The 72,089-nt window shown below is 40.5% G+C and overlaps 3 protein-coding genes across 4 annotated transcripts in view; 2 read left to right on the top strand and 1 right to left on the bottom strand.

Annotated features, from left to right (window-relative positions):
• Positions 1 to 3,201, bottom strand: part of LOC117966833 (alpha-amylase-like) — a 6,199-nt gene extending 2,998 nt beyond the window's left edge. The window contains exons 1-2 of the mRNA XM_059007926.1: positions 3,015 to 3,201; positions 281 to 619 (exon numbers count right to left, since the gene is read on the bottom strand). Coding sequence (XP_058863909.1) covers positions 281 to 619; positions 3,015 to 3,201 — 526 coding nt within the window. The remainder of the gene's footprint in view (positions 1 to 280; positions 620 to 3,014) is intronic.
• Positions 3,202 to 23,140: 19,939 nt separating this feature from the next.
• LOC131706691 (salivary glue protein Sgs-3-like) lies at positions 23,141 to 39,083 on the top strand. The gene is made up of 5 exons (XM_059008275.1): positions 23,141 to 23,210; positions 32,976 to 33,311; positions 36,295 to 36,651; positions 36,820 to 36,863; positions 37,615 to 39,083. The coding sequence occupies exons 1-5, from the start codon at positions 23,144 to 23,146 to the stop codon at positions 37,732 to 37,734; spliced, it is 924 nt and encodes a 307-aa protein (XP_058864258.1). The 5' UTR covers positions 23,141 to 23,143; the 3' UTR covers positions 37,735 to 39,083.
• Positions 39,084 to 41,336: 2,253 nt separating this feature from the next.
• LOC117964756 (uncharacterized) lies at positions 41,337 to 58,849 on the top strand. 2 transcript variants are annotated; one of them, XM_059008273.1, is made up of 5 exons: positions 41,337 to 41,914; positions 52,657 to 52,995; positions 55,963 to 56,295; positions 56,578 to 56,621; positions 57,393 to 58,849. In XM_059008273.1, exons 1-5 carry the CDS (start codon positions 41,605 to 41,607, stop codon positions 57,513 to 57,515), a joined length of 1,149 nt encoding a protein of 382 aa, XP_058864256.1. In that variant the 5' UTR covers positions 41,337 to 41,604; the 3' UTR covers positions 57,516 to 58,849. The 2 variants fall into 2 exon arrangements, with proteins under 2 accessions (XP_058864256.1, XP_058864257.1); XM_059008274.1 differs by lacking the exons at positions 52,657 to 52,995; positions 55,963 to 56,295.
• Positions 58,850 to 72,089: the final 13,240 nt, after the last annotated feature.

The following is a 72,089-nucleotide window of genomic DNA, read 5'->3' as shown; positions in this document are numbered from 1 at the left end:
CAGTAAGGGCTGCAGCTGCAGTCTGCCTAGCAGAGGTCCAAATGCCAGTGGAGCAGAAGAACATTTTGTTCAGCAAGAAAAAAACAAAGCGAGAGAGCTGCAACTTAACTGAGCAGCAGGAAAATGACCCTTAAACAAACCCCATTGTCTGTGTGTGCTGAAAACAAGGCAGGGTGTTCATGTAGTCACACACAGGACCTTGAGTGGTTTCAGCAGTTCAACACATATTCTTAATTTTAACACAAGTACGCACCAACCAAAACATGTTTATTATATTTACCTTGAACTGTCAGTTTAACATTCCTGTAAGTGACATATTTCCCATTGATCCTCACTGTACACGTGTAATCCCGAGTGTCCTCCAGTGTGAGCTCAGAGATTAGCAGAGAGGCGTTTCCAGAGGAGACTTCATCAGACAGTTTCACTCGGCCGCTCCACTGCGCAGGGATGGGTGCTGAGGGGGGCTCTGAGTAGATTAATAGAACTGAACTCTTATCTGGATATGCATACCATGTGACTGCTACATCCTGCCCACGGGTGGGGGTGTAAGAACAGGGCAGCACTGCTCTCCCCCCAGCTGAGCCAGAGACAGCAACATGGTCTTGTGCAGAGCAATCTGCTATAAGAGAGAGAAGAGACAATAAACTCAATGGAATAAGCACCTACATTCTTCTGTTGAGAATATTTCGGTTTTTTCCTCATATTTTTGACGTTGCAGATCTTTTAATCTTTTAATTATTATTATTATTATTATTATTATTAATAATTTCTTAGCAGACGCCCTTATCCAGGGTGACTTACAATCGTAAGCAAATACATTTCAAGTGTTACAGTACAAGTAATACAATAAGAGCAAAATAAATACAATGACTTTGGTTCAAGCAAGTACAAGTGTGACAAAATACAATTCAATAATACAGCAGATAACAGTGACAGTGATAGTTGCATCAAGATATGATTAAATACAAAATACTACAGATTAAACACTTGGCAGATTACAGTACTCTGAAGTACAGGATTAAATGCAGTAAAATAGGAGATTAAGCGCATTTAAGGAAGGGTGATAGTGTCCCAGGGGAAAAACAGAGGAGTTCTACAGGTGCTGTCTGAAGAGGTGAGTCTTAATGAGGCGCCGGAATCTGGTCAGGGACTGGGCGGTCCTGACATCTGTAGGAAGGTCATTCCACCACTGCGGAGTGAGGGTGGAGAAGGAGCGGGCTCTGGAGGCAGGGGAGTGTAGAGGAGGTAGAGCCAGTCTTCTAGTGCAGGCGGAGCGGAGAGGTCGAGTGGGGGTGTAGGGAGAGATGAGGGTCTATATAGAGGTCTATCTATAAGAGAGAGAAGAGACAATAAACTCAATGGAATAAGCACCTACATTCTTCTGTTGAGAATATTTCGGTTTTTTCCTCATATTTTTGACGTTGCAGATCTTTCAAAGACAACGCTATCGATGAAAAGTTTCGGCTGCTTCCTGGTACCCAATTATTTTGTGTTTGTTTGTTTATTTAACCAGGAGATTTACCCATTGAGACCGAGGCCTCATTTACAAGGGGGTCCTGGAAAACAATAAAGTACAAATGCAATAGAAGCAACACAATAAAAACATGTGGTTCAGACTCAGTCAGCAGCATTGTGACAGGGCAGCGGTAGCGGCTGGTGGCCCAAAAATCGGGGAGGCATAAAATATTGACAGCGGGTCCGACTTTTTCACTCCTGTTTTCACATTTGAAACGATGCTGTTCAATTCAAATGCTGCCATTTACATAAACACTTGTGTTTGTTTACTATACGATACAGCAACAAAGCAAAGTGCTAATGAGTAAATATTATTATTATTATTATTTATTTCTTAGCAGATGCCCTTATCCAGGGCGACTTACAATTGCTACAAGATATCACATTATTTTTACATACAATTACCCATTTATACAGTTGGGTTTTTACTGGAGCAATCTAGGTAAAATACCTTGCTCAAGGGTACAGCAGCAGTGTCCCCCACTTGGGATTGAACACACGACCCTCAAGAGTCCAGAGCCCTAACCACTACTCCACACTGCTGCCCTATGCAATCGTGAAACCAGACAATAATACCAACACCATATAATAATAATAATAAATCGGACACTACTATGCCTACTGTCAACCAACAAGCTTACTTAGGCCTAAAAAACGCCACGGCATTATCAGACTTTAAATTATGACGGGAACCCAAGTGTTTGAAATAAAGCACTTTTGAAATAAAGCACTTTACTCACATGTATGTTTGATCCCCCCAGAATACCCCAAATGTTTACATTTATTACAGCAATTGTTTCCACAGAGAGGAATATAATAAATAGAAGCAATAACTGCAGCTCCTGTGCCTTTCCCTGTGTGTATGTAATCCCAAATATTAATAAAGAATGAGAAATAACATGAAATGCAGTTTAACTGTGTGTCAATATCACAATATTGTTGGTAACTGAACAATAACAACAACAAGTTTCCTCACCTCGATTACTTTCATAAGAATTCCATTCGTCGATCTTTCATCCTCGCATCAAGCTGCCATGGAAACAGCCTTTGCTCTTGAGGTCTGGAAGTAAGGTTGATTCCACTGAAATGCAGGCCAGTGCAGACAGTCTGTTTTGCCCCATTGTATTCCACAGGTAGGTTTTCATTCTCATCTAGCATGAAAATTAAGGTTCTGCTGACACGCTAGTCACTGGAATGGTTGGCATTAACTTCAGTAGCTTACACACTTCTGGTACGGTTTGTGAAAGATCGTTCTCCTTGATGAATTGCAATAGCTCTCCTGGTGGTTTATGGAAAGCTGCATCCTCGTAGATATACCGTGCAGTTCATTCTTTAACCTTTGTCTGAAACAGCATCCTTGTCTTATCAACGGGAACCCCTTTGCTTTTAAGAAGTCTTTAGAGAGTCCAAGATCAACAATCCGGAAGAAGTCATGCTTTTTCATGTCAGCAAACCTCTCTGATAGCTGACAAATTATTAAATCCAGGACTTCAACATACAGGCGCGTGTATCTCTCCAAAGTGTTTGGGTCTGTGTCATCATTAAAGCAGCTGAGCCCTTGTTCATAATCATCCCAGCCACGACGAAGTCTTTCTCGTTTGCGTTCCACTCCATGGCCTCGGAGCTGTACAGTTTATTCATAACTTCCCTCAAACTTGACATCTTCCCCGAGTTGCGTCGGTGCATGTACGGGACTGTGGAGTCGTTCAAACGATTTCCTGAGATCCAGAGACTGGAGAGTTTGGAAGAGTATCTCTGTGTGTCCAAATATTGCACGAAAGCCAAATATCACGCGAAAAATACCCCCCCACCCCCCGAAAATGGTCTTCCCAGGCCCATTTTCATAGTTTATGCTATGAACATTGCTCCCCCCGCAACAATTTTAATTATAAAATCAGTACCCCCCCCCCCCATGAATAAAGTGACAACGGCAAGTCAGAAACATACAGTTTCAAAAGATCACAGCTACGTTTACAAAATAAACACATGTATTATTTTAAAAAGAAGGGTTCGTCTCACTATGATTCATTGCGTTTTAATGTCAGAATCGATGCAATATTACTGTCAGTTGTCCCAGGTGAAAGAACATGGTAAAAAAAAAAAAAAATTATAATAATAATAATAATATCAAATAAAATAAACACAGTAGTGACTGTACAATCCTACTAATATTTATTATTAATAGTAACATATACTTATAGCACTATATTTATTTATTTATTTCTACATGTATTTATTTATTTATATATTTATTTATGTATGTATGTATTTTTCATTTTGGCATAACATAGCCTCCATAACTGAAACTATAAATGAATACAACATACATTAAAAAAATCGTGTACATTAAGATTATCTCTCTATCTTTCTATCTTCTCTCCTTTCTCCGTATCTCATGAAACACGCGCCTGTTTTGTTCTTTTCCGCCTTTACTACATTTCAATCACACCTGTCCAATGACGGCAGAAAAGTGTTTCATTGCTTTCCTTGTATTTGTGTTTCCCGTTATATATCACATGGAAAGGGTTTCTGCTCCTCTTGGTCTTTTTGTGGAATGCAGTGCTTTTATTATTATTATTATTATTATTATTATTATTATTATTATTAATAATTTCTTAGCAGACGCCCTTATCCAGGGTGACTTACAATCGTAAGCAAATACATTTCAAGTGTTACAGTACAAGTAATACAATAAGAGCAAAATAAATACAATGACTTTGGTTCAAGCAAGTACAAGTGTGACAAAATACAATTCAATAATACAGCAGATAACAGTGACAGTGATAGTTGCATCAAGATATGATTAAATACAAAATACTACAGATTAAACACTTGGCAGATTACAGTACTCTGAAGTACAGGATTAAATGCAGTAAAATAGGAGATTAAGCGCATTTAAGGAAGGGTGATAGTGTCCCAGGGGAAAAACAGAGGAGTTCTACAGGTGCTGTCTGAAGAGGTGAGTCTTAATGAGGCGCCGGAATCTGGTCAGGGACTGGGCGGTCCTGACATCTGTAGGAAGGTCATTCCACCACTGCGGAGTGAGGGTGGAGAAGGAGCGGGCTCTGGAGGCAGGGGAGTGTAGAGGAGGTAGAGCCAGTCTTCTAGTGCAGGCGGAGCGGAGAGGTCGAGTGGGGGTGTAGGGAGAGATGAGGGTCTGGAGGTAGCTGGGTGCAGTCTGGTCAAGGCATCTGTAGGCGAGCAGTGATCGGTAGCCAGTGTAGTGAGCGGAGTAGTGGAGTTGCGTGGGAGAAGCGAGGCAGAGAGAACACCAGGCGGGCAGTGGAGTTCTGGATGAGCTGGAGCGGACGGGTGGCGGACGCAGGGAGGCCAGCCAGGAGGGAGTTGCAGTAGTCTAGGCAGGAAAGTACCAAGGCCTGGACCAGGAGCTGGGTGGCGTAGTTGGTGAGGAAGGGTCGGATTCTTCGGATGTTGCTCAGGAAGAATCGGCAAGTGCGTGCCAGAGTGGAGATGTGCTGGGAATAAGAGAGGCAGGGGTCCAGGGTGACTCAGAGGTTCTTAGCTGAGGAAGAGGGAGAGAGTGAGAGAGATTTAGAGAGGTTGAGTTTGAGGTGATGCGAGTGCATCCAGGAGGAAATAGCAGACAGACAGGTAGAGATACGGGAGGAGATGGTGGAGTCAGAGGTGGGGAAGGAGAGGAAAATCTGAGCATCATCAGCATAGAAATGGTATGAGAAACCATAGGATGCGATGGGGGGGCCCAGGGAGCGGGTGTAGAGAGAGAACAGGAGAGGACCCAAGACTGACCCTTGGGGGACTCCTGTTAAGAGAGGGTGAGGTGTGGAGGTTGCTCCACGCCAGGTTACCTGGTAAATGCGGTTGGAGAGGTAGGAGGAGAACCAGGCCAGAGCAGTGCCAGAGATCCCCAGGTCAGCGAGAGATGATAGTAGAATAGAGTAATCAACAGAGTCAAAGGCAGCAGAGAGGTCGAGGAGAATAATTATTATTATTATTATTATTATTATTATTATTATTATTATTATTATTATTATTATTATTATTATTATTATTATTATTATATTTTATGTATATGCTTTTTATTTTTATATCCTTTTGTATTAATACAATCCAATAAAAATTTGAATTAAAAAGAAGTGTTTCATTTTAAGAAATGTGAAACCAGAACACACAGAAATACTTGGGACTGTAATTAGGAAGTGTACTGATGAGAAAAAAAATGAAGGGAATTAAAATTTAAATGTACTGCAGATTACTCGATGGCAGAAGAACAAACACCATTCGCTAAATTTAGCTCTCAGATTGTACTAATGAAAATATCTAAAATATGACAACGTGCTTGCTGTGGTGTATTTAATATCGTAAATAGCAGAAAAAACTCACTGCGATTAAAATGTGTTTTTACTGAACAATAAACAGTAACATGTAATCATAAGAGCTGTCTGTGTTGCATGCTGTTAGATCAGGACTTCACTAACACTGAGCATGGGAGCTGCTGTTTCCCATTACAACTGTACACAAGTAAAGGTGCGATCACCAATTCCATACACAACACCTGCAAAATATATAAACATGCTGAGTTCATTGCAGTCATCAGCTGCATAGATGAACCATCCAATATTGGTATTAGTTTGGCAAATAAAAGGTTATTTTCATGCATGAAAAGGGTTCAAACATACCTGCATACAGCGACTTGGGGTGAGTGATCTTTTGATTATTGCGAGCCAACCCACAAAGGAAAAACATTAGACTTACAGGCTGGGGTTGACAGATTTGCCAGATGAAAGCGAGATGCCACCCCCTTTTATTTTAGTTTCTTCACGACTCTGTGTAAACGTGTTATGAAAGCTTTGCTACATGTTTCCACTTTTGACATTCACAGGAATGGGATGCTTATTTAGCTGCTGATGTTCACTGGTTTATATTTGATACAAAGTGTCATTCTTTGTGGGAAGCAGGTGTATCAAACTTAACTCAAGGTTGCATGTATCAAATCTGGTGAGATCTAAAATAAAGAGTTAAACTGCATTCTCACCCCTGGCTCTTATTGTGAAGACCATGCAATACATGACCGTTTTTCTTTTATTTTTTCAATGATCTGAAATAAGAGCAGTCTAATGTCCTGAGCTGCTACTCCAAAACTATTTTAAATAATGGTGTTGTGCCGCTATTTCTTTAATGTAGCAGTAGTTGTAGTATGGAACTGACATTTTTCAAATGCACATTTTGACAAAGCGCAGCATGCTATCTTGTTGTAAACTGGCCCAATTACTGCCTGTTTATCCTCATTCATGATGCTATTTGGGACAGAGAATGCTCAATGCAGCACTTTGCAAATGTAGTGGGGTAATTGATTAAAGTTTGTGTTAGCTGTCTCTGCTGTACCTCCATACAAGGTGTGAAAACCCATATCCCGGCGTCACTCCTTGTTTAGGGGCTCTGCATCTTAAACTAGTTGTTTTTCTCAAGCTTCACACATTCTGCAGTAGGCCTAAACCACAGTGTGGTCAGTTTAAACCAGCGTCACACGGTAATATTAGAATGCCATGGTTTCCATAGTTATAGTTCAGCACTGTGAAGATGCCATGGCAACAGGCCATTAGCATGAGATCATTTTAGAATGCTCCAAAAGGAGATGGTAAAATCTCCTGTCCCTATCTCAGTGGTGTCCTGCATTAGCATGCCATGTGTAGAAGCAGTACAGTTCACCTCTAGTCTTTCTTGAGCTCTATTCACTACATTCCTTGTGTTCTTTGATGTTGGTGCCCCAGAGCCACACTTCCTCTTTTAGAAGCTCTGTGCTTCTAGTATTTGAACCTGTAAAAGGCCTGTCCTACATTTAGTACAAATGATAGTTTGACTTCTGCAATCTGTGCTGCTAAATGCTTTGCTGCTACTTCCTCAATTGGGCAATGCTCAAGTCATGCTGGTCTAAGCATATTCACACTGTGTTGGGTTTGGCTTCTGTATATAGACAAGTGTAACAGGAAGGAGGCTGGGTGTGAACCAGCGACCACAGCAAGCATCTTAACCACTGCATGTGTGGTTATACTTTTAACCTCATTGGGTTATGTATAGGGCTCACCCTTTAAACAACAATGCATCAAACAACACTGCCTGTTACACTCCCCCCCCCCCATAATATGAAGGGCCGTTAGGGACATCATTCAAACTGATGCCCACACACATACAGAAATGAAATTGCAAATATGTAAATTGACTGTTTCTGTCTCAGCTATCCTACTCAAGCAGCCTTTAAGGCTAGAAACGTTTAATTTTCACTAAACTATGCGTGCAGTGAAACTTTTCAGATCTCCCCTTTTTTCTTTTCTTTTCCCCTCCTTGCGTCCTGTTCCCTTGGTCCAGCCTCTTCTAACTCCCTATTGGCTTCTGTCCTCCCCAGTGTTTCGTAAAGCAGAAAGCTATTGGCTGATCGACATAAAATTATACAAATGTGCCAGTTAGACATTCTATACTGCAAAAAACTACAATAAGCACACTGTCAAATTCTCTATATTAAAATGATTATTACTGTAAAGTGCGTGTTCTATTTTTTGTCAATTGTATACTAAGTAGGCTACAGTAAAAAAAGAAAACGCGTAAAATCATTTAATTTTAATTAACAAATAATCTTTTACAATTGTAACGGCACGTTCAGGCAAGACACCGAGAACTCTCTGAGCTGCGGCAGCAACCGGTGGGAGCATGGCCTCTGGATTGTGTGTGTGTGTGTCTCTGTCTGTGTGTGTGTGACAAGCGGTTACAGAATTGGAGATTAAATATAGCCCCGATGCCAGCAGGGAATTACACCCCAGAATAATATAAAATAATTTAGGTGTTTATTATTGTGTGTAATTAATATATATATATATATATATATATATATATATAGCACACAAGTTATTTCAGTAGGGGTGAGTCCTCTCCATAGAATAAATGCCAGTTCACACAGAATTAAAAAGCAATAAGTTTATTACAGATAGAAAATTATAACTCTTATATTTTTACTTGAGGGTGTATAGAGATAGGCAAAACCAGTACAACCAGTAATGAGGCAGATCAGTTTCCACTGCCTGTGCTCAACCCAAAACAAACAACAAGAACGAAAAAACAAAATCTCTAATAATAAAAGAAACACAGCTAATCCAGCGAGTTAATATTCAAACGAAAATTCAATAATAAAACAAAACAATTCACATACTAAACGTGCATTTACACTCACAATCAGTGCTGTATCAAACATAAATCAAAATGAAAAAGTTGAAACTAAGCTACGACAGCACACTGCAGCGAGGTAAAACTAACGGTTTAGCTTCAACAACACTTCTCTACCAATATATACATATATGATTTAGCAGCAAAACGTGTAATTTAGCAGCCAGAAAATACATCAGTAACTATAATATGATTTACCAGCAACAACATAAATTGGCAATAATACACATTAACAACTATAGTGCAATTTAGCAGCAATAATAACATTTACAGCAATCTTAACAATACCAGTTGCCGTGCAAAAGCAACCTTATAGTAGACAGAAAACTTTAATAACCCGCCCCCTCAAGGATATCTCATAAACAAATATCTAAAAACAACCCCAAAAGTAATACACATTTAAAACAAGCGTGCCGGCCGTGCACAAAGTAATATACACTTTACTTGGGCAGCATTTGATTTTTTCAGTGTACCGATGACAATAACAAATTTAGTGAAAGCCTACTTTGGAGATTTGCAATTTAGTTTTTCAGAATTCAGCACTACATGGCAATGCCTGGAAGTTGGAATAATGGCAGGATGCACCATTTCTCCACTGGCTTTTACCATAGCAATGGAAGTAATCATTAGGGCATCAAAATGGGTAGTGGGAGGAAAGCGCTTGGCTTCTGGAATGCGACTATCACCAATTCGAGCATACATGGATGACATGACAACCATGACTACAACAGTAGCCTGCACTAATCGATTATTGGGCAAATTAACCAATAACATTGAATGGGCATGAATGCAATTCAAGCTCACAAAATCAAGGAGCATCTCTATAATTAAAGGTAAAGTAGTAGATAAAATGTTCTTCATTAATGGTGAGGCAATACCAACAGTGTCTGAAAAGCCACTGAAAAGTCTTGGGAGATGATACGACGGGGATCTAAAGGACACAGTTTATGTGGGAGAAGTTAGACAACAAGCAGTGGAAGGGTTGAAGAGCATAGACAGCTGTGCTCTACCAGGCAAACTAAAACTCTGGTGCTTTCAGTTTGGTCTGTTGCCGAGGTTGCTGTGGCCACTGACTGTGTACGAGGTTTCTTTGGAACAGAGCAGGATCAGTTTTCTCATCAGGTCAACATATGATGTTCTCCCTTCACCACATAACTTAAACCTCTGGGTAGGAGAGGATCCCTCATGTCCTTTGTGTTCATCACCTGCAACATTAAGGCACATTTTGACAGAATGTAAGGTGGCTCTTAGCCAAGGACGGTTTACTTGGCGCCATGACCAGGTGCTGCGATGTTTGGCCTTAGCATTGGAAGACAAGCGTAACATGACCAATAAGTTGCCACCAGGTCCATCAAAACATTACACACAAAAGACAACATTCCACCGCCCAGGAGAGCAACCACCAAGAAAAGGTGTTAAAACCAATCCTTGCCCAGGACAACTGGAAGCTGCTAGAGACTGGAAAATGCTGGCAGATGTTGGCCAATGGCTTATTTTTCCACCTGAGATTGCCACCACTAACCTTCAACCAGATATTGTCTTGTGGTCTGGATCAGCACGCCTTGTTCACCTGGTAGAGTTAACAGTGCCATGGGAGGATGCTGTAGATGAGGCGTATGAGAGGAAGAAACTGCGGTATGCTCAAATAGCCGCTGAAGCGGAACAGCGAGGATGGAGAGTCCGGGTTTACCCAGTGGAGGTGGGTTGCCGAGGATTTGTGGCACACTCTACAACCCGGTTTCTCAGAGATGTCGGATTCAGTGGCCAAGAGTTGCGTCGCACAGTGAAGAACTTATCTGAAGCAGCAGAGAGGAGCAGCAACTGTCTGTGGTTGAGACGGAAAGATTCTGGCTTGGGATCTCAAGCACAATAGAAAGAAAGAAACGCTGATGTACGGGTACATAAGCTGGGCTGAGTTGAGTGGGGGACAGAGGGGGGTGATGCTGGGATGCCAGAATCACCGATGAGCCCTCTTGAGGTGTCGTAGGCTAGTCGACGAAACACCGAGGATGGAAGGTGCCCACTTGAAGACCCCAGAGATGTACCCTACTTAGCTTAACGGTTATTATGCTGATGCGCTGGGGAGACCGCACTGTGGTTGATCCCCGGAGCCAGCATCGCATCCATTGTGTGTGCTGGAAAGCTGATCCCTGGAGCCAGCATTACACTTCAGCCATCAACACCAGACAGAAGGATATCTACATCATCATAAAGAAACGTAAATGGATGGAGACACAGATGGATCACATTAGTTTACTGTAAAGCTAGGTCTTAGTTGGTGCCTATACTGGCGAGAGCCGTGTTCAAATCAGCATGAATTTTTAACATCTACTTTCGTGTAATGGAAATCATACAATACAGAGAAAAACAGAAACTATACAGAAACTGCGCAGCATTAGGAAAATATTCATAGGTGAACGCAGCCATAGTACAAATGAACAGGCTGACAGCGTCAAGCATGAAAACGGGAGGGAAATGTAAGCAACTAATAATAAATATAATAATAAATGTGTGTGTGTGTGTGTTGTCATTTTATTAGTTGTTTTCTGTCTGTTTTTATCGGTTATCTTCAGTGCCTTACTTGAATAAATGTATCAGAGGGTGCGTTCACAGAGATAATTCTGTGCAGAAACTGACCAATTTAGCCAATGATCTTCTATGAACTGGTCAGATTCTGCTCAGAATCTGCGCATAATGATCTGCGTGAATGCACCCCAAATGTTTATTATTGTTATGTCAGCTTGTCTCAGCCCCGCCAGGTTTGTATTTAGGCAGCGCGGTGACGTGGTTGTGGGTTCTGTCGTTGGTTCCACAGAAAGGGGGTGTAATAAAGAGCCTGCTGTGTTACTGCATTCCTGACCAGCGTCTTCATTACGCTATTTCACACTGTACAGTTATGTGTAAAATGTAGCAGCATGATTTATTTTGTGTTACCGGTAGGCTAAAGTAAAAAGAAAGTGCTCTACAGGTATTAATTTGATTTTACTACTGTAAGGGTTGGCACAGTTGTGGCAACCGCCACATAACGTGCTGCAAGAAGTGCAGCACCTGCACATTCTGAAGTGAATGCCAGTAAGCCTGGCCAGGCAATCTAGTTCACTGTCAATGCATCTTTTTCAGCTCCATATATTCTTTTTGTTGTTGCCTAGTTTTTTACTTTGGCATCTGGTATAATTCATTTCTTGATACGCTTTTATATTTTTTTTATGGAGCGCATACCTTGTAAAATGACCCGGTGTGAACAAAAGGAAATATATAGAAATAATATGTACAGCTATACATGTCCAAGTATCTTATAGGAATGAAATCAGACCATGGAAATCCACACCTGTGATGGAGAAACATTGGATCAAGGGACTTCTTGTGGAACCAACCAGAGCTGAACCCGGCACAGAAGTTGAATCTTGCTGGGAACGTGGGGATATGCTGGATATGGACTAAGCAATTTCAAATATGGAATGAACTTTGAATAAAAATAAAGTATTAGAGGGTTTCTGTAGGAGGGATAAAGAAAGAGTATCCTTGTATCGCCAGTAGGTGGCTCTCTTGTTCCATGAAATAGGTCAGTCTACACATGTTTTATATAATGAACGATTTACCACTTGTATATCTTATCTTCAGAAAGCATGACGCTTGATAAAAAGTACCATTCCAGCTAAAAATTGAACGTTAATCTACAAATTTATGTTTCTTAAAAACAAGATAAGACAGAGATTCTTTACAAATTAACATTAATCCTTAAACAGCCAAAGTCTTAAGAAAAAAACCTGTCTCGGCTGGATTTTGTATGAACAAAGAACAGGGTCAAGCCTAGTTCAGTCATTATAAAAATATAAGAGTCGAATGCAGTTATACTGGCCTGTATTTGGATTTAAATCTTAAAGGGAATCACCAAAGAAATAAAGTGATATTATAAATTCTAGGAGCAACTGTTAAACTGAAGTAAATTAATTGAAAGATTATCTTATAATGAAACAGGTTCAGTGCTAATTGACACTGTTTATAGTTCATAATAGTTAAAGAATAGTAATTAGACACAAAGGTATTATAAATTGATAAAATAAATGATTAACCCCTTTTTAGACAGCATGATATTTGAAACTAAAAATAATTATTTGATTTCATAGGATTACTAGTATGTTTTAAGTATTTGCTATAATAAGAAAACATACTATTTAAAAAACTGACAAGTATTATTGCTTGTTCATGACTTTACTGTAGTGATAAGAAGATTAAAAGCTGGAGCAGTATTTGATTTAATTAAATTGGAAAGTGGTACAGATTATTTTTCCTTCTATTGAACAAGACCTCTAGACATTATGATATCCATTGAATTATAGAATTTAAAAGGTGTTGTGTTATGTTTTTGTGTTAAGTTTGAAATAATATACTATAATGTACCTTGTTATTAATCCACTATACTATTGTCTAATGATTGTAGATGGAGTCCTTATAATGTGGTTCTTTGAAACTGCTGCATTGCAAGGGGGGCCTCTCTCCTTATCTAAAAAAGGAGGAATGTCCTTGGGTTCCACTTCAGCAAAGCTGCAAGTCTTATAGATTTGGAATTTAAGGTTTATGGAATTAGTGGTTTAGCACAGATAAGAATATATCTTGAAATAATATGCAAAAATTATGGCTTAACAGACATTTATAGATCATAAATCTAAAAAGTGTTTGCACAGACTCTGGATTTGGAAAAAGCAAGAGACTGTGGAAAACTGCTGGGAATAGCATATTCAGAAGTCAGGTACAGGTCAGAGCCTGGTTAGTACATTTTTTAAGGGATAAATAATTCTAATGAAAACTATTACCACTTAAACTTAGTGAAACTAATTGACTTAAATACTGCATGAGACAATCTTTTGTCAAATACTCTGTTAGACAATGGTATATGGAATTAAAACTGACTCATTAACAAAATGATGAAACAACATGAGGTTAAAAGAAACACATGCCTTTAATTTAGCAAAATATAATCAATTAGAAGATAATGTCACATATTAAGAACATCTCTCATATATAACACATATAATAGTGTTTTGCATGCACATATAAACAGTAGTGTTTTTATATTATATTATAAACCAAGATCCTGGGAACTTTGGTTCACTTAACTTTTCAGATAAAGGAGGGGCTCGGAGGAAAACAAGGAATGAGATCATAGAGTTGGACAAATGTGAAGTCTTGAATTTATTGAAGTACATGACACCTATTAATTCTGAAAAGTTAGTCCGGATCTTTTGAAAACTATTATTTGTAAAGGGGAAAGGAGCTGTCTCACCTGATTAATGACTGGATTTAATGTATTCCAATGGGACGAAAAACTTATATAACTCCTGGGTAAATTACAATGGAGTACCACACTCATCCCAGACAAGGTAAGGTGGTCCATCTTCTGCAAACCAAAACACAATTGAGCTGATAGAACGCAGTTTCATTTGCCTGGTGAAGACAGTCATATTCCTTTATGATTTATATTAAAGGGTAAGCATTAATCAATTATTATTTTATCTCACATGTATTGCATGCATTGCTATAAGGGACTCACGCTATGTTTAGAAACTAGGAGAACATTTGTTGAATGTGCTGAAATAGGCTACTGGGTGTTTTTAGTGTCGTGGTCGTGGCCAGGCCTGCAGGCTGCACGAATACATAAAGCTGTATTAAAGTGTTAACGTTAATATCTGTTAAGACACTGGACTGCCCAGAACGTCTGTCAGCTGAGGATATGAAGTAGCCTGTAGCTACTCAATCCAATATTTAACTGTTAATAAACCGAAGGAGTACTGGTCATACTCTGATTCGTAAAAAAACACTTTAGATTCATGAGTCTCAATTTCTTGGGTGCTATATTAGTCATCTAGATATATTGTGGGTCCAGTGCACGAACACTACCCCACTAGGAGTAATAACATCTCTGTCTTCCTAACGTCTCCCCTGAGATACGAGTGTGTGCTGAGCAAATAAAAAGAGTACGTAAAGAAATCTGAACCCGCGGATTTCGTGACAGTTGGCGCCTGGGCCGTGGGGCCCGCAGATAAATGCTCTGTATGGATGACTAATCAAGAAATTGTTTTTTATTTTTTATATCAACCTATGTACAATTAAAATAGTTTAACGTTTTAAAACGAATATTAAAACCGTTTAAATATTTTAATTCCATAACGTAGTTTTGTAAGGTAAATTACGTATGGGCATTTAAAATCCGGAAACCTGACGTCATGCCACGCCCTCAGATGCGGTGATGTTAAACGTTCACAAACCTTCCGGTAATAAAGTCTAGCAAATAAAAGAGGATAAAAAGAACACGCTATTATAGATAAATAATAGCTTAGGTTAATTGGTAGGATCTATAAAAGGAGAACGGCTCAGGAACTCCTTGCAATGGATGGCAATGTGGAAGATAGGGAGCAAATAGTTAGATAAGATATTTCAGAGTATAACTAATAATATGGATAAAATTAAAGATGAAAATACAGTATAAGCTTTAGACAGATGTGAGGTAAAGGAGGAGGAGGAGTTTCAATCTTCCTGCTGTGGCTGCTACTGCACCAACTCATAAGTATAATGAGGAGGGGGTCTTGGAGAGCCCAGCGAGCAGGAATGCACAGAGAGCAGACCTAAAATAACATAGAATGATATAGCAGACGTTTAATTTTTAACCCATTAGCAGCAGAAGCAGTTGAAATTGTGATAGAGAAGGTAGAAGATTATTTAAAATATTGAAATTAATAAAATAATACAGAAAATAAATAAATAATGACATTAAATTAAATAATTAAATACAATCAAATGAAAATAAATAATTAAATTAAATAATTAGGATTAAATTAAATTAAATTAGATTAAGGATTAGGGTATGAATTTGAGAAAAGGTTAACAGTATCTCTTCCCTGAAAATGAAAATGAAGACGAACAACTAGTTATAGGTTGTGATAGAATTGTTTAATTATGTGAAAATACTAAAGTAGTACTATCTTTGTTCAATTTAGCTCAGGACGATCTTATTGAAGTTTTCAGTGATAACTCAGGAGTCGCGACCCTAACAAAGGGATCACTGATAAACACGAAAGCGCTTATTTTAATGTGGATTACTTTGCTAGCTAATCCAAAAAATAGTCTATAACACAGTCTCTGAGCTAGCCTCTAACCTCAGAAAAAAAAATCCAATATTTGGGAGGAACAAAAGCTATTCCAGCAGGGCAGTCGGTTACGCCTGACTGGTTGGTTTTACCGACGGGCCCTGTCAGACAGTTGAGGGCAGGCCAATCTGTGGGATAGGAATTTCCGTCGGGTTCGAACAAAATGGAATTTATGAGGAAATACAATACCACTCCGCAGTGGTATCAGGTCGATCTGCTCAATTAGCAGAAGTAAAAGCCCTATTGAAGGGACTTGAAATGGCTCATTATCTGGGGACGCTCAGAGAGACCATACTATTAACCCTTTGCGGTCCATTGTCGGACTGGGTCCGACATTGCAATTATTCCTCTCAGGTCCTTTGTCGGACTGGGTCCGATATCATTATAGCAACGCAAAAAACGGGTTTCTAGTCGTTTTTTCTCTGGAAAAAGCCGAGAAAACCATTCAATTGCCGAGTGGTAGCGACAGGAGCCGAGACAAGTCGAAAAAAAAAAGGCATATCTCATGAATAGTCATACATATGGCCCTGGTATCAGATAACGGGGCGGTCATAGTAAACAAGCTGGCTGAGTGCGTCAGCACACAGAGACTATCATGGACATTTGCAGAGCTTTTTTGAGATGTTATAGTAATAAAATAATGACTTTGATCGCAATATTGAGGAGTTTGGTGATAAAACGAGTAATCAGGAGATGATTGATCGGTATGTACGACTATTATTTTTATTATTATTTATTTCTTACATAGGTGAAAGCGATAGCGAACGAAAGGGTGGGGCTGGGCTGGAAATACAGCAAGCAGCTTCTGTATTGCAAAACTATTAAAAAAAGAAAGAAAGAAAGAAAGAACAGGGGAGAGTACAATCAATATTTTTCCTTTTAACACTTTCTTAAATTCAGTTTTGATGTATTCCAGGCATTTTGACAAATGAAGGAGATAAGGAATTTAGTCTTTGTGTTTTAAATATGTATTGTACTAACTACTTTTGTAAGTTTATAAACAGGATTGAAAAGAGGGAGTGAAACTTGCTTGGAAACCATAGCAACACTGATAAGCAAGCCAGCTGGAAGCCAGATTAACTCCTTAGGTACAGTGGAAGCAGCCAATGGAGTATGCTGCTATAAGAAATGAAATGTTATAAGTTTGAAATAGAAAATAACTTCAAGGATAGTTGAGCCTGTCTTGGTTTTGGTAATTATATATATTTTGTTAAGACCTATGGGTTTTTGTAACATCATTTTGAGAACATTTTTAACATTTTAAGACACTTTGAAGTTTATTCAAGTCTGGGAGATATATTAATTATCTGCTTGTAATAAGACAAAATAAAAACTTGCACTCATATTTCAATAGAGACCTTGCGAATGAATAACCGAAAGGTGAGACAGGTCATTGATCGAGAAGCAAGCGGTTTTTCCAGATAATAATAATAATAATAGTAATAAAAATACAAATAAAATTATAGAATAAAATTATAAAATAATAAAATAAATAAATAAACAAGGACCCATAGCATGAGCATTGAAATTTGCTGAACATGTTCCTTATGTCATAGTGATTAATGGGGATTCATTTATATAGGATGATCTTTAAATACCTTTCCAGCAGACCTTATGGTATAGAAAGAAATATATTTGTGTTTATGTATGTGGGGAATGATAAATATCCATTTCATAAAGTAGTAAGATTTTGGAAACGTGTTAATGTTTAAAAAATGTAAGTAAACTAATGAGGACTTTTATAACCCATGTAAACAATACTGTTATACTGCACCTCAGCTTTCCTCTATTCGTGGCCTTTATGAGGACTCAGTCTTGGTTTGAATCTGATTCATTTGAGGTACCAAGAGGGGGAAATGTTGCAGGTGACGCTGAACTAGTTATTCCGTGTAGTAAAACATGTGGACTCCTTTGCATGGAGGATCTCAGTAAGCTACAGTGCACGGTTCATCAACTGATTCAGATTCAGTTATGTTGCGTTTGCGTGCTGTGTGCTGGAGCACTAGGTTAGGGTTAGGCTTAGCTGTGCTGAGTGCTGGAGCACTAGGTTAGGGTTAGGGTTAGCTGTGCTGAGTGCTGGAGCACTAGGTTAGGGTTAGGGTTAGCTGTGCTGTGTGCTGGAGCACTAGGTTAGGGTTAGGGTTAGCTGTGCTGTGTGCTGGAGCACTAGGTTAGGGTTAGGGTTAGCTGTGCTGTGTGCTGGAGCACTAGGTTAGGGTTAGGGTTAGCTGTGCTGTGTGCTGGAGCACTAGGTTAGGGTTAGGCTTAGCTGTGCTGTGTGCTGGAGCACTAGGTTAGGGTTAGGGTTAGCTGTGCTGAGTGCTGGAGCACTAGGTTAGGGTTAGGCTTAGCTGTGCTGTGTGCTGGAGCACTAGGTTAGGGTTAGGGTTAGCTGTGCTGAGTGCTGGAGCACTAGGTTAGGGTTAGGGTTAGCTGTGCTGTGTGCTGGAGCACTAGGTTAGGGTTAGGGTTAGCTGTGCTGTGTGCTGGAGCACTAGGTTAGGGTTAGGGTTAGCTGTGCTGTGTGCTGGAGCACTAGGTTAGGGTTAGGGTTAGCTGTGCTGTGTGCTGGAGCACTAGGTTAGGGTTAGGCTTAGCTGTGCTGTGTGCTGGAGCACTAGGTTAGGGTTAGGGTTAGCTGTGCTGAGTGCTGGAGCACTAGGTTAGGGTTAGGGTTAGCTGTGCTGTGTGCTGGAGCACTAGGTTAGGGTTAGGGTTAGCTGTGCTGTGTGCTGGAGCACTAGGTTAGGGTTAGGCTTAGCTGTGCTGTGTGCTGGAGCACTAGGTTAGGGTTAGGGTTAGCTGTGCTGAGTGCTGGAGCACTAGGTTAGGGTTAGGGTTAGCTGTGCTGTGTGCTGGAGCACTAGGTTAGCGTGAGTGCTTATATAGTGCCCTGGAGGTCGAGAGCTATGAGCAGCAGATAATGGCTTTGCAAATTACTGTAATCAAATAAACCACGCCCTGCTGAGACTTGTCAAGTAGTTAGTTCAACACAAATCACTAACAGTGTTGTAATTGATGGACAGTCCCTAGTACTAACAATGTTGTAATTGATGGACAGTCCCTAGTACTAACAGTGCTGTAATTGATGGACAGTCCCTAGTACTAACAGTGTTGTAATTGATACAGTTCCTAGTACTAACAGTGTTGTAATTGATAGACAGTTCCTAGTACTAACAGTGTTGTAATTGATAGACGGTCCCTAGAGTGCAGCGCTGACAGTAAGAACATGGCTGCTCAGAAGGGCGTTAATGTTAAACAACTTAAATCAAAATCAATATTTCCTTTCATTATTGAACCTGATTTGCAACGTTAAACAACATGACAGCGCCTGGCACCACAAGCAAGCGTCTCAACCACTATGCAAAAGAGCAACACATGCGTGGTGTGAATATGTTGCATGATGTGCTTACAGAGCTCTGAACCTCATCTCACCGCCAGGGCTCACAATACGTAAGGGCGGTGCAGCACACACACACTGCACAGCACATACACTGCACACACACACACACTGCACAGCACATACACTGCACACACACACACACACACACACACACACACACACACACCTGCACAGCACACATACACTGCACATACACACACACTGCACAGCACATACACTGCACACACACACACACTGCCCAGCACATACACTGCACACACACACACACACACACCTGCACAGCACACACACTGCACATACACACACACTGCACAGCACATACACTGCACACACACACACTGCACAGCACATACACTGCACACACACACACACACACACACACCTGCACAGCACACACACACTGCACAGCACATACACTGCACACACACACACACACACACACACACACCTGCACAGCACACACACACTGCACATACACACACACTGCACAGCACATACACTGCACACACACACACTGCACATACACACACACTGCACAGCACATACACTGCACACACACACACTGCACAGCACATACACTGCACACACACACACACACCTGCACAGCACACATACACTGCACATACACACACACTGCACAGCACATACACTGCACACACACACACTGCACAGCACATACACTGCACACACACACACACACACACACCTGCACAGCACACACACACTGCACAGCACATACACTGCACACACACACACCTGCACAGCACACACACACTGCACATACACACACACTGCACAGCACATACACTGCACACACACACACACTGCACAGCACATACACTGCACACACACACACACACACACACACACCTGCACAGCACACACACACTGCACAGCACATACACTGCACACACACACACATACACACACACACCTGCACAGCACACACACACTGCACATACACACACACTGCACAGCACATACACTGCACACACACACACTGCACAGCACATACACTGCACACACACACACACCTGCACAGCACACATACACTGCACATACACACACACTGCACAGCACATACACTGCACACACACACACTGCACAGCACATACACTGCACACACACACACACACACACACCTGCACAGCACACACACACTGCACAGCACATACACTGCACACACACACACACACACACACACACACACACCTGCACAGCACACACACACTGCACATACACACACACTGCACAGCACATACACTGCACACACACACACTGCACAGCACATACACTGCACACACACACACACACACACACCTGCACAGCACACATACACTGCACATACACACACACTGCACAGCACATACACTGCACACACACACTGCACAGCACATACACTGCACACACACACTGCACAGCACATACACTGCACACACACACACACACACACACCTGCACAGCACACACACACTGCACAGCACATACACTGCACACACACACACACACACACACACCTGCACAGCACACACACACTGCACATACACACACACTGCACAGCACATACACTGCACACACACACACTGCATAGCACATACACTGCACACACACACACACACACACACCTGCACAGCACACATACACTGCACATACACACACACTGCACAGCACATACACTGCACACACACACTGCACAGCACATACACTGCACACACACACACACACACACACACACACACACACACACACCTGCACAGCACACACACACTGCACAGCACCATCGATGATGGACAGAACTCTTTCATTGGCAAACAGAGACTGTTTACCTGATATAAGACACTCATGGGTTGTATGCAGAAATAAATACAAGCACAGGTTCCGATCCTGAGGCATAATTAGCAGCTATCTATCTATCTCAGTAGAATGTGGGATCACACAGGTCATGTACAGCAGTGGTGAAAATCCAGATGGAAAATAGCAAACTTGCAATTGGTGTTACATTTTATTTGTTATTGTTATATTTTATACATTATTTTTTGGGCGATACAATTCTGCTTAATCTTTTTTTCCTCCCATATGCTCTCCCTTTGTAACAGTGTTCACTATCAGATTGCTCTGTGCCCTGTGCTGCTCTGAACAAAACAGACACTTCTGGATACACTCCCTGTGTCAGAAACAGCAACGGAAAGCTTTTAAAGGGCCGATGATTAGAAACTGAAAATGTTCAACCGTGATGAATTTGCACAGTACTGCCGCAGTTTACGGTGCTTCACCATGCTTTTTAATCCCTCTTTGCCTCTCATTTACCACACAAAACTGTTCTTGAACTTTGCTGAGCTTTCATATGGGCAGCTAGACGGAGAGGGATCATGCTGGGTTTATTCCACAGCAATTCACTGCAAACTCACTTTCACAAAGTTGATAAATTCAAGTTTAAATATACTTTCACACGGAACTGATGGTTGATTCTAATATTATCACATGACGTGTATCCTAAACGTTTAAAGCAGATGACGTGAGGCTTAAGCTGACCACACTGTGGCTGAGGCGTACTGCAGAATGTGTGAAGCTTGAGAAAAAGAACTTATTTCACACCTTGTATGGAGATAGAGCAGAGACAGCTAATATAATCTCTCATGTTAATCACACCCCCTTCACCTCTTAATGCTTAACAGCACACAAGAAAAGCTTCATGAATTACCAACACACCAATTTATTGTGTGTGTTAATTATTAGTATTTAAAACAAACTTGACACGGTCAGCACTGGGATATACGACACTCAGATACATGTCAATCGCGTTTTACCGTCCTTGTATTAAGAAACAAATCAATTCCCATATTTTTTTTTTTATATATGAAACAAATGAGTGCACTTACCCGTTACAGGCGATTTCTGACTCCATCACCGGTTTTCTGATACAAAGCTCATCTCTCTTCAATGTTACAATTTATTTGATTATCCGTCACAGTCCGCTGCTTTTTTTTTTTTTTTAACATGCGCAAATCTGTCTTTATTGTGCATTAGATACCATGGTGTATATTTTTAAATCTGTGATCTTTAGTTGCTTTTGTGCATTTTCATTTGCAAATGAACTGTAACATTAGGGCCTTATCAAGCACTATATGCTGCAACTTTGGATACTGACTTTGGATACTGTTAATTCTGGAAACTGTTTTTTTTTAAAAATCTTTTTAAATACTGGTACAATACGTACCGGATTTAAAAGTATGTACTGGATTACAGTCCACGTGTCCACAGTCCTCTCTTTTGGCAAGTGATATTTTCAGAATCATATCGTTCTGAATTAAAATACTTCTGTTGAACATATAGTACTTTACCAACAAAACCAACTACAGTACATCTAAACGGAAGCCTATTTATTTTAAAACAGTCCTTTCAGCTTTGTATTTTTGACATTTCTATATTTGTGTTCTCTGAAAGACATCCAGTAATTCTCAAATAAAGAAGAAAGTCTTTAACTAACTAGCAAGATTTGTGAAAACAACCCAGATAGTCAAAAAGTACCTTAACAGAACAAAAAATAGTGAATTCATGAGATCATGAAAGACTTTCCAAACTGTAACAGATTAAAACTGTCAAATCCTTCTTGGAAAATATACTTTCTAAATCCAGTCCAGAATTAAACCAAAGCAAATTAAAAGACTTAGATTAAATGTAGATTTTTAGTATTTTCATCAATACTGGGAACTGGAGGTGGTCAGTACGCCATGCAGGCGTGTAAAATACACATATAGATCATTCTGATAAAACTAACAGTACAGGAAATATGCATTTCGTGCGGTCACAGAGCTGAGAGCATCAAACACAAATAGAGTTTAACCCAAGTGCTAGACTTTGTGCTGAAACAGAGAGAGAGAGGAGAATGGCTCTGAGCAATGAGCAAGCTCTGGCACTGCTACTGATCTTAAACAGCGCTCACCTCACAGCAGGTAAGTGATTCTCTCAGAGCAGTGCTTCACAACCTCTACTAAAGTACGGGGCACATTGCTGTTTAGGGATTTCCCTACAGAGCACTAACAGCTTTGGACAAACACAAACACTGTTATATTACAAACTGTACAGGGAGCAGCATTTTACACTAACATGTTGTTTGTAAGAATTATGTAAATGTCAGGGAAGACTCCACAATAATTCAAACTGCAACAAACTCTTCTCTTAGGTGAAATGGATTTGTAATTGCAAAAGGCAGCATTTAATGACATTTTAGCATTGAAAGAACAAATGAGTCAGGTACAGTAATTAAGGCACCAGCCAAAACTCCTGTCTACTTGACTTAGTCTCTTGTAAGTTTTAACTTCTACTATAATTTACAGCTTGCAAACTAACACTTCTAATGCAGAAAGCAGAGATTTTTATAACACTATGCAGATTGTATTCTTCGTCATGTCATGTTCCTTATGGGTACAAATCATTTTGGAGCAGACGTTTCAGAAATAGATACTTCAGGTTTGAAATATGAGAGCAATGTGATACTGGCACCAAAAGACAAAAACTGTTTATTCATGTTGTTCTTTCTCCATGAAGACATTTCTAAGATGTTTTGTCCAGAGCCTTCAGTTATTATGCAGGGTCCATTTAGACCAGTGGTTTTCAACCTTTTCATCTCAAGTATCAGTGTTTCCAACACTAGGTGTACCAGTAACTGTGCAATCTTACAGCCAGGTGTGTTGAGTCTGTACTCACTTGTTTGTTGCCTCATTCTGCTGGATGGTTCATCTATGCAGCTGATGACTGCAATGAACTCAGCATGTTTATATATTTTGCAGGTGTTGTGTATGGAATTGGTGATCGCACCTTTAATTGTGTACAGTTGTAATGGGAAACAGCAGCTCCCATGCTGTGTTAGTGAAGTCCTGATCTGACAGCGTGTAACACAAAACCAGAAAACTAGTTATTTGTTGAGGGCAAGCATGGGCAGAAGTGTGGAGTAGTGGTTAGGGCTTTGGACTCTTGACCAGTGGGTTGTGGGTTCAATTCCAGGTGGGGGACACTGCTACTGTACTGTAATAAATACAGTACTATATAATAATAAAAACAATAATAGTTGTGCTTCTTGTTGCAGTTTCAAAACTCATGGTTTGTCTTTGTGGTGTAAAAACCTGTCCATATTCAGAAACTGCTCGTTCTGCATCCACACAGTTTTTGGTGGAATTGACAAAAAACAGAGTGAAATTTTTGCCATGTTTCGGAATCTGATTTCATACCTCAGCCAGAAATCAACAATATTGAAATTTCACGGTAGGCAGTCAAATACACGATTTCCGTGAATTTTCTGTGGCCTTATACAACGAGACACTAGTGATCCGTTGCTTGCAGCATCTGTGGAGTAGCGGTTAAAGCACTTTGTTTTTTAAATGGGCAGTTGTGAGTTCAATCACGTGGGGGATACATTGCTGCTTTACCTAGATTGGTCCAATAAAAAACCCGACTATAAATGGGTAATTGTATGTCAGAATTGTAAGTTGGCCTGGATAAGTGTGTCTGCTAAAAAAAATCTAATAATAATAATATGCGTGTTTGGTTGGTACTTGGATGGGAGTGCCTGGCAATACCAGGTACTTCAAACTTTTCTTTTGAAGTTTTACTTGTTTAATTAACAAATAGTAAATTAAACAGCAAAAATGAGCTGATTTACTTTAATGTATTGATGCCAGCTCGTTGCGCTCGTCTTAAATAATTCCCACCTCGCTTTGCTCGCCTTAAAAAAGATTCCCGGGTCACACAGGCTCGCCAGCTACTCACTACTATTCTCCACCACAGAGATAACACGGACATAAACAAACTAGATAGCTGCTTCAGCATCCAGCGTTCAAAGAATATCACGGACATTTGCAGAGTTTGTTTAGATGTTATAGTAATACAATAATGACTTGGATCGCATTATTGAGGAGTTTGGTGATAAAACAAGTGATCAGGAGATGATTTATCGGTATGCGCGACTATGAAGAGGTATGTGAAAAATACAGCGAACAAGGGGTGGGGCGGGGCTGGAGATGCAGTACTGAGTGTCCTGTTGATATGCAGTGCCTTTTAAACCTGTTTTACTGTGAAATAAATACTTTTAAACAGCGCATCTAAAATAAACTGCGCATGTGAATATAAAGTGGACCTGACGCGCTGAATAAATGGACCGCAAAGGGTATTAATTGCCATTGAAATAACTGCATAAGAGAAGTCATAAATATATTTATTTCACACCTCCATCCCTGTTTTAATTGTATTTGGATCATTCCAGACACCACCTGATACGTGAGCGCAACAAACTCAGCAATGCATTGATCATTAATACATTTAAAAAACAAAACATCAAAGTCACAGCATGCATTATATTCCGGCCGGGACATTTCAATTTGATGAGAATAAGCAGAGTGTGACATTAACAGAAGTGACATTAAATTTGACTGTATTATGGCTACGTCTGTCTTCTTTTCATACATTTACACTGTAAAACACGAGGCTGAAGTTGGCTTATTCGCCAGCTTCTTATTCGCAAGCTTTTAAGTGCATAAATGTATTTGTTTACATTGAAGAAGTAGCTTTGAATTTAATTGGTTAAATCACGTTGGGCCATCGATTTCTCTGCTGGTACCTGACAAGGGGCAACCCCTCTGTAAGCTACGCCTGTAGTTAGCCCGGCCCAAAGTGGTTTAACCCGTTAAATGCAAGGCTACTTATTCAACATGATACATAAAGCGAATAAGAAGATGAGCGATCGGCATATATGGCATGTTTGCCCGCTGTTCTGCTCCAGTAAACCACGTTGGGCCAGGATAAATACAGATGTAGCTTGCAGAGGGGGTGCCCCTCGCCAAGTACCTGCAGAGAAATCAGCGTCCCAACGTGATTTAACCCGTTAAATTCAAGGCTACTTCTTCACCGTAGACAAATAAATATCTCCAAAACCATTACTTTGGTCTAAATCGACACATTACTTTGGGGTCAGCAGTGTGAAGTAGTGGTTAGGGCTCTCGACTCTTGACCGGAGGGTTGTGGGTTGTACCCTTGAGCAAGGTATTTGACCTAGATTCAGTATAAACAACTGGATAAATTGGTAATTGTATGTAAACATAATGTGATATAATTGTGACAATTGTAAGTTGCCCTGGATAAGGGTGTCTGCTAAAAAATAAATAATAATTTAAATGCAATCTGCTGAACTATTTGCATTTGACTTGGTATTTGTATATTCTGAAATATAAGAATTTGCATTTGAATTTAAAATCTTGGGAAAGCTTAAAAATTATTTCAATTTTAATCACTTTTCAATATTAATGCTCATAATAAAGTAGAGAGACTTTTCAGGATTGCTGGTAAAATTGATCAACCTGAAAGATGCAAACTAAAGGACACTTTTGAGAACTTCATGTTTATTAAACACAACAAACAAAACAAGTAAAAAGAATAATTGTGCAATGCACACATATATAAATATATACATATATATCATCATTTATGTCTTTTTCACAAACCTGGTCGGTCCTGTGGGGCCACTGTGTCTGCTATTTGTGTTCCAACTGAGTTCTCAATTATTAAATTGATCCCCCAATTGAACTAACAATTAGTGACTTAATGCAATGTTAGAAATAACTTGAAATATCCAACTCTTTGGCTGCTTTCACAAACCTGATCAGCACTAATCTTGGACTACCTTACCTGAGTTAACATTAGGTAGTCCTAGATTAGTGTTAATTGAGGCCTGTGCAGCCAGCCATTTCTACAAATAATTCAAATGCTCTGATTAGACATTTTATTCATTCAATTGAGGGTTCAATTTGTAATTTAAAGCTCAGTTGGAACACAAATCAGCAAACACTGGGTCCTCAGGACCAAGACTGGGAAACACTGTTTTATGTAACTTGCTTCCTATATTGGTACATACCTGTTCATTATTATGAACTACGTGATTACTGTGTTTATGTTGTTATTATATAAACTGCTTTCCTTGTATGTCACCTTGGATAAAGGCCTCTGCCAAATTCATGTTAATAAAGTAACATTTGCTGTATGGGAAAGTATTTGAAGTCCATTTAGCATTTGTCACATATTTGCATTTGTATTTAGTTTGGTAGTAAAGGTATCACATTTGCATTTGTATTAAGCAAATTCGCAAGAACATTGACATTATCCCTGCTCTCATCAATGGGGCAATAGGGAAGCTTCAAGCTGTTTCCTACTATCTGGAAAACACAAGTATGCTCAAAACCATAACCATCAAATTTACCATACCTTTCAACGTTTATGCTCAAAGTTTGAAATCATGGATCGAGTCTACATTGTTCGAGAGCAGTTCCCAGTCATTGGTGGTCATGCAATCACCATTCACAAATGCCAGGGTATGACTCTAAAAACACTTATGATGGGTCGTGGTAACTCAATTTTCTCCTATGGACAAAGTTTCGTTGCACTTTCCACAGTTACTTCCTTAAGCGGTATCCACCTTATCAACTTTGACCCCACCTGCATTTACGCATGTCAAACTGCAGTTGAAGAGTACCATCGACTCAGAGGGATTTATTGTCCGAAGTTGAAAAGCTTGAAGGAGACACAAGGGACACAAGGTAAAAGATCATGCGCATTTCATTCAGCAGTGGCAGCGGTGTGGAGTAGTGGTTAGGGCTCTGGACTCCTCACCAGAGGGTCGTGGGTTCAATCCCCGGTGAGGGACACTGCTGTTGTACCCTTGAGCAAGGTACTTTACCTAGATTGCTCCAGTAAAAACCCAACTGTTTAAATGGGTAATTGTATGTAAAAAATAATGTGCTATCTGTGAAATAATGTGATATCTTGTAACAATTGTAAGTCGCCCTGGATAAGGGCGTCTGCTAAGAAATAAATAATAATAATAATAATTCACCGAGCCATCAGTAATGTTCAGGAGCAGCAAAAGCCTCAGTCTTCTAAGAGAACATTGCACTTACACATCCATTCAGAGGCTTGAGCAACCCCAATTTCACCTCATGCTATGCAAATGCAACATTGCAGTGCCTTCTTCACTTGCAACCTCTGAAGGATTCATTAAAACACCGTCAACAAGAGGCTATCAAGAGCTTTGTTCACAAATAGGATCACTTGCCATCCACTGCATCTTTGACTACTGTGGATATTTGTCACTTCTTAGGAGAACCTTTCAATAGAGGTGAGCAGCAACATGTTGCAGTTTCTCACCAAATTGTCCGAAATTTGTCCTGAAGTATCTTGCATGGTTTCAGTCACAATAAGTCATGACATTCTATGTACTACATGTAACTACTGCTCATCAAACCGAGAGGTGTTGCATGTTTATCCTCTACATGTACCTGCTGGTACAGATTCCATGTGTTTGGAAGAACTAATTTATAGAAATGACAAATGGGCAATGATTCCTGGTAGCAAATGTAGGCAATGCAAAACTTCTCCAATCGTGAAACTTATTCAATCAGCAGGGAGACAGATTGCAGTCCAACTTATTCTTTGGGAAACCAAACCAGACAGGACCGTTACAAAGTGACACAATGCTAAGTTTACTGAAGAGCACAATTACTGTAGACAACAGGAATTACCAATTATCTTCCATTATCATACACCAAGGACAGGGTGTTACTTCAGGACACTATGTGTCTGTTCTTGCTGTGGGTGCTACTGGAAAATGGGTGCATGCAAATGATGCACTTATTGAAGTCAAACCATGGTCAAGAAATGCAAACGAAATGTATATGGCCTTTTATGAAGAGATCTAATGCTTTACAAATGCCTTAGCCTAAGTTCATAACACCACTATATCAAGGAGAATAATGTTTTTTTCCAGGATTAAAATGTTTTAGTATACTAGCCTTTAGCACGGACATGCATATGTACCTTTTTAACCATTTATAATATTGTAGTTTTGTACCTACGTAAATATCAATATATCAATACCTACCACTCATGCAACTAAAAGAATACAATGTTTACACTTTCAATACTGTCCAAAAGTCCCTTCTACCATTATTTTACTTTCAAATCTTTTCTCATTTCTCTTATATTACTCATCAGTGGGGCAATAGGGAAGCTTCAAGCTGTTCAAAAAAAGGCGCCAAGTTAGAAGGGAGAATTGTGTGAATCTTGGACCCCAGCACCTTTCAATTGTGCCTATTTGCTTGATGCTTGACAAGATTGGCCTAATTGCTTCTCCTAACTTGGGCTTTTGTGTTTGATATCACCCCTTCAAACGGCTGTTGCGTTTTTCTAACTTGTTTTTTTACATTGACAATGTTTTTTGTTATATATTGAGAGGAAAGGTAGTTCCTTGTATAAGTTAGAAAAAACTTGTTTGAAACTACCGAGAGTCTCTATACAGCTCAAAGAGTTTAGCTGTTTTTACCATGTTGCAGCGGCAAAACTAAATCACTTAGAATTACCATCTGTACCAGTACCAAAAGTCTGAAACTTTCTTACCTCAAATGTTAAACTAAGGTGAAATAATTCTTCTTCTTCTTCTTCTTCTTCTTCTTCTTCCGTCTGCTTTTTAAGGATGTGTAGCGACTATTCAAACAGAAAAGCTAAGTAACTGGACATCTACCAATCATGTGATTCCACATGTTGGTCAACGTTAAAACATACCAGGGTGTTTTATGTTTTAAAACAGCACATATCGCAAATATATATATATATATATATATATATATATATATATATATATATATATATATATATATATATATATATATATATATATATATATAGTGGTTTGAGATTACAACATGACGTTCTTGAAGAGCACACGACCTTAGCCCGCTTTGCCACTGCGCAGTTGTTGAAATGCGTTCATTTTTTAAGTTTACATCCAAGCTTGACCAGCTTTCGCTGAAAACCAGTGTGATATAGATATTAAATACACCACAGAAGGCGCGTTGTCATATATTTGAGATATTTCATAAGTACAATCTGAGAGCTAAATTTAGTGAATGGCGTTTGTTCTTCTGCCATCGAGTAATCTGCAGTACATTTCAATTTAAATACCCTTCATTTTTTCTCAGCAGTACACTTCCTAATTACAGTCCCAAGTATTTCTGTGCGTTCTGCTTTCACATTTCTTAAAATGGTCAGTTTGATAAATAAACATTATTTTCCCTGCAGCAGCTGACCCTGCTTTAGTACAAACCTCACGCTGCATTACTGTTTATCATTATGGTGACGTCACCGTGCCTGCTTCATTGACAGAGATATAATAAGAGATATTATCAGCTCATCATCCAACTGGGGAATCTGCGGTGCAGTTAAATCATGCTTAAACTCCTGACGTTAAACAATGTAACCAAATCTATTACATCTGAGATAGTTGTGGCTGCTAAACAAGATGCAACAGAAGATAAAAAAAAAATTGTTCGTGTATCTATAAAACTTTATTCAGGCACTCTACGATTTGACTGGCAAAAGATAACGTTTGTTCACAAAGACAACATTTTTCAGCTTGGAACGGTAACCTTTTCACTGTCTTATGTTTAAATTGTTGTTGTTTTTTTTTTTGCTGCTTACAGCCCTTCATTAAAATGATTTTCTTCATCTTAAGTTTCCAGGGCATTTTGTTAATGGCACGTGTGCAACACACAACCCTTCAGTGAATCACTAAAGTTGTTTCCATCATAAAATGAAACACTTTTTAAACAAATTTGTATTGGATTGTATTGATACTGTAGCGATCTTGGTTCCTCACACCGGGCGAGACAATCCACATACAGTGGGCGCTAACCCTGGACCTCTCACACTAAAGCATAGCGCTGATACCGCTGTACAAAAGAGACGGCTCTCTTCCAAGGAGTGTATATCGGGCTTATGTCTGTGTGTGTGATTACGTCACCTACCAGCCCTACTGCTGCCTTCCCACGTGCACGCTACAATACAAAGGGATATAAAAATACAAAAAGCATATACATTAAATACAATAATAATACAATAATAATAATAATAATAATAATAATAATAATAATAATAATAATAATAATAATAATAATAATAATAATAATAACATTCGTGTACTGTATAATCCTTTACATTATTTTGATTGTGACGCGGTTTTCTTTCCACTGCAGAGCGGTAAAGCGAAATTGTGCAGCCAGCTAATCTCAACCCCTGAACCTAACTGTGTTACTATTCAAGTAATTCTTACTATTATTTTAACAGCGCTTTTTAGCGCCCTCTAGCGGCACTACATCCGATGTCCATGAAAGCGCTTGATCCGGACCCACTCTACCTGTTGGGAGGCTGGTAGGTACCTACTGGCCATTCCTATGGGATGATTTTTGCTTGATAATGTCCCGTTTAATCGACTGATCTCAATCAGATCTGGTGCTCAATTTATTGCATGCGTTTGCGAGATGTTGTGCATTTTGGGTATCCATAGCGGTGAGATGTCTGAAGCAGACAGCCCTTTTTCTGAGGAAGTCGGTTTTGAAAGAAAGCTCCGCTGCCATCCCTGACTCCAAGCGCAAGCCTACCTTTTTGTTGTCCCCTTTCTGTTGAGCGCTGTCTGTCTCGCTTAGTTTATGTTTGTGTTTAATTTGGGAACCTCCTGTCTGTGCTGTGTGCGTGTATGTGTGCGTGCGTGCGTCTGAATACCAGAGTGAAATGAGACAATGTATTCTTGATCTAAATGAGTTGCTGCTATATTAAAACTATGTAACAGTGTAATGCCTGAGAAAGAATGACTGAACTAAATTGAAACAATGTTACGAATTGAAGGATTTGACTGTAACTGACCGACAGCACTAGTTTCTGAAAATCTTGTTTTAATTATTTTAAAGAATTCGGTTTCCACTGGGATTCTGGGAATTCGTGATTATACACGTGTCCCAGTTTTAAGAGAAACTTTATTGGAACGAGTGCAATATAATGAGAACTGAAACGAACTTTGTGTTTTAAATAAATGTGATTCTTTTTTTACATCATGGCATTCTATCTCGTGGTGTGCTGTGCTTGGTCACACCTTCTCCTCTGGCCCAAATCAGTAGATGGATATAATACATTTCTGGGGTGCAGTTCCCCAGTGGCGTAGTCAGTCTACAATGCGCTCTACATTATTATCCAATTTCTGTAACTGGGCGGGTTTTACACAAATCTACAACAAAGTAACGTGCTAAAATAAACGTGTTAAAATAAAACAAACTAACTAACATTAAATAAAGTGACGTGGATCACCCCGTCACACGGTGTTGGTATTATTGTCTGGTTTCACGATTGCATGTTCACTTATTAGCGCTTTGCTTTGTTGCTGTATCGTATAGTAAACAAACACAAGTGTTTATGTAAATGGCAGCATTTGTATTGAACAGCATCGTTTCAAATGTGAAAACAGGAGTGAAAAAGTCGGACCCGCTGCCAATATTTTATGCCTCCCCGATTTTTGGGCCACCAGCCGCTACCGCTGCCCTGTCACAATGCTGCTGACTGAGTCTGAACCACATGTTTTTATTGTGTTGCTTCTATTGCATTTGTACTTTATTGTTTTCCAGGACCCCCTTGTAAATGAGGCCTCGGTCTCAATGGGTAAATCTCCTGGTTAAATAAACAAACAAACACAAAATAATTGGGGACCAGGAAGCAGCAGAAACTTTTCATCGATAGCGTTGTCTTTGAAAGATCTGCAACGTCAAAAATATGAGGAAACAACCGAAATATTCTCAACAGAAGAATGTAGGTGCTTATTCCATTGAGTTTATTGTCTCTTCTCTCTCTTATAGCAGATTGCTCTGCACAAGACCATGTTGCTGTCTCTGGCTCAGCTGGGGGGAGAGCAGTGCTGCCCTGTTCTTACACCCCCACCCGTGGGCAGGATGTAGCAGTCACATGGCATGCATATCCAGATCAGAGTTCAGTTCTATTAATTGACTCAGAGACCTCAGCACCCATCCCTGCGCAGTGGAGCGGCCGAGTGAAACTGTCTGATGAAGTCTCCTCTGGAAACGCCTCTCTGCTAATCTCTGAGCTCAGACTGGAGGACACTCGGGATTACACGTGTACAGTGCAGATCAATGGGAAATGTGTCACTTACAGGAATATTAAACTGACAGTTCAAGGTAACTATAATAAACATGTTCTGGTTGGTGAGTACTTGTGTTAAAATTAAGAATATGTGTTGAACTGCTGAAACCACTCAAGGTCCAGTGTGTGACTACATGAACACCCTGCCTTGTTTTCAGCACACACAGACAATGGGGTTTGTTTAAGGGTCATTTTCCTGCTGCTCAGTTAAGTTGCAGCTCTCTCGCTTTGTTTTTTTCTTGCTGAACAAAATGTTCTTCTGCTCCACTGGCATTTGGACCTCTGCTAGGCAGACTGCAGCTGCAGCCCTTACTGACAACTTACTGACTGCTTGGGTTTAGATTTTTGATTTCTTTTGGTATAATTTCAAATAACATCCACACATTCATAACAAAAGCAAACTAGAATACAGAACCCGAGAAGGGCTGCCAACACCAAACCCTTGTGTTTACCATTGAAGCTGTGTGTTCAAAGTCCCTTCATTATCCCATATTGTAAAGCTCACAGATCTTTTCAGTCAATCAGTTTCTAAGCATAGCGAGTTCAGTCATTATCCCAGATGTAAATTAAGCTAATGGGACTTTTAAAAGCTAAACGTCTAAAGCAGGGGTTCCCAAATGCGGTCCGTGATTCCACTGTCTGAGGCCGTCGTCAAATACTTCTAAGAGTTTTCTATATTTTCTTGGAATGAAAAGACCCGGGCCATTACAAGTTAATGTTGTGCTCAATATCGGTACAAGCTGCTATGGTAGCTTTACGAACATGAAAACAAGACCCACGTGCAGCCGGGGGGGGGGGAGTGGATTCGGTGACTGCTGTCCCGAATGATCTCCGAAAAAAGTCAGCTGCTTAAATTCCACTCAAGCAGAAACTAGGGAAGTCCCTTGAAATCTAATCATACTAATCAGTCGTGGGTTTCATTAACATACTGTAACGAACCTCGGTTCCCGCATCACACAGGGTGAGGCAATCCACACACAGGCTTGAACCCGGGATCTCTCGCACTAAAGCATAGCGCCGATACCGCTGTGCAAAAGAGCCGGCTGCTGTGCTTTAGAGAGGGAGGTCCCGGCTTCGCTCCCGCCCTCCGCCTGTGTGTGAGGCGCCTGCCTGCGGGAACTGAGGTTCCTACAATCCACACTATAATAATCACGTTAAGCCCTAAAATAACCTGCTTAATAATGTGAAACGCGATTAACGCGACTAAATGTGCTGAAATACAAAAGCTTACAAACTTTGCACAGATCAAGCGTAACACTTCATAATACTACCATAAATTAAATATTTTGTAATTAAACTGCGCGGATAAAAACAGTGCGAGTCGTGTTGATTGTGATATACAGTGTTCTGTATTTATTCATTTTGGCGCTGGTTTGTAATAAAAAAACGGTATTTTATCTTTAATTTGAAAACATCTCTATGTATTTTTTAAAAACAAGGAATCCCGATTGATCGCGGTAAACATACTGAATAACTTGGTTTTGCACATTAAGCGCTTTTAACATTGAGCAGTTCACATTACCAGGTTATTTTTTAGGGATTGACTTTATCACGTTAATGAAAACCACGACTTGTTTTAGGAAGTGTGAAGCCTGATATCGGCGAAGTTTGTAAGCATTTGTTTTCACATTAAGCCACAGTAATATTTTTAGGATGTACCCATAAACATACACATCTGCTAAGAAATTAATAATAACATGCATGGCTGGTTTCACAGACGCGGATTAGTACTGGTCCTGGACAACCAATGTTAATTAGGAAAGGTAAACCGAGATTATTGCTAATCTGGGTCTATGAAACCAACCCTAAAGTATAAATACAAACATGATGAAATTAAATCAAATATATATATATATATAATCATATTTCAGAAACCCAAAAAGAAAAGGCAGTTATATTTTCCACATAATGGTGTTTAATTACCTGTTAAGCGGCCCTCCTTTAACAAAACTCTTGGGATCCTGCTCTAAAGAATAGGGCTTTAGAATCTTGAAACTCGCTTTTGAACAGCGACATACATTTCAAACAGCTTAAAACACATTTAAATACACACAATGTCTAGAACAGCATTAGTATCCTTTGCAGCGGCCATTACCTGTAGATAACTGACTTTGGGTTCGATTCACAGAATGTTTTTGTTGGCGTTGGTACCATTTCTGTCTTAATATCAGTGCTGATACCCTTCAGCAAATGATGTAACCCACACAGCTCAGTGTGTGTGCTTGAATTAGTGACGCAGTAATAATGGGGTGTAGTTTTCAAGACGCTTCTCATTGTTTTAGTGCCCTGTCCGGCCAGGTTTGTCCTGGTCCGGTTTCACCCACTCCCTGTTTTAATATACAGATAATACCTCTAAAAAAGTATTATCATGTGAAATTGTAATCACTTCATCTAAATCAGGGGTTGTTTCTCTGTGCCTCATCATGTAAGGAAAAAATCATTGACTATGGTTAGCCACCAGTCATACATTTAACACGACTGTTGCTTGAAAGTAACAGAAATACAACTTGAAAGAAAACATTTTTTTACAAATCACTCATGTAATAAACTTCTATTGGAACATGAATGTTAAAATGTGCTCCCTTGTTGAGCCATTTTTAGTTAAAGCAAAGGCATTTGAATACGTGCTACATTATCCTGATGTGCCTACAGCCAGCTGACACAGTAATAATGTGGTGTAGTTGTCAAGGCGCTTCTCATTGTTTTAGTGTCCTGTCTGTAAGAGGTAAGAGTCCCACTATCATGGTATAAAGGGTGGTATTAACGCTAAGTAATTATTCATGAGAGCTGATCAAACGACACGGAAAAAACACCATTAGGACGTCTGTGGATTACAGCGTGAGCAAGGAGTAAAGTTCGAGGAGTGATAATAACACACCTCCAGTCTTCACTCCAGTTTTACCACTGGGATGTGAAATGGGCCCTTTGTCTTTGGTGGTGATCAATTGTGTAGAAGGTACTGGGTGCTGTGTCAGATATTAAGGTATAATTTGTATGCAAATTCAATTGTGCTTACAGAACCTCCAAAGAGAGATTCAACTACTTCAAGAACAACAACGACCACAACCCCGACAACTAGACCATCAACAACCCCGACAACTAGACCATCAGCAACCCCGACAACTAGACCATCAACAACCCTGACAACTAGACCATCAGCAACCCCGACAACTAGACCATCAACAACCCCGACAACTAGACCATCAGCAACCACGACAACTAGACCATCAGCAACCACGACAACTAGACCATCAGCAACCACGACAACTAGACCATCAGCAACTCCCGCTATCCTCTCTGCAGTAGCCGTCTCTGCTGTCATCGGCATCATAGCTGCTGCAGTCTTTGTCATTTTAAAGTACAAAAAGAGAGCAGGTAACAGATTAACCTTTTCATTTGATTTACTACAACCTACAATGGGAGCTGTTTAAACCCTGCCCTGGATCTCTGTCAGCTCCGGTCTAACTGGACTCTATTGAGACAACACCTCCCCCTGCTTGTAAAGATTATTAACTCTTGTTTTGTTTTCCTTTCCATTTTCAGCGAATGCTAATGGGAATAACCAGAATGCTGGAGATCAGAATGCGGTAGGTACAGGACACGCTTTCATGGACAGTCTTCCTGTTTACTGTAGGGAGTAGGACTTGCTATAGAATGCAATGGCTTTGAGATGTTTGCCATGTAAATAGCACAAAAAAACATGAGAACATGAGGGACAGTAAAATTCAAGCAAGCATAGTAAATGACAGGAATAACATGGCTCTGGAAATGCATGTGGAAAGCACAGGAAGCTGTGATTGTACCAGGGGGCACTCTGTTAACTTGGTGGAATACAGTCCTAAAGATGGGAAGCTTGAGAGGAGGGTTACAATATTTCTGAACAGTTTTCTGGTACAGAGATAATGTTTTCTGTTTCTGATGTATGCATTGAAACTGTACTGAGGAAACCTGTTTGTGCAGGTTGTGTCTTTGAATGTAATACAAATATGAGAAAATAATGGGATATACAAACCAACATATTGCTTTAAAGTGGTATTTGATGAAAGGAAGGTTTTGTATTGGTTTGGAATTACTGTTTGAAATAAAAACAAATCCTTTTAATTGAACATGGCCATTTCACAATGTTAGTTAACAAACAAAAAAAAGTGAAGCTGTTCAACTGTCAAAATGCAAAGCAATAGATGGCCATGGACAGCAGTCTCCCTTGTGGCTGGTCAATAGTAGTGCGCATCTCTCGTTTCAAACTGTATTGAACAGGCTGTATGATGCTGTCTTATTAATGTGCTCTCTTAATTAATCTTATTAATTTGGTGTCTTATCAATTTGTCCTCCTTCCAGAGCTCAGACTTGGTTTCCTACGCTGTAATCGATCACACGAGACAGCTGGGAGGAGCCCCAGTCCGGTCAGGGGTCAGTGCTGTGGACAATACAGAGTACGCCACTGTCCGGATCCACTGATAGGACACGTCTCATCCAGCCACCAGGGATACAAGACAGCTTCAATAACAAGATGAACCAAGGACTTGACTAACATTGATTTACTGCAGCGCTTCAATGAATCATACCAACTCTGATGAGAACAATAAACACAGCTAGCCACTAACAAGCAACTACCTGACATTCTTAATTCAATCTTAACCATTTCACTGCCACTGCTAATAGAATGCTGTGGCCATATTAGAAAAGCATTTCCTCCTATTTTTGGAAAGTATAAAATTCCATGTTAAAAGGGTTTTAAATCTTACCTGTTCATTCGCTATGCAGGTTGCACGTGTAGTTTTGAAAGAAGCACATGTTCTATAACAAGCATGCTTTTTCCTTTTTAAAAATGTTATCATACTGGTACCATACAGTAGTGTGCAAATGTATTAGAAAACCTCAAGATTTGTAATTGATATCCTTTATATACCTACCTGCATGAAAACCTGGGGGTGAGAATTTCAATTTTCAATCAGTGATATAGAAACAATAAAGACTCATGTGTGAAAATGTTAGACCGCTTTGTGCTTCAATTAGGCATCTTAAACAACTTCTAAAAAGTGTCACGCATTTTATCATTTGTGGCTTTGTGTTCTTTTTCTCTTACTATTTAATAAATTGCATGTGTGACCTATTAAAGGCATCAATTAAATAAGACAATCACTGTTGGTTTTGACAATTTCCAGTGGTTTGATTTCCTATGCACAACAAATGAACACAGCAGAAGCAATGGGGTGTTGTAATCCAGGTGCACACTGCTGTACTAGTTTGCATGCCTTACTTTGGATACACACACACCAGTCCCAAACTGAGCTCCTGCAGGTGGTGTGATCCCAGCCTCAAAGAGAAGCCAGTCCTCCTCATTGCAGTGTTCATCCACATTGTTAATGAGAGCCTTTACAGCAGGAGATCGCTCACCAGCAGAGATGCGTCATGAAAGAGGCCACAGGGCCTCTTGCTTCATTACTGCAAGCCCTTGAATGCATGCACGTGTAGCAGGGAGGGAGTAGGGGGGGGTTAGGTAAGCAGTTGAATTCAGGTCCCGAGCCTCGCTTCCTTTTGCACCTGCTCCGAGACAGGCTGCTGGGTGTAAAACTTGACTGCTCTGCTGGATTGGAGAGTAAAGCAATACTTCCACATTCAAACTCTTTTGATTAGATTGTATAGGCCTGTGTTCATTTATTTCACTTTGAACAAACACTTGTGCTTGCTAAGGTTTGCTAGCTGTCTTCTCTCATCCTTGTGGCAGCTGTGATGTACCTTTAATGCTTATCCCATCAGACCATGTGGAATATTAATAAACATAGCCATCGCTGCTTTGAACTGGGGTTACGTTGCTGTTTTTCTTCAAAGAAAAAGTACGGGCTGGGGGGGGGGGTTCAAGCCAAAGGAGGCTGAATGGCTGAGCAAGCTGTGAGAATGTCTTTTGTTTAAAAACAAGCACTACGTTAACCCAGGTTTTGCTGAACGTTTAAGTCTGTTTTTGCTCAGTTACGATTTCAATGGTAACTTATATGTAGCCTTTCCCATTTATAGTACTGTTTTAAAGACTTTAGAACTATAACAATATGAGTATTGCATTACTGTGCTGTATCCTTGTATTATTCACCAGATTGAGGCTGTAGATAGCAGGTGCACACATTTATTAAAACCATTGAAAACTCATTTTCAGAGTTACAGACATTTCAGACTTCCGGACAGCCTCCATTCCCAAGGTGTTTGTAACTCTGAGGTTCTGCTGTCATTTCTGTGTATGTTCTGTCTGTGATCTTCCTCTTCATGATTAAAAGAGGGGGTGGGGGTTAGGAAGCTGTCAGGTCCTTTAGCAGCTTCAAATTGGCACCACACATTACCTCACGGTCCATTTGCTCACATGTCTGAGTAATGACCTTTATATAGTATAGAATAGCAAAAGTTGTAGGACAGTAATGAGCAAGCATATCCCTGCCAGTGAAGCAGGGAGTGGGAGCACTGGTCCCTTCCCAGTACCTGAGATCGCATTTCAGATGTGTTTATTTATCCAGGATAGAACCCCGGAGATATACAGGACCAGCACAAATGATGGCAGCAAATGATTTGCAGCACGCTGGGGCTGGTGGTCGTATTGCCCACTTTTCCTCACTCAGACCCTTTACTTACTAAATATCTTGGTATCTTAAATGTTTTAATGAGCACGACATCGCACAAGTAGAACGGTCCCCCGAAATGTTCTCCCTTTTTCTAGGAAAGCAGTACAGCTGGGTATAGGGAGTTTGTTGCTGGATAAATTCACTCCGACTACTTGCTCACTAAATATCGTGGTATCCCCGAGTAGCTACTTGTCTCCTCTTTAAAAATACGCACACATCTTAATGAGCAATCCGTCTCACAAGTTCAGTGGTATCTTAAATATGATTCAGTTACTAACACTGCTGAATGACTGGGTGGAGCATTTGTTCTCTGTTTTACACAAAACATTATTTTCCTGAGTGGCGACTCTGCCGAGACCGGTACAATATTCAGTGCAGTGTTGTCCTTGGCAGTCCTGAGCCAGAAACCTATTTCTGAGGGTAAAATGAAGAGAAGACGTCACACCCAGCCATTCCGCATTGGTAGGAAGTGGATCATATTTGGGTACTTGTGGGAGAAACTGTTCATTAAAATCTCTTGCATGTTTTTAAAGAGGAGACGATTTTCTGTTGAGGGGTCCTAAGATATGTATTGATATTTAAGGGCTATGCACACCGGACTCGAACGGCGCGAGCGAATTTGAGGCGAATAAAGTATGCAGACCGCGAGCCAAGCGAACAACACGAATACAGCACGAGGACATAAAAAAGACGACAACTGTGGCGTCATGAAAAGTAAATACTGTCTCCTTTTGTGGAGACGAAATCAAATAAATAAAATAAAGAAATAGAGTATGGGTACACAACACACTAAAACAAGGACATTTAACAGTGTTTTTATGTGATCTGGTTTAACATGTAAAGTATTCAAAAAGAATACATCTACATATATTTATTTGGAAATACTGCAGACATTGGTTTAATGTAATATTCTTATTGATTTTCAATTTTAATAAAATCTTGTGTGAATGTGATTATTATTATTATTGTAATGAACCCTCTCTGGTTCAATATTAATTATACCTGTAGCTATTCTGCTGCCACCACCTTTTTTTTTATACCGGAGGGTCCGGTGGAAGAATGTGAACAAACTTGACAAGGCAAACCTGTATCACAAAAGAGTAATTTTTTTATTGTAAACAATTATCTAAAAACCATCCAGTAGGCTATTCTAATAGTTCAGCTCACAGGGCAGGAATCTGAGGATACATCTCAGTGATCACATGCACACACACAACTGTCCTACAAAAGTATTTATCCAGAAAATTCACACAACACACAGTGCAAATTCATAATTCGAATAAAATATCACACAAGGAACAATCAAATACAGCAATACAATATGTGCAAACTACACGCCAAAAAATACATGTATAGAGATCGATTTTAGATCAAAGCAAGGAGAGTATCGTCAACCACCCACCCTGGATCCAATACAGTTCATAACTATAAAATGGGATGGTAGGTGTTATGTTTGTTTGATGTTCTGTTTCCTGCTTTGTTTTGTTGTGTTTTGGAAGTCAGTCAATGCTGTGTGGTTGCTAGGTTACGTGTTGCCGGATGTTGTGAATGTGTGTCGTGCTTGCAGGGATGTGGTAAGTGAGAGTGGTTGGGAAAACGGATGTGACGGGCGACTGATGGTAGAGAGGATACTGTAAACAGCCAGAATAAACCAGCAACGTGTTTAAGACTACAAACACTGTTTTGCGTCCGTTATTGCAATATAACATTGGCGACGAAGATGGCGGAATTTTCGTTTACTCCACCGCCTCCTTTTTTGGCTCTGCCTGGCGAACCGCCGGTTCCGTGGGCTCGCTGGTTGGACTCGTTTAATACATACCTGCTTGCTATGGGCTTGGAAGACGTGGCCAACCCGCGTAAGCGTGCTATACTGATACACTGTCTGGGCACAGAGGGACAGCGCGTTTTCCTGACACTGGGTCCTGCCTCGACTTTTGATGAAGCAGTCGGGGTTCTCGCTGCACATTTCGGAGCCGCTCAGAGCGTCCTCATCCGCCGGTTTAAATTCCGACAACGGAGCCAACGGCCTGGTGAGTCCATACTTCAGTATATATCTGCATTAAGAGAATTAGCGCTGCCTTGTAAATTCGGTGCACTGCACGATGAGATGCTTAGAGACCAGCTTATTGAAAAGACTTCCAGTACACAAGTGAGAGAGAGGTTATTATTGGAGGCTGATGATTTAACATTAACTCAAGCACAAAAAATTGCCACCCAAGTAGAAGCAGCTTTTATCACTGCACAGAAACTGACAGAGACATCCTCACCTACTACAGCTACAGACTGTGCAGTTCAGAAAATGCTGCAGCCTCTTAACCCATTAGACACTTCAGCCCTCGCAGTTCAACAAGCGCAGCACCGCCCTGCACGTTCCAGGCCACGTTGTGGGAACTGTGGGTCCACCAGGCACGAGTCTAGAGCCACTGACTGCCCTGCCCGGGGCCAACGGTGCAGGAATTGCAGCAAATTGAATCACTTTGCCAGGTGGTGTCGCTCCACCTCAGTTTCAGCATCTGATCAGCCCCAGACCTCGTTCTCAGCTCCGGCTACTATTCATACTGTGCTCTTAACCCCATCATGTTTTAAAACATGTGATATATATCTCAATGACAAGTGTATTCCTCTGCTCTTGGACACTGGGGCTAAGGTTTCTCTCTTAAATGTTGACACATACAGGCAGTATTTTTCCAGCCTGCCCCGGCAACACTCCTCCACTGCCCTCAGCGGATACGGACATGCCAAAATTGATGTTCTGGGTACATTGGAGCTGTCGGTACGCTATGGCACCAGGCATGTGCCTACATTCACATTCTACATTACAAGAACTGGGGCCAACTTAATGGGCCTTGACTTGTTTACCAGCCTTGGATTTTCTCTGACAGATTACAGTGGCACAGAAATATTGCAAGTCTCCACTCCCTGGCAGCAACAATGGCCAGCACTTTTTGACGGTTTGGGCATTCTCTTTGCCTTCATCCACCAGCCGAAAGTGGACCCCACAGTGACACCGGTCATCCAGCCTCTGCGCCGCATCCCACTTGCCTTGCGGGACCAGGTCTCAACAGAACTGCAACTCCTGCTGGACGCTGGGATTATAGAGCCAATTAACGCATCCCCCTGGATCTCCAATCTTGTCATAGCGAAAAAAAAATCAGGGGGAATCAGAGTTTGTGTGGACTTGCGCGCTGTAAATAAAGCAATCATCCCTGACAAATATCCGCTACCTACAGCCGAAGAGCTCACTACCCAATTCTACGGTTCCACTGTCTTCAGTAAATTAGATTTACGCCAAGGCTACCTCCAGGTTCCCCTTTCTCCAACCAGCAGGGATCTCACAGCATTTGTCACACACACTGGGGTTTTCCGTTACACACGCATGCCGTTTGGACTGAGCTCTGCACCCAGCTGTTTCCAAAAAATTATGTCATCTATCTTTGCAGGCATTCCAGGTGTGTCCTTGTACTTAGATGACATTGTGGTGCATGGTCCCAACACTGCAGTTCACGATCAGCGCTTGCTCCAAGTGTTCCAAACACTCACCCAGAACAACCTAACGCTGAATGGTGACAAATGTCTTTTTGCTGTGCCCGAGATTGAGTTTGTGGGTTTTAGACTCTCAGCCCATGGGATTTGTCCCCTCCAGTCCAATGTGGAAGCCATTCACCGCGTTCCTGAGCCTAAATCTGCTTCTCAGCTTGCCTCATTCTTGGGAATGACAGCTTATTATTTACGGTTCTTGCCACAGTACTCTGCCACCACTTCCCCGCTACGGCAGCTTCTGAAGAAGGAGGCCCCCTGGGACTGGACCCCGGCCTGCCAAGCAGCTGTGCGCATGCTTAAAAACCAGCTCACCACAGCCCCTATTCTGGCTCATTTTGATCTCCTTAGCACCACTTTGGTCACATGTGACGCATCGGCCACGGCAGTGGGGGCTGTTTTATCCCAGATACAAGAGGGTGTGGAGAAGCCTATAGCTTTTGCTTCCCGTGCTTTGAACCCCACAGAACAAAAATACTCAGTGGGAGAGAGAGAAGCGCTAGCTTGCGTCTGGGCATGTGAACGCTGGCACATGTACCTGTATGGTCGGGCGTTTACTCTCAGAACAGATCACCAAGCACTCACAGCTCTGATGTCTACTTCGGGCACGGGACGCAGACCACTCAGATTGTACAGATGGTCAGATCGGCTACAGCAGTACAATTTTCAGCTCCAGTTCACCCCGGGGCGAGATAATGCAGTGGCTGACCTCTTATCCAGATCAGTTGTAGCGCTTGAGCAGGGATCCCAATCAGAAGACACTGAGCAAGATCTGATTCAGATGCTTCACGGACCCCTGCAGGACATGGTGTCCCTCCAAGAGCTCCAGCAGGCATCGCAGAAGGACCCTACCCTCCGCACTCTACGTTCCTATATTACAGACGGATGGCCACGGCAGGTATCTGGCGAACTGCAACAATTTTCCAGGATTAAAGACGAGCTGTCCTGCTGGAATGATTTCTGTGTGGCACGAGGCCACCGCACAGTGGTGCCAAGTGCTCTACGTGCACGGGTGCTGAATATGGCACATGAGGGTCACCTGGGCATCGTCAAGTTTAAACAACGCTGCCGGGACCTGGTGTGGTGGCCCGGCATTGACCATGATATCGAGATTCTGGTCAAAGACTGTATGGCCTGTGTGGTCAGTGGCAAGTCGGGACTCCCTGCCCCACCGCCATTGCAGCCAGTTACCTGGCCATCTCACCCCTGGGAACATCTGCAGCTGGACATTTGTGGTGAAATACATGGTGTTCCCCATCATCAGCGTTATTTAGTGGTTGTCTATGACCTGCATTCTAAATGGCCTGAGGTCGTCCCCACTGGGACGGTCACCTCCCAGACTATAGTCCACATACTGGACACACTGATTGCACGCTGGGGTTTGCCACGGGTCATCACTACAGATAATGGTCCACAGTTCATCTCGGATGAATTCTCTAGTTTCCTCAGCATCAACGGCATCAAACACATTCGTACAGCAGTCTACCACCCCCAATCTAATGGGGGGGTGGAACGATTTAATCAAACACTCAAAAATGGTATCCGGGCACATCTAGCTCAAGGCTGTGCCTTTCAAACAGCCTTACTGCAGACACTTATGCACTACAGGGCCACTCAGCACTCAACCACAGGGGTCTCACCAGCACGGTTGATGACAGGACGTGAATTGCAACTTCCATTGGACAGGCTACGACCCCCGGGGACTGTTCCTACTCCATCTACTGCACGCACTGTCGTCCAACGGAGCCAACAGCGAATGAAACAGAGGTTCGACAAAAGGCACAGGACAAAGCCACCTACAATACATCCTCGTGATTGGGTTCGAGTTAAGCGGCCTCACAGAGGTAACAAGTTGCAATCCTTCTGGTCTCCACCACTTTGTGTTAGCCGACAGCTGGGACCAGCAACCTATCTGCTCCAGGATGGCTCCCGGTGGCACGCCAGTAGGATGAGGAAAGTACTGTCACCTGAAACCCAGTCAGAGACCCAGTCATTCAGCCAGCTGGGAGCCTCCTTCTGTCCCGTCAGGGTCAGCGATGATACTGTCATAGCAGGTCCTGAACCAGCAGGACCAGTGCAACATCCTCCAAGAGTCCGCCAACGTCCTCTGCATTTACGGGACTTTGAGACTTCATTCCACACCTGAACTTGGTGGGAAAGGGGGGAAAATGTTATGTTTGTTTGATGTTCTGTTTCCTGCTTTGTTTTGTTGTGTTTTGGAAGTCAGTCAATGCTGTGTGGTTGCTAGGTTACGTGTTGCCGGATGTTGTGAATGTGTGTCGTGCTTGCAGGGATGTGGTAAGTGAGAGTGGTTGGGAAAACGGATGTGACGGGCGACTGATGGTAGAGAGGATACTGTAAACAGCCAGAATAAACCAGCAACGTGTTTAAGACTACAAACACTGTTTTGCGTCCGTTATTGCAATATAACAGTAGGTAAGTAAGAAACGTTTAGAAACTACAAGGTTTCTTAAGCAAACACGAGTTATTTGAAGGGGGAAATGATAAACAATAGTCCGAGACTGATGTTATTCGCCCTCTGTCCAAAAGCGTAATTTTACAGAAATACGAAACCAGTGTGTGGCGCTCCCCGTCACTTTGACTAAAATTGAGGTGACATGAAGAGATAGATATACCATGAATTTTCAAATTCTCTGCTATTTCTTGCCATATGGCGTCCTTCTTTTTATTGTCTTTATAACCACTGTCACTGGCATCATAAAGAGCATTATATTTTTCGACTTTAATAATCACATTCTCGTTGATGTCCATTTTTATTATTATTATTATTTCTGTGGTAATCTCTGCGTGAGCGAGTGTCAGTCTGACAGCCACTACCTTTGACTTTATTTCTGATTGGTGCATTGCGACGCCAATAGCTCGTGGCGCGAATAGAAATAAAACAGATTTCTTTCTAAATTCGCTCGCTTCGTTCTGTCTCCTGCCGGTGAGATGAGAGATGAGGTTAACCGCTCTAAAACCACGAATGCAGATGAGCCCGTCTCTTTTGCTTTGTGGTTTAGACGTGTGCTGCATCTCATAACCAAAAGCCATCCAGGACATCTCCAGTATGAGACAGCGAGAATCATTCACAATGCCTTCTCCTCTGGGTTATTTAAAGGGGCTGTGCCCCACATACAGGCTATGGGCACATCTGTGGCTCCACGAGTATCTACCGTCACACTCTACAGCGCTTCAATGCATAAACTCGTCACTTTCCTCGGAATGAACCCGCCATATTAAGAAAATAACTAACACACATACAATTTTGAAATATTTCCTTTATCTGTTAATATAACTACCTAGCCATTGCCCTCTATATCAATTTAAGGGAATTCCAATATACATATTGCTGCTTCTTCAACTCTGATGTTTAATCCGAGTCGAATTTTGTGCAACTTCATTAACAACAAACTGTGTCAGATTATCTGATGTATTGCTCTTGAAAATATCCACTAGGGGGCAGCAGTGCTTTTAATTCAAGTCTGTTCAGTGGAATTTTAAGAGCCAGTGTTAAGTCTATATAACCCCTCGGACCCTGACTCTGAAACGTTTGTCTACCAGTATTTTGAAGTTATGGATGTCATGTAAAATATTCCACTGCTCCTGCCTGTGTGGGCTGTTTCGTAACACACCGAATTGGCAATGGGCTAATGACACACAGTATATGGCAATGATGGAGACACAAAACATCCATTCTGGGCTGCAGTCCATTCAGAGGACACTTGCGAGGATTCAGTGTGCAATGTTCAATAACCTTTTTACTCCTTTATTTAACGTTGCTGGGGGAAGCCCACTAGGGACCATGAGACAGAACTTTATTAGATATTGTATCTTTGAAACAGGGGTTTGTTTGTATGCTAATTAGGCATTATGATACCAAATCTTCTTCAAATCTGGCTCAGGTAACAAGTGCAATAGAAAAATAAACATTTTATTTTGCCTGGCATAAATATTTATTGAATTGAAATAAATCAATATTATTCATTTGTTGAAATCCAGTTCCATGTTAATAAACTGTCAATAGATATGCAATAGGGTCTGTAACCACAGGAAAATTACGACAGTAGTGGCTGGATTTCTTCACAATGTGAACTTATCAGCCCTATAGGGCCTCCTTAGACAGAGAGGCCACAGAACAGCTCCACCGTGAACAGGAATATAGTCTGACACCCCACATTATGTAGGTGCTGGAAGCCTAAAAGAAGGAATTTCATACCTTCTGTAGCACACAGGCTCTCTAATGAGGCTGAGGATTGTATAGAAAAATGCCAAGACACGACACAGCTAAATATTTTATTTTTCATAAGCAAAAAGGAAAAGCAACAACATATTGTACTGTGCAATTAACATTTAGTAATTCATTGTTTTAATCTGCAACATAATTATCATCTTTGAATTTTTTTTTTCACATATAAATTTGTCATAACAAGACAAAAGTAGAAGCTTTTACTCTAATGCATTTTATACATAATATTCCTAAAAAGAATTTAGAACTGTATGTATCAATTATCTACAGTAATCAGCAATAACGAAGTTATACTAAGCAAATAATTAACCAGTGTAATTTGGTGTAAATCAATAATAAAATTAACAAATCCTAACTGGCATGGAAACTGATACAAATTACTAAACTGTCTTCAGATCACTAATATAAAACTGTTATTAACAATTATCTATAGTAAACAGCAACTTTATTAACAAATAAAGCAACAGCAATCAGTGATGAATAGAACCTGAAATATATCAAAATGCTAAAACGCTCTTATTAAAATGATATAGAAATGAAGAGATGCAGGCACAGGCAGGATGCAGCGGGTTACAGTAACAGCAATACTCTTTCACAATGGACTATACTGGCATAGGGAACCAGCAGCAGCAACACACAGGAATAATTGAACTTCCGCTTAACTCACAACATTCAGTAAATACAGGTACATGCAATCCAATTAGAATCCAGTTATCAAAGCGGTTTCATGCAGTACGATCTCCTCTGTGCGGCTGCATTCCCCTGCTGGGTTGGGCATGGGCTGGTTTTCTGGGTTGCTGATGGTCTAGTTGTCGGGGTTGCTGATGGTCTAGTTGTCAGGGTTGTGGTCGTTGTTGTTCCTGAAGTAGTTGAATATCTTTTTGGAGGTTCTGTAAGCACAATTCAATTCCCTTACAAATGATGCCTTAATATCTGACACAGCAGCCAGTACCTTCTGCACAATTGACCACCGCCAAAGACAAAGGGCCCAATTCACGTACCAGTGGTAAACCTGGAGTGAAGACTGGAGTTGTGTTATTATCACTCCTCGAACTTTACTCCTTACTTCCGCTGTAATTCATCAATGTCCTAATGGCACTTTTTTCTGTGTTGTTTGACCCGCCCTCATGAATAATTAATTTGCGTTAATATCACCCTTTTTACCATGACAGTGAGATCATGTTTAGGGAGATTAAAAATGTCAATGATTCTTTTTTTCCTTCATGATGAGGAATTCAAACAGCATTCAGACAATTCCTGATTTAGTTAAAGTGATTACAATTTCACACGACAATTAATAATTAATACTTTTTCAGTCGTACTACTGTACCTGTATATTAAAACAGGGAGTGGGTGAAACCGGACCAGGACAAACCTGGCCGGACAGAGCACTAAAACAATGAGAAGCGTCTTGAAAACTACACCACATTATTACTGCGTCACTAATTCAAGCACACACACACTGGGCTGTGTGGATTACATCATTTGCTGAAGCACTGATATTAAGACAGAAATGGTACCAACGCCAACAAAAACATTCTGTGAATAGGACCCAAAGTCAGTTATCTACAGGTAATTGCCGCTGCAAAGGGTATTAATGCTGTTCTAGACATTGTGTGTATTTAAATGTGTTTTAAGATGTTTAATCTCATCATGTTTGTATTTATACTTTATGGGCTGGTTTCACAGACCCAGATTAGCAATAATCTCGGTTTACCTTTCCTAAATTAACATTGGGTGTCCAGGACTAGTACTAATCCGGGTCTGTGAAACCAGCCATGCATGTTATTATTAATTTCTTAGCAGATGTGTATGTTTATGGGGACATCCTAAAAATATTACTGTGGCTTAATGTGAAAACAAATGCTTACAAACTTCGCCGATATCAGGCTTCACACTTCCTAAAACAAGTCGTGGTTTTCATTAACATGATAAAGTCAATCCCTAAAAAATAACCTGGTAATGTGAACTGCTCAATGTGAAAAGAGCTTAATGTGCAAAACCAAGTTATTCATTATGTTTACCGCGATCTATCGGGATTCCTTATTTTAAAAAAATGCATAGAAATGTTTTCAAATTAAAGATAAAATACCGTTTTTTTCCAGTCATCTGAATTTATTACAAACCAGCGCCAAAATGAATAAATACAGAACACTATATCACAATCAACACGACTCGCACTGTTTTTATCCGCGCAGTTTAATGACACAATATTTATTTTAGGGTAGTATTATGAAGTGTTACGCTTGATCTCTGCAAAGTTTGTAAGCTTTTGTATTTCAGCACATTTAGTCGCGTTAATCGCGTTTCACATTATTAAGCAGGTTATTTTAGGGTTTAACGTGATTATTATAGTGTGGATTGTAGGAACCTCAGTTCCCGCAGGCAGGCGCCTCACACACAGGCGGAGGGCGGGAGCGAAGCCGGGACCTCCCTCTCTAAAGCACAGCAGCCGGCTCTTTTGCACAGCGGTATCGGCGCTATGCTTTAATGCGAGAGATCCCGGGTTCAAGCCTGTGTGTGGATTGCCTCACCCTGTCTGATGCGGGAACCGAGGTTCGTTACAGTATGTTAATGAAACCCACAACTGATTAGTGTTATTGGATTTCAAGGGACTTCCCTAGTTTCTGCTTGAGTGGAATTTAAGCAGCTGACTTTTTTCGGAGATCATTCGGGACAGCAGTCACCGAATCCACTCCCCCCCCCCCCCCCCCCCCCCCCCACCCCCCCGGCTGCACGTGGGTCTTGTTTTCATGTTCGTAAAGCTACCATAGCAGCTTGTACCGATATTGAGCAGAACATTAACTTGTAATGGCCCGGGTCTTTTCATTCCAAGAAAATATAGAAAACTCTTAGAAATATTTGACGACGGCCTCAGACACGGAATCACGGACCTCATTTGGGAACCCCTGCTTTAGACGTTTAGCTTTTAAAAGTCCCATTAGCTTAATTTACATCTGGGATAATGACTGAACTCGCTGTGCTTAGAAACTGATTGACTGAGATGATCTGTAAGCTTTACAATATGGGATAATGAAGGGACTTTGAACACACAGCTTCAATGGTAAACACAAGGGTTTGGTGTTGGCAGCCCTTCTCAGGTTCTGTATTCTAGTTTGCTTTTGTTATGAATGTGTGGATGTTATTTGAAATTATACCAAAATAAATCTAAAATCTAAACCCAAGCAGTCAGTAAATTGTCAGTAAGGTCTGCATCTGAAATCTGCCTAGCAGAGGTCCAAATGCCAGTGGAGCAGAAGAACACTTCAGCATGCAAAAAACAAAGCGAGAGAGCTGCAACTAACTGAGCAGCAGGAAAATGTCCCTTAATCGACTGATCTCAATCAGATCTGGTGCTCAATTCATTGCATGCGTTTGCGAGATGTTGTGCATTTTGGGTATCCATAGCGGTGAGATGTCTAGCAGACAGACCTTTTTCTGAGGAAGTCGGTTTTGAAAGAAAGCTCCGCTGCCATCCCTGACTCCAAGCGCAAGCCTACCTTTTTGTTGTCCCCTTTCTGTTGAGCGCTGTCTGTCTCGCTTAGTTTATGTTTGTGTTTAATTTGGGAACCTCCTGTCTGTGCTGTGTGTGTGTGTGTGCGTGCGTGCGTGCGTCTGAATACCAGAGTGAAATGAAACAATGTATTCTTGATCTGAATGAGATGCTGCTATATTAAACTATGTAACAGTGTAATGCCTGAGAAAGAATGACTGAACTAAATTGAAACAATGTAACGAATTGAAGGATTTGACTGTAACTGACCGACAGCACTAGTTTGTGAAAATCTTGTTTTAATTATTTTAAAGAATTCGGTTTCCACTGGGATTCTGGCCATTCGTGATTATACACGTGTCCCAGTTTTAAGAGACACTTTATTGGAACGTGTGCAATATAATGAGAACTGAAACGAACTTTGTGTTTTAAATAAATGTGATTCTTTTTTTACATCCTGGCATTCTATTTCGTGGTGTGCTTGGTCACACCTTCTCCTCTGGCCCAAATCAAAGAACCTGGTGCGAACCGCCTCACATGTATTATTTCGTTTTTTTAGCAGATGCCCGTATCCAGGGCGAATTAAATTGTTACAAGATATCACATTATTTTTACATACAATTACCCATTTATACAGTTGGGTTTTTACTGGAGCAATCTAGGTAAAGTACCTTGCTCAAGGGTACAGCAGCAGTGTCCCCCACCTGGGATTGAACCCACGACCTTCCAGTCAAGAGTCCAGAGCCCTAACCACTACTCCACACTGCTGCCCTATATAATAATACATTTGTGCGGTGCAGTTCCCCAGTGGCGTAGTCAGTCTACAATGCTCTACATTATTATCCAATTTCTGTAACTGGGCGGGTTTTACACAAATCTACAACAAAGTAACGTGCTAAAATAAACGTGTTAAAATAAAACAAACTAACTAACATTAAATAAAGTGACGTGGATCACCCCGTCACACGGTGTTGGTATTATTGTCTGGTTTCACGATTGCATATTCACTTATTAGCGCTTTGCTTTGTTGCTGTATCGTATAGTAAACAAACACAAGTGTTTATGTAAATGGCAGCATTTGTATTGAACTGCATCGTTTCAAATGTGAAAACAGGAGTGAAAAAGTCGGACCCGCTGCCAATATTTTATGCCTCCCCGATTTTTGGGGCCGCTACCGCTGCCCTGTCACAATGCTGCTGACTGAGTCTGAACCACATGTTTTTATTGTGTTGCTTGTGTTGTATTTGTACTTTATTGTTTTCCAGGACCCCCTTGTAAATGAGGCCTCAGTCTCAATGGGCAAATCTCCTGGTTAAATAAACAAACAAACACAAAATAATTGGGGACCAGGAAGCAGCAGAAACTTTTCATCGATAGCGTTGTCTTTGAAAGATCTGCAATGTCAAAAATATGAGGAAAAAACCGAAATATCCTCAACAGAAGAATGTAGGTGTTTATTCCATTGAGTTTATTGTCTCTTCTCTCTCTTATAGCAGATTGCTCTGCACAAGACCATGTTGCTGTCTCTGGCTCAGCTGGTGGGAGAGCAGTGCTGCCCTGTTCTTACACCCCCACCCGTGGGCAGGATGTAGCAGTCAGATGGTATGCATATCCAGATCAGAGTTCAGTTCTATTAATCTACTCAGAGCCCCCCTCAGCACCCATCCCTGCGCAGTGGAGCGACCAAGTGAAACTGTCTGATGAAGTCTCCTCTGGAAACGCCTCTCTGCTAATCTCTGAGCTCACACTGGAGGACACTCGGGATTACACGTGTACAGTGGAGATCAATGGGAAATGTGTCACTTACAGGAATATTAAACTGACAGTTCAAGGTAAATATAATAAACATGTTCTGGTTGGTGAGTACTTGTGTTAAAATTAAGAATATGTGTTGAACTGCTGAAACCACTCAAGGTCCTGTGTGTGACTACATGAACACCCTGCCTTGTTTTCAGCACACACAGACAATGGGGTTTGTTTAAGGGTCATTTTCCTGCTGCTCAGTTAATTGCAGCTCTCTCACTTTGTTTTTTGCATGCTGAAGTGTTCTTCTGCTCCACTGGCATTTGGACCTCTGCTAGGCAGATTTCAGATGCAGACCTTACTGACAATTTACTGACTGCTTGGGTTTAGAGTTTAGATTTCTTTTGGTGTAATTTCAAATAACATCCACACATTCATAACAAAAGCAAACTACAATACAGAACCTGAGAAGGGCTGCCAACACCAAACCCTTGTGTTTACCATTGAAGCTGTGTGTTCAAAGTCCCTTCATTATCCCATATTGTAAAGCTTACAGATCATCTCAGTCAATCAGTTTCTAAGCACAGCGAGTTCAGTCATTATCCCAGATGTAAATTAAGCTAATGGGACTTTTAAAAGCTAAACGTCTAAAGCAGGGGTTCCCAAATGCGGTCTGTGATTGCACTGTCTGAGGCCGTCGTCAAATATTTCTAAGAGTTTTCTATATTTTCTTGGAATGAAAAGACCCGGGCCATTACAAGTTAATGTTCTGCTCAATATCGGTACAAGCTGCTATGGTAGCTTTACGAACATGAAAACAAGACCCACGTGCAGCCGGGGGGGAGTGGATTCGGTGACTGCTGTCCCGAAAAAAGTCAGCTGCTTAAATTCCACTCAAGCAGAAACTAGGGAAGTCCCTTGAAATCCAATAACACTAATCAGTCGTGGGTTTCATTAACACACTGTAACGAACCTCGGTTCCCGCATCACACAGGGTGAGGCAATCCACACACAGGCTTGAACCCGGGATCTCTCGCACTAAAGCATAGCGCCGATACCGCTGTGCAAAAGAGCCGGCTGCTGTGCTTTAGAGAGGGAGGTCCCGGCTTCGCTCCCGTCCTCCGCCTGTGTGTGAGGCGCCTGCCTGCGGGAACTGAGGTTCCTACAATCCACACTATAATAATCACGTTAAGCCCTAAAATAACCTGCTTAATAATGTGAAACGCGATTAACGAAACTAAATGTGCAGAAATACAAAAGCTTACAAACTTTGCAGAGATCAAGCGTAACACTTCATAATACTACCCTAAATTAAATATTTTGTAATTAAACTGCGCGGATAAAAACAGTGCGAGTCGTGTTGATTGTGATATACAGTGTTCTGTATTTATTCATTTTGGCGCTGGTTTGTAATAAAAAAACGGTATTTTATCTTTAATTTGAAAACATGTGTACGCATTTTTTTAAAATAAGGAATCCCGATAGATCGCGGTAAACATACTGAATAACTTGGTTTTGCACATTAAGCTCTTTTCACATTGAGCAGTTCACATGACCAGGTTATTTTTTAGGGATTGACTTTATCACGTTAATGAAAACCACGACTTGTTTTAGGAAGTGTGAAGCATGATATCGGCGAAGTTTGTAAGCATTTGTTTTCACATTAAGCCACAGTAATATTTTTAGGATGTACCCATAAACATACACATCTGCTAAGAAATTAATAATAACATGCATGGCTGGTTTCACAGACCCGGATTAGTACTGGTCCTGGACAACCAATGTTAATTAGGAAAGGTAAACCGAGATTATTGCTAATCTGGGTCTATGAAACCAACCCTAAAGTATAAATGCAAACATGATTAAATTAAATCAAATATATATATATATATATATAATCATATTTCAGAAACCCAAAAAGAAAAGGCAGTTATATTTTCCACATAATGGTGTTTAATTACCTGTTAAGCGGCCCTCCTTTAACAAAACTCTTGGGATCCTGCTCTAAAGAATAGGGCTTTAGAATCTTGAAACTCGCTTTTGAACAGCGACATACATTTCAAACAGCTTAAAACACATTTAAATACACACAATGTCTAGAACAGCATTAGTATCCTTTGCAGCGGCCATTACCTGTAGATAACTGACTTTGGGTTCGATTCACAGAATGTTTTTGTTGGCATTGGTACCATTTCTGGCTTAATATCAGTGCTGATACCCTTCAGCAAATGATGTAACCCACACAGCTCAGTGTGTGTGCTTGAATTAGTGACGCAGTAATAATGTGGTGTAGTTTTCAAGACGCTTCTCATTGTTTTAGTGCCCTGTCCGGCCAGGTTTGTCCTGGTCCGGTTTCACCCACTCCCTGTTTTAATATACAGATAATACCTCTAAAAAAGTATTATCATGTGAAATTGTAATCACTTCATCTAAATCAGGGGTTGTTTCTCTGTGCCTCATCATGTAAGGAAAAAATCATTGACTATGGTTAGCCACCAGTCATACATTTAACACGACTGTTGCTTGAAAGTAACAGAAATACAACTTGAAAGAAAACATTTTTTTACAAATCACTCATGTAATAAACTTCTATTGGAACATGAATGTTAAAATGTGCTCCCTTGTTGAGCCATTTTTAGTTAAAGCAAAGGCATTTGAATACGTGCTACATTATCCTGATGTGCCTACAGCCAGCTGACACAGTAATAATGTGGTGTAGTTGTCAAGGCGCTTCTCATTGTTTTAGTGTCCTGTCTGTAAGAGGTAAGAGTCCCACTATCATGGAATAAAGGGTGGTATTAACGCTAAGTAATTATTCATGAGAGCTGATCAAACGACACGGAAAAAACACCATTAGGACGTCTGTGGATTACAGCGTGAGCAAGGAGTAAAGTTCGAGGAGTGATAATAACACACCTCCAGTCTTCACTCCAGTTTTACCACTGGGATGTGAAATGGGCCCTTTGTCTTTGGTGGTGATCAATTGTGTAGAAGGTACTGGGTGCTGTGTCAGATATTAAGGTATAATTTGTATGCAAATTCAATTGTGCTTACAGAACCTCCAAAGAGAGATTCAACTACTTCAGGAACAACAACGACCACAACCCCGACAACTAGACCATCAACAACCCCGACAACTAGACCATCAGCAACCCTGACAACTAGACCATCAACAACCCCGACAACTAGACCATCAACAACCCCGACAACTAGACCATCAGCAACCTCGACAACTAGACCATCAACAACCACGACAACTAGGCCATCAGCAACCCCGACAACTATACCATCAGCAACTCTCGCTATCCTCTCTGCAGTAGCCGTCTCTGCTGTCATCGGCATCATAGGTGCTGCAGTCTTTGCCATTTTAAAGTACAAAAGGAGAGCAGGTAACAGATTAACCTTTTCATTAGTTTAACCACAACCTACAATGGGAGCTGTTTAAACCCTGCCCTGGATCTCTCAGCTCCGGTCTAACTGGACTCTATTGAGACAACACCTCCTCCACCCTGCTTGTAAAGGCACAGTCTCACCTGTAGGGGGCAGTTTAAAGCAGTTCAAACCCTGCCCTTGGTTTCTTGGCCCTTGTCTAACTGGACTCTATTGAGACAACACCTCCCCCTGCTTGTAAAGATTATTGACTCTTGTTTTGTTTTCCTTTCCATTTTCAGCGAATGCTAATGGGAATAACCAGAATGCTGGTGATCAGAATGCGGTAGGTACAGGACATGCTTTCATGGACAGTCTTCCTGTTTACTGTAGGGAGTAGGACTTGCTATAGAATGCAATTGCTTTGAGATGTTTGCCATGTAAATAGCACAAAAAAACATGAGAACATGAGGGACAGTAAAATTCAAGCAAGCATAGTAAATGACAGGAATAACATGGCTAAGCTCTGGAAATGCATGTGGAAAGCACAGGAAGCTGTGATTGTACCAGGGGGCACTCTCTTAACTTGCTGGAATACAGTCCTAAAGATGGGAAGCTTGAGAGGAGGGTTACAATATTTCTGAACAGTTTTCTGGTACAGAGATAATGTTTTCTGTTTCTGATGTATGCATTGAAACTGTACTGAGGAAACCTGTTTGTGCAGGTTGTGTCTTTGAATGTAATACAAATATGAGAAAATAATGGGATATACAAACCAACATATTGCTTTAAAGTGGTATTTGATGAAAGGAAGGTTTTGTATTGGTTTGGAATTACTGTTTGGTGAAATAAAAACAAATCCTTTTAATTGAACATGGCCATTTCACAATGTTAGTTAACAAACAAAAAAAGTGAAGCTGCTCAACTGTCAAAATGCAAAGCAATAGATGGCCATGGACAGCAGTCCCCCTTGTGGCTGGTCAATAGTAGTGCGCATCTCTCATTTCAAACTGTATTGAACAGGCTGTATGATGCTGTCTTATTAATGTGCTCTCTTATTAATGAGCATGATGGGATCTTATTAATTTGGTGTCTTATCAATCTGTCTTCCTCACAGAGCTCAGACTTGGTTACCTACACTGTAATCGATCACACGAGACAGCCGGGAGGAGCCTCAGTCCGGTCAGGGGTCAGTGCTGTGGACAATACGGAGTACGCCACTGTCCAGATCCACGGATAGGACACGTCTCACCCAGCCCCCAGGGATACAAGAGAGCTTCAAAAACAAGATGAACCAAGGACTTGACTAACATTGATTTACTGCAGCGCTTCAATGAATCATACCAACTCTGATGAGAACAATAAACACAGCTAGCCACTAACAAGCAACTACCTGACATTCTTAATTCGATCTTAACCATTTCACTGCCACTGCTAATAGAATGCTGTGGCCATATTATTTCCCCCTATTTTTGGGAAGTATAAAATTCCATGTTAAAAGGGTTTTAAATCTTACCTGTTCATTCGCTATGCAGGTTGCACGTGTAGTTTTGAAAGAAGCACATGTTCTATAACAAGCATGCTTTTTCCTTTTTAAAAATGTTATCATACTGGTACCATACAGTAGTGTGCAAATGTATTAGAAAACCTCAAGATTTGTAATTGATATCCTTTATATACCTACCTGCATGAAAACCTGGGGGTGAGAATTTCAATTTTCAATCAGTGATATAGAAACAATAGACACTCATGTGTGAAAATGTTAGACCGCTTTGTGCTTCAATTAGGCATCTTAAACAACTTCTAAAAAGTGTCACGCATTTTATCATTTGTGGCTTTGTGTTCTTTTTCTCTTACTATTTAATAAATTGCATGTGTGGCCTATTAAAGGCATCAATTAAATAAGACAATCACTGTTGGTTTTGACAATTTCCAGTGGTTTGATTTCCTATGCACAACAAATGAACACAGCAGAAGCAATGGGGTGTTGTAATCCAGGTGCGCACTGCTGTACTAGTTTGCATGCCTTACTTTGGATACACACACACAAGTCCCAAGCTGAGCTCCTGCAGGTGGTGTGATCCCAGCCTCAAAGAGAAGCCAGTCCTCCTCATTGCAGTGTTCATCCACATTGTTAATGAGAGCCTTTACAGCAGGAGATCGCTCACCAGCAGAGATGCGTCATGAAAGAGGCCACAGGGCCTCTTGCTTCATTACTGCAAGCCCTTGAATGCATGCACGTGTAGCAGGGAGGGAGTAGGGGGGGGGGGTTAGGTAAGCAGTTGAATTCAGGTCCCGAGCCTCGCTTCCTTTTGCACCTGCTCCGAGACAGGCTGCTGGGTGTAAAACTTGACTGCTCTGCTGGATTGGAGAGTAAAGCAATACTTCCACATTCAAACTCATTTGATTAGATTGTATAGGCCTGTGTTCATTTATTTCACTTTGAACAAACACTTGTGCTTGCTAAGGTTTGCTAGCTGTCTTCTCTCATCCTTGTGGCAGCTGTGATGTACCTTTAATGCTTATCCCATCAGACCATGTGGAATATTAATAAACATAGCCATCGCTGCTTTGAACTAGGGTTACGTTGCTGTTTTTCTTCAAAGAAAAAGTATGGGCGGGGGGGGGGGGGGGGGTTCAAGCCCAAGGAGGCTGAATGGCTGAGCAAGCTGTGAGAATGTCTTTTGTTTAAAAACAAGCACTACGTTAACCCAGGTTTTGCTGAACGTTTAAGTCTGTTTTTGCTCAGTTACGATTTCAATGGTAACTTAAATGTAGCCTTTCCCATTTATAGTACTGTTTTAAAGACTTTAGAACTATGTGCTGTATCCTTGTATTATTCATCAGATTGAGGCTGTAGATAGCAGGTGCGCACATTTATTAAAACCATTGAAAACTCATTTTCAGAGTTACAGACATTTCAGACTTCCGGACAGCCTCCATTCCCAAGGTGTTTGTAACTCTGAGGTTCTGCTGTCATTTCTGTGTATGTTCTGTCTGTGATCTTCCTCTTCAAGATTAAAAGAGGGGGTGGGGGTTAGGAAACTGTCAGGTCCTTTAGCAGCTTCAAATTGGCACCACACATTACCTCACAGTCCATTTGCTCACATGTCTGAGTAATGACCTTTATATAGTATAGAATAGCAAAAGTTGTAGAACAGTAATGAGCAAGCATATCCCTGCCAGTGAAGCAGGGAGTGGGAGCACTGGTCCCTTCCCAGTACCTGAGATCGCATTTCAGATGTGTTTATTTATCCAGGATAGAACCCCGGAGATATACAGGACCAGCACAAATGATGGCAGCAAATGATTGACAGCAAGACGGGCTGGGGGCCCTATTGCCCACTTTTCCTCACTCAGACCCTTTACTTACTAAATATCTTGGTATCTTAAATGTTTTAATGAGCACGACATCGCACAAGTAGAATGGTCCCCCGAAATGTTCTCCTTTTTTCTAGGAAAGCAGTACAGCTGGGTATAGGGAGTTTGTTGCTGGATAAATTCACTCCGACTACTTGCTCACTAAATATCGTGGTATCCCCGAGTAGCTACTTGTCTCCTCTTTAAAAATACGCACACATCTTAATGAGCAATCCGTCTCACAAGTTCAGTGGTATCTTAAATATGATTCAGTTACTAACACTGCTGAATGACTTCGTGGAGCATTTGTTCTCTGTTTTACACAAAACATTATTTTCCTGAGTGGCGACTCTGCCGAGACCGGTACAATATTCAGTGCAGTGTTGTCGTTGGCAGTCCTGAGCCAGAAACCTATTTCTGAGGGTAAAATGAAGAGAAGACGTCACACCCAGCCATTCCGCATTGGTAGGAAGTGGATCATATTTGGGTACTTGTGGGAGAGACTGTTCATTAAAATCTCTTGCATGTTTTTAAAGAGGAGACGATTTTCTGTTGAGGGGTCCTAAGATATGTATTGATATTTAAGGGCTATGCACACCGGAATAAAGTATGCAGACCGCGAGCCAAGCGAACAACACGAATACAGCACGAGGACATAAAAAAGACGACAACTGTGGCGTCATGAAAAGTAAATACTGTCTCCTTTTGTGGAGACGAAATCAAATAAATAAAACAAAGAAATAGAGTATGGGTACACAACACACTAAAACAAGGACATTTAACAGTGTTTTTATGTGATCTGGTTTAACATGTAAAGTATTCAAAAAGAATACATCTACATAGATTTATTTGGAAATACTGAAGACATTGGTTTAATGTAATATTCTTATTGATTTTCAATTTTAATAAAATCTTGTGTGAATGTGATTATTATTATTATTGTAATGAACCCTCTCTGGTTCAATATTAATTATACCTGTAGCTATTCTGCTGCCACCACCTTTTTTTTTTATACCGGAGGGTCCGGTGGAAGAATGTGAACAAACTTGACAAGGCAAACCTGTATCACAAAAGAGTAATTTTGTTATTGTAAACAATTATCTAAAAAACATCCAGTAGGCTATTCTAATAGTTCAGCTCACAGGGCAGGAATCTGAGGATACATCTCAGTGATCACATGCACACACACACAACTGTCCTACAAAAGTATTTATCCAGAAAATTCACACAACACACAGTGCAAATTCATAATTCGAATAAAATATCACACAAGGAATAATCAAATACAGCAATACAATATGTGCAAACTACACGCCAAAAAATACATGTATAGAGATCGATTTTAGATCAAAGCAAGAAGAGTATCGTCAACCACCCACCCTGGATCCAATACAGTTCATAACTATAAAATGGGATGGTAGGTAAGTAAGAAACGTTTAGAAACTACAAGGTTTCTTAAGCAAACACGAGTTATTTGAAGGGGGAAATGATAAACAATAGTCCGAGACTGATGTTATTCGCCCTCTGTCCAAAAGCGTAATTTTACAGAAATACGAAACCAGTGTGTGGCGCTCCCCGTCACTTTGACTAAAATTGAGGTGACATGAAGAGATAGATATACCATGAATTTTCAAATTTTCTGCTATTTCTTGCCATATGGCGTCCTTCTTTTTATTGTCTTTATAACCACTGTCACTGGCATCATAAAGAGCATTATATTTTTCCACTTTAATAATCACATTCTCGTTGATGTCCATTATTATTATTATTATTATTATTATTTCTGTGGTAATCTCTGCGTGAGCGAGTGTCAGTCTGACAGCCACTACCTTTCACTTTATTTCTGATTGGTGCATTGCGACGCCAATAGCTCGTGGCGCGAATAGAAATAAAACAGATTTCTTTCTAAATTCGCTCGCTTCGTTCTGTCTCCTGCCGGTGAGGTGAGAGATGAGGTTAACCGCTCTAAAACCACGAATGCAGATGAGCCCGTCTCTTGCTTTGTGGTTTAGACGTCTGCTGCATCTCATAACCAAAAGCCATCCAGGACATCTCCAGTATGAGACAGCGAGAATCATTCACAATGCCTTCTCCTCTGGGTTATTTAAAGGGGCTGTGCCCCACATACAGGCTATGGGCACATCTGTGGCTCCACGAGTATCTACTGACACACTCTACAGCGCTTCAATGCATAAACTCATCACTTTCCTCGGAATGAACCCGCCATATTAAGAAAATAACTAACACACATACAATTTTGAAATATTTCCTTTATCTGTTAATATAACTACCTAGCCATTGCCCTCTATATAAATTTAAGAGAATTCCAATATACATATTGCTGCTTCTTCAACTCTGATGTTTAATCCGAGTCGAATTTTGTGCAACTTCATTAACAGCAAACTGTGTCAGATTATCTGCTGTATTGCTCTTGAAAATATCCACTAGGGGGCAGCAGTGCTTTTAATTCAGGTCTATTCAGTGGAATTTTAAGAGCCAGTGTTAAGTCTATATAACCCCTCGGACCCTGACTCTGAAACGTTTGTCTACCAGTATTTTGAAGTTATGGATGTCATGTAAAATATTCCACTGCTCCTGCCTGTGCTGGGCTGTTTCGTAACACACCGAATTGGCAATGGGCTAATGACACACAGTATATGGCAATGATGGAGACACAAAACATCCATTCTGGGCTGCAGTCCATTCAGAGGACACTTGCGAGGATTCAGTGTGCAATGTTCAATAACCTTTTTACTCCTTTATTTAACGTTGCTGGGGGAAGCCCACTAGGGACCATGAGACAGAACTTTATTAGATATTGTATCTTTGAAACAGGGGTTTGTTTGTATGCTAATTAGGCATTATGATACCAAATCTTCTTCAAATCTGGCTCAGGTAACAAGTGCAATAGAAAAATAAACATTTTATTTTGCCTGGCATAAATATTTATTGAATTGAAATAAATCAATATTATTCATTTGTTGAAATCCAGTTCCATGTTAATAAACTGTCAATAGATATGCAATAGGGTCTGTAACCACAGGAAAATTACGACAGTAGTGGCTGGATTTCTTCACAATGTGAACTTATCAGCCCTATAGGGCCTCCTTAGACAGAGAGGCCACAGAACAGCTCCACCGTGAACAGGAATATAGTCTGACACCCCACATTATGTAGGTGCTGGAAGCCTAAAAGAAGGAATTTCATACCTTCTGTAGCACACAGGCTCTCTAATGAGGCTGAGGATTGTATAGAAAAATGCCAAGACACGACACAGCTAAATATTTTATTTTTCATAAGCAAAAAGGAAAAGCAACAACATATTGTACTGTGCAATTAACATTTAGTAATTCATTGTTTTAATTTGCAACATAATTATCATCTTTGAATTTTTTTTTTTCACATATAAATTTGTCATAACAAGACAAAAGTAGAAGCTTTTACTCTAATGCATTATATACATAATATTCCTAAAAAGAATTTAGAACTGTATGTATCAATTATCTATAGTAATCAGCAATAACGAAGTTATACTAAGCAAATCATTAACCAGTGTAATTTGGTGTAAATCAATAATAAAATTAACAAATCCTAACTGGCATGAGAACTGATACAAATTACTAAACTGTCTTCAGATCACTAATATAAAACTGTCATTAACAATTATCTATAGTAAACAGCAACTTTATTAACAAATAAAGCAACAGCAATCAGTGATGAATAGAACCTGAAATATATCAAAATGCTAAAACGCTCTTATTAAAATGATATAGAAATGAAGAGATGCAGGCACAGGCAGGATGCAGCGGGTTACAGTAACAGCAATACTCTTTCACAATGGACTATACTGGCATAGGGAACCAGCAGCAGCAACACAGAAATAATTGAACTTCCGCTTAACTCACAACACTCACTAAATACAGGTACATGCAATCCAATTAGAATCCAGTTATCAAAGTGTTTTCATGCAGTACGATCTCCTCTGTGCGGCTGCATTCCCCTGCTGGGTTGGGCATGGGCTGGTTTTCTGGGTTGCTGATGGTCTAGTTGTCGGGGTTGCTGATGGTCTAGTTGTCGGGGTTGCTGATGGTCTAGTTGTCGGGGTTGTTCTTGAAGTAGTTGAATCTCTCTTTGGAGGTCCTGAAAGCACAATTCAATTTACTTACAAAATATGCCTTAATATCTGACACAGCAGCCAGTACCTTCTGCACAATTGACCACCGCCAAAGACAAAGGGCCCAATTCACGTCCCAGTGGTAAACCTGGAGTGAAGACTGGAGTTGTGTTATTATCACTCCTTGAACTTTACTCCTTACTTCCGCTGTAATTCATCAATGTCCTAATGGCACTTTTTTCTGTGTTGTTTGACCCGCCCTCATGAATAATTAATTTGCGTTAATATCACCCATTTTACCATGACAGTGAGATCATGTTTAGGGAGATTAAAAATGTCAATGATTCTTTTTTTCCTTCATGATGAGGAATTCAAACAGCATTCAGACAATTCTTGATTTAGTTAAAGTGATTACAATTTCACACGACAATTAATAATTAATACTTTTTCAGTCGTACTACTGTACCTGTATATTAAAACAGGGAGTGGGTGAAACCGGACCAGGACAAACCTGGCCGGACAGAGCACTAAAACAATGAGAAGCGTCTTGAAAACTACACCACATTATTACTGTGTCACTAATTCAAGCACACACACTGGGCTGTGTGGGTTACATCATTTGCTGAAGCACTGATATTAAGACAGAAATGGTACCAACGCCAACAAAAACATTCTGTGAATCGGACCCAAAGTCAGTTATCTACAGGTAATGGCCGCTGCAAAGGGTACTAATGCTGTTCTAGACATTGTGTGTATTTAAATGTGTTTTAAGATGTTTAATTTCATCATGTTTGTATTTATACTTTATGGGCTGGTTTCACAGTCAATCCCTAAAAAATAACCTGGTAATGTGAACTGCTCAATGTGAAAAGCGCTTAATGTGCAAAACCAAGTTATTCATTATGTTTACCGCGATTTAGTGACATGGGATTCCTTATTTTTAAAAAATGCATAGAGATGTTTTCAAATTAAAGATAAAATACCGTTTTTTTCCAGTCATCTGAATTTATTACAAACCAGCGCCAAAATGAATAAATACAGAACACTGTATATCACAATCAACACGACTCGCACTGTTTTTATCCGCGCAGTTTAATTACAAAATATTTAATTTAGGGTAGTATTATGAAGTGTTACGCTTGATCTCTGCAAAGTTTGTAAGCTTTTGTATTTCAGCACATTTAGTTTCGTTAATCGCGTTTCACATTATTATGCAGGTTATTTTAGGGCTTAACGTGATTATTATAGTGTGGATTGTAGGAACCTCAGTTCCCGCAGGCAGGCGCCTCACACACAGGCGGAGGGCGGGAGCGAAGCCGGGACCTCCCTCTCTAAAGCACAGCAGCCGGCTCTTTTGCACAGCGGTATCGGCGCTATGCTTTAATGCGAGAGATCCCGGGTTCAAGCCTGTGTGTGGATTGCCTCACCCTGTGTGATGCGGGAACCGAGGTTCGTTACAGTATGTTAATGAAACCCACGACTGATTAGTATTATTGGATTTCAAGGGATTTACCTAGTTTCTGCTTGAGTGGAATTTAAGCAGCTGACTTTTTTCGGAGATCATTCGGGACAGCAGTCACCGAATCCACTCCCCCCGGCTGCACGTGGGTCTTGTTTTCATGTTCGTAAAGCTACCAAAGCAGCTTGTACCGATATTGAGCAGAACATTAACTTGTAATGGCCCGGGTCTTTTCATTCCAAGAAAATATAGAAAACTCTTAGAAATATTTGACGACGGCCTCAGACAGTGCAATCACAGACCGCATTTGGGAACCCCTGCTTTAGACGTTTATCTTTTAAAAGTCCCATTAGCTTAATTTACATCTGGGATAATGACTGAACTCGCTGTGCTTAGAAACTGATTGACTGAGATGATCTGTAAGCTTTACAATATGGGATAATGAAGGGACTTTGAACACACAGCTTCAATGGTAAACACAAGGGTTTGGTGTTGGCAGCCCTTCTCAGGTTCTGTATTCTAGTTTGCTTTTGTTATGAATGTGTGGATGTTATTTGAAATTATACCAAAAGAAATCTAAAATCTAAACCCAAGCAGTCAGTAAGTTGTCAGTAAGGACTGCACCTGAAATCTGCCTAGCAGAGGTCCAAATGCCAGTGGAGCAGATGAACACTTCAGCATGAAAAAAACATAGCGAGAGAGCTGCAACTTAACTGAGCAGCAGGAAAATGACCCTTAAACAAACCCCATTGTCTGTGTGTGCTGAAAACAAGGCAGGGTGTTCATGTAGTCACACACTGGGCCTTGAGTGGTTTCAGCAGTTCAGCACATATTCTTAATTTTAACACAAGTACTCACCAACCAGAACATGTTTATTATAGTTACCTTGAACTGTCAGTTTAATATTCCTGTAAGTGACACATTTCCCATTGATCTCCACTGTACACGTGTAATCCCGAGTGTCCTCCAGTCTGAGCTCAGAGATTAGCAGAGAGGCGTTTCCAGAGGAGACTTCATCAGACAGTTTCACTCGGCCGCTCCACTGCGCAGGGATGGGTGCTGAGGGGGGCTCTGAGTAGATTAATAGAACTGAACTCTGATCTGGATATGCATACCATGTGACTGCTACATCCTGCCCACGGGTGGGGGTGTAAGAACAGGGCAGCACTGCTCTCCCCCCAGCTGAGCCAGAGACAGCAACACGGTCTTGTGCAGAGCAATCTGCTATAAGAGAGAGAAGAGACAATAAACTCAATGGAATAAACACCTACATTCTTCTGTTGAGGATATTTCGGTTGTTTCCTTGTATTTTTTTGTGAACATTTTTTTATTGTTTTTAGACAATTCACTACAATACTATTCAATATAATAATAGTAATAGCAAACTTTACAATGCTGGCTGGGACACAAAGCAAAAATAAAATAAAATAAAATAAAAACCTATACAGTTTCCTTGTATTTTTGACGTTGCAGATCTTTCAAAGACAACGCTATCGATGAAAAGTTTCTGCTGCTTCCTGGTCCCCAATTATTTTGTGTTTGTTTATTTAACCAGGAGATTTACCCATTGAGACTGAGGCCTCATTTACAAGGGGGTCCTGGAAAACAATAAAGGACAAATGCAATAGAAGCAACACAATAAGAACATGTGGTTCAGACTCAGTCAGCAGCATTGTGACAGGGCAGTGGTAGCGGCTGGTGGCCCAAAATTCGGGGAGGCATAAAATATTGGCAGCGGGTCCGACTTTTTCACTCCTGTTTTCACATTTGAAACGATGCTGTTCAATACAAATGCTGCCATTTACATAAACACTTGTGTTTGTTTACTATACGATACAGCAACAAAGCAAAGCGCTAATGAGTGAACATGCAATCGTGAAACCAGACGATAATACCAACACCGTGTGACGGGGTGACCCACGTCACTTTATTTAATGTTAGTTAGTTAGTTTTATTTTAACACATTTATTTTAGCACGTTACTTTGTTGTAGATTTGTGTAAAACCCGCCCAGTTACAGAAATTGGATAATAATGTAGAGAGCATTGTAGACTGACTACGCCACTGGGGAACTGCACCGCACAAATGTATTATTATATAGGGTAGCAGTGTGGAGTAGTGGTTAGGGCTCTGGACTCTTGACTGGAAGGTCGTGGGTTCAGTCCCAGGTGGGGGACACTGCTGCTGTACCCTTGAGCAAGGTACTTTACCTAGATTGCTCCAGTAAAAACCCAACTGTATAAATGGGGAATTGTATGTAAAAATAATGTGATATCTTGTAACAATTGTAAGTCGCCCTGAATAAGGGCATCTGCTAAAAAAAAGAAATAATACATGTGAGGCGGTTCGCACCAGGTTCTTTGATTTGGGCCAGAAGAGAAGGTGTGACCAAGCACACCACGAAATAGAATGCCAGGATGTAAAAAAGAATCACATTTATTTAAAACACAAAGTTCGTTTCAGTTCTCATTATATTGCACACGTTCCAATAAAGTTTCTCTTAAAACTGGGACACGTGTATAATCACGAATTCCCAGAATCCCAGTGGAAACCGAATTCTTTAAAATAATTAAAACAAGATTTTCACAAACTAGTGCTGTCGGTCAGTTACAGTCAACTCCTTCAATTCGTTACATTGTTTCAGGGGTTCAGTCGTTCTCTCAGGCATTACACTGTTACATAGTTTACTATAGCAGCATCTCATTCAGATCAAGAATACATTGTTTCATTTCACTCTGGTATTCAGACGCACGCACGCACACATACACGCACACAGCACAGACAGGAGGTTCCCAAATTAAACACAAACATAAAATAAACGAGACAGACAGAGCTCAACAGAAAGGGGACAACAAAAAGGTAGGCTTGCGCTTGGAGTCAGGGATGGCAGTAGAGCTTTCTTTCACAACCGACTTCCTCAGAAAAAGGGCTGTCTGCTACAGACATCTCACCGCTATGGATACCCAAAATGCACAACATCTCGCAAACGCATGCAATGAATTGAGCACCAGATCTGATTGAGATCAGTCGATTAAATGGGACATTATCAAGCAAAGATCATCCCATAGGAATGGCCAGTAGGTACCTACCAGCCTCCCAACAGGTAGAGTGGGTCCGGATCAAGCGCTTTCATGGACATCGGATGTAGTGCCGCTAGAGGGCGCTAAAAAGCTGTGTTAAAATAATAGTAAGAATTACTTGAATAGTAACACAATTTCGCTTTACCGCTCTGCAGTGGAAAGAAAACCGCGTCACAATCAAAATAATGTAAAGGATTATACAGTACACGAATATCTCTGCAAACCTATTCAGAATTTAGCCAATTTGTAATGGCGTTTTTTCATGTGCGACTAACTTTGGCTTTGATTAAATGGGAATCAGAGTTATAGTGCAGTTTTAATATACTGTTTATGTGTAGGGTAGGGTCTGGAATTTAAATATCTACGTGTTTTCAAATAAAATACACATCTTTTTGCCTTGCTGTAACAGTATGTTTATAGCTTGTTTAGTATTTAACTGGCCTAAGTTTTTCCAGTGTGGCTAAAAATTAAGTTTGTTTAGCCACAGTGGCTAACTAAATAAAAGTCTTAGAGGGAACGTAGTGTATGTATGTATTTATTTATTTCGACATTTATTTATTTATGTATGTATGTATTATATATATATATATATATATATATATATATATATATATATATATATATATATATATATTTATCTATGTATTCGTTTATTTATTTATGTATGTATTTATTTTTCATTTTGGCATAAAATATCCTCGATAACCGAAACTATAATTCAATACAATATACATGTAAAAAAAAAATCGTGTACATTAAAATGATCTCTCTATCTTTCTATCTTCTCTCCTTTCTCTGTATCTCACGAAACACGCGCCTGTTTTGTTCTTTTCCGCCTTTAGTACATTTCAATCACACCTGTCCATTGAAGGCAGAAAGGTGTTTCATTGCTTTCCTTGTATTTGTGTTTCCCGTTATATATCACATGGAAAGGGTTTCTGCTCCTCTTGGTCTTCTTGGGGAATGCAGTGCTTTTTATCATTATTATTATTATTATTATTATTATTATTATTATTATTATTATTATTATTATTATTATTATTATGCTTTTTTTATTTTTATACCCTTTTGTATTAATACAATTCAATACAACTTTAGTGATTCACTGAAGGGTTGTGTGTTGCACACGTGCCATTAACAAAATGCCCTGGAAACTTCAGATGAAGAAAATCATTTTAATGAAGGGCTGTAAGCAGCAAAAAAACTCAACAATTTAAACATAAGACAATGAAAAGGTTACCCTTCCAACCTGAAAATTTTTTTATTTGTGAACCAACGTTATCTTTTGCCAGTCAAATCGTAGAGTGCCTGAATAAAGTTTTATAGATACACGAACAGATTTTTTTTTTTTATCTTCTGTTGCATCTTGTTTAGCAGCCGCAACTATCCCAGATGTAATAGATTTGGTTACATTATTTAGAATGTTTTATTTAATTTTCCTTTTTTTCTCACGATGTGTTGTCGGAATTATTTATTTAAATTAAGCACATTTTGATGTATTGTGTGTATTGATTAACGATGTGTTTTTATGTTTTGTACACAAGCTGCTGTTGGCTGTTCCCATGACAATGCCACAGGATGGACCTATTGGAACTACTGATTATTTTTCGATCACAGGTGTCGACAATAATTAATCTGCTGTGCACTACAAAGGTTGGGGCGGGGAGACGTAGAGAGAGATCAGAACGTGAGGACAGAGAAAAGAAAAAGAGGCATAAGGCATAAGGCATAAGGCATAAGGCATAAGGCATAAGGCATAAGGCATAAGGCATAAGGCATAAGGCATAAGGCATAAGGCATAAGGCATAAGGCATAAGGCATAAGGCAAGGCGGCAAGGCGGCAAGGCGGCAGGCAGGCATGAACAAGGTAGAACGAGGCAGAACAAAACGAAAGGAAAGAAAGACAGGCAGAAAAAAGGCAGAACGAGGCAGAACAAAACAGATACGAGACAAGAGAAAGAACAGATCGGGTGTTGCAGGCAGCAGCACGGGACCAGGACGTGAAGAACTTGGGGAGTTGCAGGCAGCAATACGGGACAATTGGTGTACTGGGAACAAGACTAAAGAGAAGTCAGAACGTGGGTGCCGAAGACGACCGGCTGAGCGGCGCAGACTGGGGAGAAGTAAAAAGCACGAACACTTTGAGAGAGAGCTGCCCAGAGATACGCTGGAAGTTGTGGGGTACTTCTATCAACCAGGTAAGTGTTTTGTTCTGGTGCATTATGCCTACAGTAGAGTCACGCACCTTTTATTGAGCTATTGTTACTTTTTATTATAACTGTTGATATCAGCGGAGTCATTTCCCTGTTCCCTGCCTTATGTTATAGCCAGAACTAAATTGATGTTGAATATAATGCTGCTAAGTTTTATATTTGCTACTATATATATATATATATATATATATATATATATATATATATATATATATATATATATATATATATATATATATATATATATAGTGATCTTTGGGGTTTTATTATACTATCTTAATTTGTTGTGTAAGTCAGCAGATAAATTGAAATGTGTCTTAAAGTGCACTGATCCTTTTGATTTATTTATCAGGAAACCTGTTCCGTGTACAATACCCTACTCTAGATTGAGAGTGGAGGCCCTGCCCAGTAACAGATTGAAATTTCTCTCTCCACTCAATCGACCTCTGGGGAAGTCTTAGGGTTATTAGTCTGTTGGCTTGGACTTGGTGGTGGAGTGGCGCCCCCTGTTGGGAAAGGGATAATTGAGCAGTTTGAAATTTGGGTGGCGGAGGAGATTGGAACCACGTCCCCTACTGACCAGCCAGCCAGGGCAAGTGCAATATTGAATAAGGACTTGTTATTTACCTTTATTTAACTGCTGTTTATTGTATTTTACTCTTCTCTCTAGTGATGAGGTATGTTATATTATCATAAATGCCAAGTCTTGAATATAACCTGTTTTAATAGGTTGCTGTCCCCCTTTGTTGATGATCCAAACCTGTGTATCAGTAAAAGTAGAAGGTAATTGTAATAAAACAGAATTCCTTATTTTCTCCAAACATAATATAGAATATAGGAGGCTGTGTGGTCCATTGGTTAAAGAAAAGGGCTTGTAATCAGGAGGTCCCCAGTTCAAATTCCACCTCAGCCACTAACTCATTGTGTGACCCTGAGCAAGTCACTTAACCTCCTTGTGCTCCGTCTTTCGGGTGAGATGTAATTGTAAGTGACTCTGCAGTTGATGCGTAGTTCACACACCCTAGTCTCTGTAAGTCGCCTTGGATAAAGGCATCTGCTAAATAAACAAATAATAGTGGCGTAGTCTGGCTATATTCTTTATTCCAGGGGCTTAGGTACGTCATGCACCAACCCTCCTCTTGCCGGTGTGGCACGTTACAATTTAACTGCACAGCAGATTCCCTAGTTGGATGATGAGCTGATAATATCTCTAACCAATGAAGCAGGCACGGTGACGTCACCATAATGATAAACAGTAATGCAGCGTGAGGTTTGTACTAAAACAGGGTCAGCTGCTGCAGGGAAAACGTTTATTTCTCAAACTGACCATTTTAAGAAATGTGAAAGCAGAACACACAGAAATACTTGGGACTGTAATTAGGAAGTGTACTGATGAGGAAAAAAAATGAAGGGAATTAAAATTGAAATGTACTGCAGATTACTTGATGGCAGAAGAACAAACGCCATTCACTAAATTTAGCTCTGATTGTACTAATGAAAATATCTAAAATATGACAACATGCTTGCTGTGGTGTATTTAATATCATAAATAGCAGAAAAAACTCACTGCGATTTAAAATGTGTTTTTA

Source organism: Acipenser ruthenus, chromosome 36 (genome assembly GCF_902713425.1).
Source record: "Acipenser ruthenus chromosome 36, fAciRut3.2 maternal haplotype, whole genome shotgun sequence".
Lineage (NCBI taxonomy): Eukaryota > Metazoa > Chordata > Actinopteri > Acipenseriformes > Acipenseridae > Acipenser > Acipenser ruthenus.
This window is presented reverse-complemented; position numbering and strand designations above follow the sequence as displayed.

Bases quoted from the DNA above. Each gene is read 5' to 3' on its own strand.
- LOC131706691 (XM_059008275.1), top strand. From the start codon at position 23,144: ATGGCTCTGAGCAATGAGCAAGCTCTGGCACTGCTACTGATCTTAAAC. The intron at 23,211-32,975 runs GTAAGTGATTCT...TCTCTCTTATAG, and splicing joins CAGCGCTCACCTCACAGCAG to CAGATTGCTCTGCACAAGAC. The intron at 36,652-36,819 runs GTAACAGATTAA...TTCCATTTTCAG, and splicing joins AAAGTACAAAAAGAGAGCAG to CGAATGCTAATGGGAATAAC.
- LOC117964756 (XM_059008273.1), top strand. From the start codon at position 41,605: ATGGCGGAATTTTCGTTTACTCCACCGCCTCCTTTTTTGGCTCTGCCT. The intron at 56,296-56,577 runs GTAACAGATTAA...TTCCATTTTCAG, and splicing joins AAAGTACAAAAGGAGAGCAG to CGAATGCTAATGGGAATAAC. The intron at 56,622-57,392 runs GTAGGTACAGGA...TCTTCCTCACAG, and splicing joins ATGCTGGTGATCAGAATGCG to AGCTCAGACTTGGTTACCTA.